General features: G+C 40.1%; 1 pseudogene; it reads right to left on the bottom strand.

Moving 5' to 3' along the window:
- Gm4935 (predicted gene 4935) lies at positions 25,381-26,669 on the bottom strand (annotated as a pseudogene).

Here is a 72,089-nt window from a genome sequence, read left to right as displayed (position 1 = left end):
CTCAGATAAAAAAGCAATAGAATATATTCCTCCAAACTCAAATTAAAATCAGATACATAAAAATGAAAATATCTGGGCATAAGAAAATGGCTCAGTAAGTAAAAGTCTTTGCCACACAAGCCTGAAACCCTGAGTTCAGTCCCTAGAACCCAGGCAAAGAAAAAAAAGAGAGAATGACTGCAAATTTGATCTCTGCCTTCCACGTGTGTCACAGCAATGTATGTATACACACACACACACACCACAATAATAAATCATTTTTTATTGAAAATTATAATAATCAGGGCTGATAAAAATTATTCTATAGTTAAACATCTTCCCCAGCAGCCAGAGTTTGAGTCCCCAGAACACAACTAAATCCTGGTGAGTGTGCAAGCCCACCTGTGATTGTAATCATAGAAGTCTGAGACAGGAGATCCCTGGAGCAACACGGCTAGCAAGACAATGAGTCCTGGATTTGACTGAGACACCCTGCCTCAATGAATAAGGTAGAAGACTAAAAGAGGATGACTACCAACATCAATCATAGATTTCACATGCAACATGGGCTTCCTACATGTATGTACACACAGGATTACAAACATATACACATGTGCACACCACACACACACATGAAAATGGAAAAAAAGAAAAAAAGATAAAATTAAAAATATTTAAAGTAAATAACTATATTTACCAGAAAGTTGACTAAGAAGCATTAAATGCCCAGCATAAAACAAAAAAACATATAAATATTATAGTCAATATGGTATTGTAAAGAAGTTGTAGTGCTTAAGAGTATCTGTTGCTCTTTCAGAAGTCATTAGCTCAATTCCTAGTACCCACACCACGTGGCTCACAACCAACTGCAACCCCAGCGCCAGAGAATTCAGTGGTACCTGCATACATGGCTCATTCACACAAACACAGAGATAAAAAATACATATAAGCCCTTAGGAAAGCAAGGTTAATAAACTCTAGCCCTCCCCAGAAACAGGCACTATGAGCCAGCAGAAAATAAACACCCATGTCCACTACCATTTGATGTGTCTAACACATTTCTGAACATAGAGAATCCAGTGCTGTAGCAGAAGTCAGAAAGGTGGCCTCTCCCCAAGATGCTCACTCCAGAGAGTAGCTGGCCAATATGGCCTGGGCATCTGGAGGAAATGCCCTGGCACTCCACCAGGCAGCTGCTCCATTTCCTTCTCTTTGCATTAGAAATGCCTCTCTTTTCTACAAAATTCCTTTCTTCTCTGCTTTCTTTTTCCACCATAAGTGTGCCTAATTTTATAGCTTTATCTCTCCTTGTATTTGCTATTCTCACCTAGTTTCAGCTTTTTTTTGTCTTTTAAAAACTTTAATCATATACATTAGAACTAATTTTTTATAAATTGTTCCAAACTCAAATAATGAGACTTAAATTGAATTTTTATTTTTAACTGAGAAAAATAATTTTATATATTTATTAAATGCAATATTAATCTTTGACATATATATTCATCGTGGAATGATTATAGCATGCTAACTGTACTGGCTAGTTTTGTGTCAACTTGACACAGGCTGGAGTTATCACAGAGAAAGGAGCTTCAGTTGGGGAAATGCCTCCATGAGATCCAGCTGTGGGGCATTTTCTCAATTAGTGATCAAGGGGGAAAGGCCCCTTGTGGGTGGGACTATCTCTGGGCTGGTTCTATAAGTCTTGGTTCTATAAGAGAGCAGGCTGAGCAAGCCAGAGGAAGCAAGCCAGTAAAGAACATCCCTCCATGGCTTTTGCATCAGCTCCTGCTTTCTGACCTGCTTGAGTTCCAGTCCTGACTTCCTTTGGTAATGAACAGCAGTATGGAAGTGTAAGCTGAATAAACCCTTTCCTCCCCAACTTGCTTCTTGGTCATGATGTTTTGTCCAGGAATAGAAGCCCTGCCTAAGACAGTAACTAATGTAAGTACCACTTCATATACTTACCTTATTTTTATAGAGAAAAGTTTTAAATCTACTCTTTTTATAGACATTTAAATAGAGCTAGTGGTGTGGCTCAATTAGGTAGAATCCTTGCCTAACATACACAGAGCTCTCAGCTTGATCCCCTTGTGATAGAACATGACTGTAATCCCAGCATTTAAGAGGTAGAGACAGGAGGACAAGAAAATCTAAGTCATCTTTAACTACATAGCAAGTTGGATGCTAGCCTGGGATACATGAGACCTCTTCTCAAACAAGAAGAGAAAAAAGAACCATACTACACAATAAGGCTGAAATTTTTCACAAATCACACATTTTGCCATTCTTCTGGAGGGTATAATGAGCTTAGGCCATGAATCCTCACATGCGTATATGAATGTAGGCTCTTTTTCTTTGCTGAGGGGAGGCATCAATTTGCCAATTTCCAAATTACTTGACCAGAAAGGTAACAAAAATGGTGAAAAATAATTTAAACTTAAAAACAAGAAGCAGATGCCCGGGGATGCAGCTCAGTTGGCAGAGTGCTTACTCCATGTGAAAGAATCTATAGGTTCAGTCCTTAATACTCTGAGGATAGCTGTAATCACCTTTGTAATCATAACATATGGGGGATGGAGGGAGGAAGATTAGAAGTTTAAGGTCCTGCAGCAGATGTCTGGGAACACCTTTCCCCACCTGTGCCATGTGGCATGGCCGTTGGCAGGTCTCTGGATGTCTCAATTTTACTTTTAACTTCCACTGCCTTGGTCCTGTAGAGGCTTGATGCCCCAGCATAGAGGCATGCTAGAGGGGTGAGATGGGAGTGGGTGAGTAGGTTCAGGAGCACCCTCATAGAGGCAAAGGGAAGGGGAGAGGGGGGATGGGATGGGGGTTTGCAGGGGAAACCTGGAAGGGGGGATATCATCTGAAATGTAAATGAATAAAATGATTAATAAAAAAGTTGCTATTACAAACTGAAATAATTAAGAAATGCAAGTTAACAGTCAATGAAACTTATGATCTTATTAGGGGCTAGTTTAGTTAATTATAGAACTAAGCTTCATTTAGCTTCCTATAGATGTTTTCAAAGATAAATAGGTAATAGTTATCTGTGTGGAAGTATCACCTGTCAATAAAAAGCTGATGTTCAATAAGCTGAGGCAGTTAGAAGGTGAGACATCTAGTAGAGAGAGAGGAACTCTGGAGAACAGGAAACATAGGAAAGAATTCCCCACCTGGACTCAAAGGAAGTTGGTTGTATGAAACTGAGAGAGAGGTAACAAGCCGTATGGCAGACATAAATGGGTTAATGTAGGTTACAAGCTAGTTTGGGAACAAACCTGGCTTATGGCCTAGGCATTTATTCATAAATAAATAAGCCTCCAAGTCATTATCCGGGAACTGGGGCATGGGTGGAAAAGCCTGCAGTTACAATAATGAGATATTTTGGTTCCAAGAAGCAAAGGTTTCACGTTTAGTTACAGAACAATAGCATAGTGATGTGTAAAGAGTGACCTGTCTTCTTCTGGCAAAACTGGGAGATTTCTTCCCTGTTCTGGGGTTCCATCATAAACCAATATAGTTACAAAAAAATTATCAACCAAGGAGACTTTGATCTGTGGACCATCTGGAGCTGATATCATGAGTATTTGTCCAAAGCCAGGGTCTTGTAAGATCCAGTCCCGAACTGTCTTAGTGTCCTGTCTCCTAGTTCAAAAGGTCTTTTACCTTATCAGTCATAGGATTTCCAGACCAGGCTGTCCTGGTCAAGCCACAGATTGACTGTCTACCAAACTCCTGAGTTATATTTCACTTAGATTTTCCTCAGGTGCCTAAAATTCTTCCCTCCCCAACTTCCTTGCCATTTTTCATAACTCCCTCCCCTCTCCTCAAATTTTCTTTCTCAATGGCTTGCACCATCATGTCTGCCATGTGAAGAGTCATGTGGAAGGTTCATAATATGAACAGTACAAAGAATTTAGCAAAGCCACAAAAAGACAAAGAGAATTTATAAAGATTCATGGCAATGGAATAATGGGTGAGTTCCCAGAAGGAAACTATATCACTAGAGAGGATGGGGAAGGTCTTTTATAACAGTTGACGTGATGATATTTAGTCTTTTACATATGGGACTCCTGTGTGATCCAGGAGAAATTGTAGATCTCCTGTTTTCCTTTTTTAATGTGAGAACTTACAATGTAAGCTGATTTTCTTGAGAGTGGCCATTTATGTAGGGCACTGTGTGCCATTAAGAGTTAGACTCCAGATATATATATACAACATCATGACTCACTAGAAGTCAAGTTCCAAATGTGAACTGCCTATCAAAGTGTAGGAACTTTTTTTGGCCTTTTGTCTCTTCAATTTCCTCTTGACATCCCGAGTTTTCTGCTCACCACCCACAGGCCCAACCTCTCCTGCTTCAGAAGTTCTTTGAATTATTTCACAACACCTCTTTAAGTCTTGAATTCATATCACCATCACAGGCTTTTTCTGCCTCTATTCTTTGTTCTCTCTAACATTTCCTTCACAGTAAGATTTTAAAATGCAAATCTAATCCTGACATACTTTCCTAAAACTTCCCTAAGAAGAGTTTCTTAGTTCAGTGCAGAAGTTAATGTGGATTGAATGTTGAATGAATAGTGTGTAGGGTTATCCAAAATAATATATGGGGACCTTAAATAGTATTCTATTGCTGTGAAGAGACACCACGACCATGGCAACTCTAAATAAGGAAAGCATTTAATTGGGGCTTTCTTATAGTCTCAGAGGTTTATCCCACTATCAGCAATGCACACAAGCAGACATAGTGCTAGAAAAGGAGTCAATAGTTCTACATTCAGATCCATAAGAAGTAGGAAGAGAGAGCACTACTAGGCCCAGCTTGAGCATTTGAAACCCCAAAGCCCACCCCCAGTGACACACTGCAACAACTCCTAATCCCTGTCAAATAGTGTCACTCCCTAATGAGCAAGCATTCAAATATATGAACCCATGGGGGCCTTCCTATTGAAACTATCCCATATGCCACTATCTTCCCAGATCTCCACCATCCTTGATGCAATTCTAAAACTTCTACTACTGGCTTCAAGATCCTTTATACACTCCATACACCAACATCATCTCAAACACTTAATATTTCATGTGTTGACAGCAAGTAGAGACCAATTACTGCTTAAAGAAACTTGGGATAATTTTACAGCCTCTAAATCCTCACAATACCTTAGTTCTGGTTACTCCCTAGGACACTTGGCTCTCAGAACCAAGTTTTCTAAGGTACTATAGCAGTGAGCCCAGTCACACAGTCATGTCAATACATTGCACCATTGTTACTCATCCTCACAGTACCAAAATACTTTTTGTCATAGTAAATACAGACCCCTTAACAAGTCTTGCACACGAGTAAACCAGGAGGCTTTTGATTGTCTTGGGCATTTGTGGCTTCTAGACAATGCATGATCTTGTTATTTACAATATTAGAAACATTTTCTTTAGTATTCCAATGTCCATATGACTGTGATCTAAAGATTTAAAATTTTTTATGTATTTGTGTATGTGTGTATGTGCATGAGCATTTAAATGCAGGAGCCATGGAGACCAGAAGACACTAGATACGCTGGAGCTGGAGTTGAAGTTGCATGTGGGGGGGCTCAGCATGGTTGCTAGGAACTGAATTCAGACTCTCTGAAAGAGCAGCAAGCAGTCTTGACCACTGAACCATCTATCTCCTGCTTGTGTGATTTAAACAAGCATGAGTCTCAGAGTGCACAGCACTATATTACACTATATTACAATCCAGAAACCATGCAAGTTTCTCTTGTAAATAGGAATTATTAAAAAAAAAAGAAAGAAATTATAGAAAGACTTTTAAAGCCTTTTTTAAATGAGAGGTGTTATAACAATCTAGGATCATTTATAAATAAGTCAAAATCATCTCAAAGATATCAGTATGCTTATTTTTATCATATTTAATAAGGAAGTAAGAGTAAAGTGCATTCCTAATTTTTCATCAAATGTGTTAAAATTCAGAGATGAAAGCAGATAATTCAATACTTTTAAAGTAACTTTGAAATTCAGTTCCTGAACTGCTTTGGGCTGATGAAGAAGATGCATTTATTAATCCTGTGACTACTCTACCCATGAAGCCTTTACCTGAGCAAAAGTAAAGAACAAGTAATGAGCAGCAAACACTTGTAGGCTTGCATTTTTCAAAACCTACTTTAATGAGGTTTCTTAAATACTTTAACCTCCCTTCTAGCCAGCCACCCACCAAAAGTAGTGGAAAGGAAAGGTTAATAGGGCAAAGGAGGATGTGGACCTGTTTAGAAACAAGTCTTTGGGAAGATTCCAATCTGCATTGTCAGGATAGCAGCAGCTCAGTTCACACGAATCAGCAGCAGTGGTTTGATTCAGAAGAACCATGAGGCTCTGCTAATCGGCCCAAGTCCTCGGAAGATGCAAGAAGCCACTGGAACACTATCAGAAGTCCTTTGGTGTGTTTTTTCTCTACAGAGTCATGACAAAGGATGATCAGTGAAGAAGGCAAAGCAAACCAATGCCACAGCATCATCAGCAAAGACTCATATCAGCAAAGACCAACGAAGACCAACAAAGCTTAGAATTGGGAACAAAATACCCATGGAAGGAGTTACAGAGACAAAGTTTGGAGCTGAGACGAAAGGATGGACAATCCAGAGACTGCCCCACCTGGGGATCCATACCATAATTAGCCACCAAACGCAGACACTATTGCATAGGCCAGCAAGATTTTGCTGAAAGGACCCCGATATAGCTGTCTTGTGTGAGGCTATGCCAGTGCCTGGCAAATACAGAAGTGGATGCTCACAGTCAGCTGTTGGATGGAACACAGGGTCCCCAATAGAGGAGCTAGAGAAAGTACCAAAGGAGCTAAAGGGGTCTGCAACCCTATAGGTGGAACAACAATATGAACTAATCAGTACCCCTAGAGCTCGTATCTCTAGCTGCATATGTAGCAGAAGATGGCCTAGTCGGCCATCATTGGGAAGAGAGGCCCCTTAGTCTTGCAAACTTTATATGCCCCAATATAGGGGAACTCCAGGGCCAAGAAGTGGGAGTGTGTAGGTAGGAAGGCAGGATGTGGGGAGGGTATAGGGGACTTTTAGGATAGCATTTGAAATGTAAATGAAGAAAATATCTAATAAAAAAATTGAAAAAAAAAGTATAAAAGCAAAAAAATACCACACAGCATTACCCACTGTCTGTTGGGTTATATTTATACCCTTTGCAAATTACATGTTCCCTCAAGTGTCTTTGCAAATATTACATGTTCCCTCAAGTGTCCACTCTAGCAAAACATCACATGTCCTTTTCCAGACAAATTCCAGGAAAACACCATGTGTCTGTTCTCAGCAAAACATCCTCTCATAAGACAGTTTCCAGAGAAACATCACATGACACAACTGAGTCTCCAAAGAAACCAAAAACCTCCTCTTCAAACACTAAACAATGGTGTTCTTATCTCAAGGCACAAACAGTTTCTATTATCATCCTCAGTGGGAATGTTCAAGAAATAAGCAAGTTTTAGGCTACTAGGTCTTAATTATTTTTAAGTAAAATCAAAGTTTTTAATAAGAAGAAATATAGTCAGACATTGTATATGAATTTGCAGGTTGGAAATCAAACACTAATGTTGGAACAAGAAAGTTCTACACGCCTCCCACAACCACTGGAAGAGTATCCATCTTCTTTTGCTCAGTATTACATATTTAATGAACACAGAGGGTTCTGTGATTGTTAATCTTGGTTGTCAACTTAACTGGATCTATAATCAACTAGTAGCTTAGATGATGAGCACACAAGGGATATTGTCTTGATAAGATCATTTGAACTAGGAAGACCCACCCTAAATGTGGGCAGCACTTTCTGAGTTCCTCTTTTTAACATGAAGCCTCTGTCCCTACACTCAGTCAGAGAAGAACATACTGAAGAACATACTGACACCCTGAAAACTCAGTTCCTCACTGAGCTGTCTCATTTCCAAAAGCTATAGATGATGTGTTGTGGGTGCCTGAATTAGTTCCTGAGGAGCATACCAGGAGTAAAGCATTGTTTAGGCTCCGTTAAGATCGGGACCTATGCAAATAAGTAATTGGAAAAGCCCTCTTGCTGACACTTAAGAGAAGGAATCAGCAAACTGAAGAGGTGCTGAGACTGTGTGACATAAAAGGAAAACCCATGATGAAAACACCATGAAAAGAGATGGTAATGAAGAACAAGACTTACCCACCAGGTGAGCTTCTGCCCATTGACCTGTTACCTCTACCTGCTGATGGCAGTATCTAAAACAGAGAGTTACATTATGTCCATACTTAAGATAGATAGTTAGTGAGCACCAGACTCCTGTTTTCTAGACTTTTAACAAGCATATAGATTTCTTTTATCTTTTCTGACTGTATAGCTCTAGCCTCAAAGCAACCATTATTCTTAACTGGTTTCCTGGCAAAAGAATTGCCACTGTTTATACTAAATGAACACTATTTGCTCAATAGAAACTCACACATTCCCATCTTCTTCAGCAAACAGATTTAGAGCTATGTAAATCTCGATTTCCTGAGTTGTAGTTTCCAAGATCTCAAATAAAGCCCTGTATACTCTTGCAGTGAGTGAGTTTGAGTTGATTGACATTCCCTCCACACCCATGCTCCATATCTACTGCTCCAGACACTTAAGAGGCAGATAGATACCCTAGATCTTCATTTTTAAAAATTAGTTAAACTTTTAGTATAAGTCAGTTTCAATGGGATATTGATGATCAAACATCTCCTAAAGCAGAGCACATTTATAAAGATTAAATACGCATCAGAGGGCTGACCAAAATGCCTGGAAGAAACAATTTAAGTGAGGAAGGATTTCTTTTGGTTCATAGTTTCAGAGAGTTTTAGCCCTTTACAATGCGGAAAGCATAATGAAGTTTGTAACAGTTGAGTGTGTGATGGAATCTTCTCACATCAAGATAAACCAAGAAGCAGAGACTAGGACAGGTGCCAGGTATAACTTTCAAAAACCTGCCCCTAGTGACTTATTTTTGCTAACTGTGCTTCACCTCCTAAAGGTTCCAGGGTCTCCCAAAACCATGCCACCAGCTAGGGGCCAGTGCTCAAAACACAAACCTGTTGGGGAACATTTCAGATTCAATCCATGGAAACATTTAGTTTGAGTGGTTGTCTTAGTTAGGGTCTTACTGCTGTGAACAGACACCATGACCATGGCAAGTCTTATAAAAAACAACATTTAATTGGGTCTGGCTTACAGGTGCAGAGGTTCAGTCCATTACCATCAAGGTGGGAGCATAGCAGCATCCAGGCGGGCATGGTGCAGGAGAAGCTGAGAGTTCTATGTCTTCATCCAGACAGGATGCTAGTGGAAGACTGACTTCCAGGCAACTAGGGTGAGGATCTTAAGCCCACACCCACAGTGACACACCTACTTCAACCAGGTCACACCTATTCCAACAAGGCCACACCTACAAATGGTGCCACTCCCTGGCCCAAGAATATACAAACTATCACAGTGGTATAAAATGACAGATATATAATCATTTTTTAAACGCCAAAATCTAAGGGCTGGAGGGATAGCTCAGAAGTTGGAAATGCGTTCTGCTCTTACAGAGGTCCTGCTTTGGTTCCCAGCACCCACACAGAGGAGCTCACAATTGCCTATATTATCCTCTTCTGCATGCATGCACACATGCACACTCACACGTGGGGTGGGGGGGGCAAGGGAGGAAGAAAGAAAGAAAGAAAGAAAGAAAGAAAGAAAGAAAGAAAGAAAGAAAGAAAGAAAGGAAGGAAGGAAGGAAGGAAGGAAGGAAGGAAGGAAGGAGAGGAGAGGAGAGGAGAGGAGAGGAGAGGAGAGGAGAGGAGAGGAGAGGAGAGGAGAGGAGAGGAGAGGAGAGGAGAGGAGAGGAGAGGAGAGGAGAGGAGAGGAGAGGAGAGGAGAGGAGAGGAGAGGAGAGGAGAGGAGAGGAGAGGAGAGGAGAGGAGAGGAGAGGAGAGGAGAGGAGAGGAGAGGAGAGGAGAGGAGAGGAGAGGAGAGGAGAGGAGAGGAGAGGAGAGGAAGGAAGGAGAGGAAGGGAGGGAGGGAGGGAGGGAGGAAGGAAGGAAGGAAGGAAGGAAGGAAGGAAGGAAGGAAGGAAGGAAGGAAGGAAAGTAATCACAGCTTTTCTATTTTCCATCTTTGTTCCCAGAATAACAACTCTAAGACTTATTTATGAATAAGTGCCTAGGCCATAAGCTTTGGCTTGGTCTCTAACTAGCTCTTAACTTATATAACCTATTTATTCTAGATTATGTTCTTTGTTCTCCCAGATCCTATCTTTATCTAAAGTGATATCTCTTATGTGTATATTTGCATTAATTTGAGTGCTTTCATTGAACTCTGATATTTTACTTTTCATTATTCTGAGTCTTCTGTTGGTTGCACCCAGGCGAACAGGAGTTTGTCCACCCTGGTTCTGGCCTACAAGTAGGGTTCCTTATCCGTATTAATGATATAATTATTGCCTCATTCAATAACTCATGGAAAAATGACTAAATTTCAACCACCCAGTTCTTTTTATTCAGGTTGCTTGACTCATTAAAAGATAGTTTTGAGAAAGCTGTTAACACTCAGATGACTGAAAATTGCCCACATATCATTATTCATGTAAGAAACATAATTTTTTAGTTTTTAGTGGCCAAAACTTGAGAGAAAGGATAGGTTTTTAGGCACTGCCTTAGGGAGGAATTGATAAAAGACCAGTACTGCTTAGGTAGTATCTGCTTCCCGCTAGGTGCCATCAACAGACGTTAAGTCATAAACACTTGGAACTTTTCTATGGTTCTATGGTTATTCTCGCTGTACATAGGAGACAAGTGAGTGTTCTGAATTATTTATGAATTCAAGGGCTTTAATTACAAAACAGAAGAGAGCATTCCTCTGCAGGAGCAGCTATTGTTTTGACTGAGGTAACTAATTTCTGGTTATGTCCCTTTTACTGCATATGCAGATCCATGATCCCTGTTATAATCATATACATAAAAAGCAGTCCACATGCATTATTGCTGAAGTGGTTTGTGATGTCTGTAATTTACCTAGGCCCAATATTTTTCCTTAGCATTCATATGTGTCTCTAAAGAATCTCTTAATTTGTATCACTTTTCAACTAGGATCAAGTTTTCCTATTTGTTAGAGGCAGTTTGTACAATTCAATGGACAGTCTGGGGAAATCTTTTTCAGTTGCAGATTAGAGGGAAGTAGGAGAAGGGCCTCACTCAAAACAGAGAGGAATGCTGCTTGGTGGCTCATTCTCAGGCTTGCTCACTTATAGATTTAATGTTCACCTAGTGTCTTAGGGTTTTATTGCTATGAAGAAACATCATGACCAGGGCAACACTTATTTTTAAAAGACATTTAATTGGGGCTAGCTTACAGTTTCAGAGATGTAGTCTATTATCAGCATGGTAGGAAGCACGGCAGCATGCAGACTGACATGGTGCCAGAGGAGTTGAGAGTTCTAGATTGTGATCCAGCCAGGAGACTATGTGCCACATTAGACATAGCCTGAACATGTAAAAGATCTCAAAGCCTGCCCCACAGTGACACATTTCCTCCAACAAGGGCACATCTCCTAATAGTGCCACTCCCTATGGGCCAACCATTCAAACACATAAGTCTATGGGGGCCATACCTATTCAAACCACCACACCTAGCTTTCTGATCTGACCTCAGGACAACCTGCCTAGGGATGATGCCACCCACAGCGGACTGGGTCTTCCTACATTAATTAATAATCAAGGTAAACTCCTACAGACATACTCCTGATCTAATCTGATCTAGGCAAGTCCTTAAGGGAGGAGTTTCTTTCAGATGACTTTAAGCTGTGTCAAGTTGTGAACCCTGGAGTGTCAGTGGCCAGAGTATATCTTCCTGGAAAATAATTAATCGAAGCTTGCTTTGAATTTGGCTTAAGATTGTGGTAGTGGTCTTATTCTCAACCAGTAAAATTAACATCATGTCCTTCCTCTTTATTATTACTTTTTTCATTCAGTGGTCTCCAAGACACTACACAATGTGGTCCCTGTTACCTGAGGTCTTCACTAAAGAGTTCCTAGTCTTGTTGATAAAAGAATTTTGAAAAGGACTCAGAAAAAAATCCCAGTGGTCATTTTATTAAAATTTGAGAGAAAAACATCAGTCCAAATATAAATCTTGGCAGCTGCTGGGAAGATGGAGATGAAGAATGGGAGAGAAACAGCTGTTAAGCATTTGAGTTAAGGGATGGAGGTAAGCAAGCAGCTGCATGGGAACTGAGGTCAAAGATAAAACTAGAAAGATCAGAGTGTCATAGAAAGCATGCCTAGGATTTGGGCCACTAAATAAATAAATAAATAGCATGGAAAAGAAGTGATGTTTTATTTAGAACTCCAAAAAGTGGGAAAGGCTAAGCAGTAAAGATATGCCTGGTACTACATTAAGGGTTGTCTATTAGCTCATTAAAGAGCTAACCATTTTATAGTCAGCTTCTCTGAGATGCGATCTCCAGGCCCAGGAGATTGGCAGGTACAGTTGAATTAACTCGGAGACATTAGTTTGTCATGTTGCAGGTGACTTAGACTATCATGTCTCACCCAAAGCTAGATTCTCAAATTAAAAACTCAAATTCTATTCCTTTGACTGAGAGGAAGTAGCTCTCATGTAATGTTCCAACCTCATTTAATCCCTGATATTTGCACCTTTTTATATGGTATCTTAAGTATTAGAAAAAAATTAGGGTTTGGAAAGAAAGAGACCACCGCTCCAACTGAAGTATTTGGACAAGGCAGACTTTATTCTTGATCAAGAGGCTGTGCTCAGAAGACCAAAATACAAGGAGACAGGAAGTACACTTGATTTTTATTCTAACTTGGGGGGGTGAAATTGTACTTTCCCCATAAGTTGGCATCTGATGTCACACTCTTATTCAGTTGGTCAATCCAAAAAGGAAATAAAGGGGAAAGGATAAAAGGCCACTGCTCCAGGCCATCAAATTTCTAGAATGGAGCAGTAGACCTTTGTGTAAACAAAGGTTTTAATGGGTGGGGAGGATTAAAACATTTTCATAAATGTCTTACAAGATGGGGAAATAAAATATTTTAATCCCATTTTGTAAACACAGGTTTTGTAGCATTTTATAGAAAAGACTCATATTTGATAGTTCTTACATTAAGGGGTAGCAAAGGTGATTATAAGGGAAGAGGGCCCATCTTCAGTAGCCTCTAGGCCCTGTCTGTCTAGTCTAACTAGCTCCCTGACATCATTATCATGATTCTATTAAGCAGTATTTTAACTAATTATTCCTAGAGTCCTACAATGTGTCTTTAAGGAACTTTATCTATAATTGGTGAATGCTCTTACTGATGCTGGATTTAGGATGTGAAGTCTGAGGCTTCTCGTTGTCACATTACCTTCCAGAATTGTCTAGAAACAATTGCTGCTTTCCTTTCACACAAAGTGACATTCACTAAAAGATATCTTGAGAGGTTTAGTGCATTAGTCATTTACCATTAAAAAAATTATAAAGTGTATTTTTTGAAAATGAAAGGGAAAGCAATTAAGCAATCCTCACTCCCAGGAAGACAAGCAATGAAGTCTGTCCCGTTGTAAATCAAAGGTATATTCTCTCATCCATATTACCATTTCTATTGTTTAGACATTTGCCTCATATTCAATGAAAGACTTAAATTTTTCTCAAGGATAGAGGTATGTAGCATTTGTGCTCTTTAAAAAAGAAAATTCTTTCTGGCAAATTGCTTTGCCAATAATGATGCCAGTTTCCTTTTAGCAGATCACAACGTCTGGCACAGAAGCTTGAGTGAGTTTGCCAGAGACTAACATGCAGTGTCACACACAATTATGTCTAACATAAGGTTCATAGTTACTAAGCACTTACTATGTCCAGACAGTGTAATAAAAATTAATTATCTTTTAGCATAGAACAATAATATTTATAATATCATTTTACATGCCAGGTGAATGAGCCAAATTTTTAGTCTTTACTAATATGCCCCCGGCCCCCCAAAAAAACCTCTACACTTACTATCTACACTCTGTTGTTCTCAGATATTAGTTGTATCTTAGATTGTGTAGTTTGACCAATGCATGTGACTCAATGTTACCAGAGTTGAGGTCAAAGCCTGGGCATGGCAGCCCTGATAAGGTAGGCTCAGCTGCCATAGCCAAATAAAAATACAAATTAATAATAATAAAAAAAAGGAGATTCGTTTTATGTGGTTTCTACTAGAAGAGGAACAAATGGGTCCAGTGGTTCCCACCACATCCATCTTTTGGGAGCCTAATATGAGCTTTAGTTATAAATAAAGTACAAGAGGTATGACTAAGCAGAACGGCCAAAGTCTGGTCCAGTCATTATTATCTCCATTCTAGTCACTCTCTCTCTTGCAAGATGGTCTGACAAGTTGTTGTCACTGTATTAAATCTTGTTTGAGAAATAACCTCTCTCTCTCTCTCTCTCTCTCTCTCTCTCTCTCTCTCTCTCTCTCTCTCTCTCTCACACACACACACACACACACACACACACACACACACACACACACACACACACACTGCAGAGCCTGGGTCTTTTTGTTCTTTCAGCATGAGATTCCTTATAGAATTCTAATTCCTAGAAGTGCATTGCCTAACAGCCTGGTAGCTGGATGGGGGAAGCACAAATGTCTCCTTAGAATATCTTCATTCCTGCCAGATAGTACATCAAGAACACAGTTCCCTGAATTATGGCACCAGAAATTTAGGAACAGAGAGTATGCCAGGGATTCCGCTTTCATGAGTCATCACCATGCTGGGGTAGGCTTTTCAGTGGTACATCCACCTTTGCGTCATCCACACTCCTGTCAGTAACCCCAATAAAGTCACTGGCTTACCAAAGTAGAATTGGGTGTGATTGTTTCTTTGATCTGTACCAATACTAGAATGGACAGATGTTTATTCATCTGTCCCAAGAAAAGTCAGAAGAGACTCACCAATCCCATAGGCTGTCTAGCTAAGCTTTGCTGCAGACAATCATGAGACATGAGTCAGATGGTAACTGTGGTGGTTAATCTTGAATGGTTGGAAACATCTCAATACAAATAAAGCACACCTCTGGGTATGTCTCTGGTGGCACTTAAGAGACATATCAACATGATGCTGACTAATTCACTGTCTTATTCACCAGCAGTATCAAATTTCAAGGAGACTACTGTGATGTGGTAGAACTCTGGAATTGAGGCCTATGTGGTGGGAATGGATCACATGGGGTATGTGCCTTAAGAAGTACATCTTGCCCTTTTCTTCTTCCTGATTTATTCCTGTTTCCTGGCTTCCAGAGGTAAGAAATTTTCTGCCACCATGTCCTTCCACCAAGATGTGCCTACCTTACTATAGTTGTAAAAGTAACAGAAATAGCTGATCATAAACCAAAATCTCTGAAGCTGTGAGCCAAAATGAGGTTTTCTTTCTAGACAATTTCTCTCAGGTATTCATTATAGTAATGGAGCCTCTGGCTAATAACAAAATAACAAAGGGTGAGGTGTTGTCTGGAACATGAAAGTGTGTCAAACCAGTTGAAACCATTTGATGCAAAAGCCAAGTCCCCCTCATGACAAACCACAGCTGTGAACCTAGACACCAATGAAAAAGAGATCTACACTTTCAACTGCTAACAACAAAAAAGTCTAACTTTGACAAGCCGGCATCAAAGTCTCCCTAGAGGAGGCATCGGGGCCTTGATTTGGTTTCTTTTTATTTAGTGTTGACTTCTACCCTAGATAATTTTTATCGTTTCTGTTACTTCTCTGGTCCCTGGACTCATTAACTTTACAATGGCTTTATCTATCAGCTCCTTTAGGTAGAGTCTTCAGAAACATTCTTACCCATCCTGTGATCAATTTTGGGGGGTTGGTCTGGTGCTATATATACAAATGCTAAATTCTAAACCCAAAGATCTGGTTGCAGACAAGTGCATTCTATGTACACTGGCCTTTGTTATATAAACCTTGCTCAATAATATAAAGTTGATTGGTTAATAAAAGGCTAGAGCCTGTGATTGGGCAGTAAAGAGAGGAAGGTGAGACTTGAGGATCTAGTGAGTATCTCAGGAGAGACCAGGGGGAGAAGGAAAGAGAAGACAAAGAGATCATGAGCATATGACCAGGAGAAGTGGACCTTGAAGACAGGCAGGAAGCAGGAGCAGGAGCAGCCTGGGTAAGACTCAAACAGCAAGTAGCAAGGGGTATGTTGTTTGCATATAGGTGAATATAGCATAGATCTGGCCCACTCTGGGCTTACAGCTTACAAGCAAAATACCAGGGTTTTGTGTGTGTGTGTGTGTGTGTGTGTGTGTGTGTGTGTGTGTGTGTGTGTGTGTGTCTTTTCTACAGGCTAGCTAGAATAAATAATTCATTTACAATCAATCATCTCAAATTCTCACAAAAATTCTTGGCCTATCACTAAATTCTGGTTCTTGCTGTATTTTGATAGGTTCTGATCATGTTATTTTCCTACATGCTTATGAAAAAGGGACCTGATTTAAAAATAATGAGAAATGTCAAGCTAAAGCAAATGGAAATATTAATCTATGCAGATGCTTTCTAAAGTAACACAATTATATTCACAATCCCATTGTTTGATAAAAAAACAAAAGAAGAGGAAGAATATTTGAGCCAGGTTTGTGAAGAGAGCTGCTTTGATTATCCAAGTCACATTAAATAACTCTAGCAGAGGATGGCCTAGTTGGCCATCAATGGGAGGAGAGGCCCTTGGTCCTGTGAAGGATCTATGCCCCAGTATAGGAGAATGCCAGGGCCAAGAAGTGGGAGTGGGTGGGTAGGGGAGCAGGGCGTAGGGGAGGATATAGGGAACTTTTGGGATAGCATTTGAAATGTAAGTAAAGAAAATATCTAATAAAATAAAAATTTTTTAAAATGCCTTAAATAAATAAATAAATAAATAAATAAATATTCCTCAATAAAAAAAGAAATGTAATTAAAGAAAATATCTAATAAAAAATGAAAAAAGGGGGCAAAAAAAGAAAAATGAAGATCTTAGACAAGCACTTTGTAATGTAGAATCTTTATGAATAATATAAGCCGAGATGAGAAACAGAAACCACCAAATACCTGACCTTGAGGGGAGTGAAGCCTGCTGGTCCACGTCAAGAACAGCACCTCAGAATAGTTCTAGGACCTCCGCCCTAGCAGTCACCCTAGATACACAGACGTCAAGCTTGAGAAGGAATATCTACAGGCCTTACCTAAGTGCATCTCTTTTGTAGTTCATTATTTTTACATTTAGAAGGAAATTTAAAATTATGTCCTCTACAAAGGAAGCGAAGATTCTCTCTGATGGAAGCAGCTATGGGAGAAGAACGGATTGGTCTTGTGAACTAGCTATCATTCCTGAGTAAACAGCTGTATTTGAAATATTTTTACTCTTTTTGTTTTTGTTGTTGTTGTTTTTGTTGTTATCAAACAATGGAATTGTGAACATAATTTGTGCTACTTTACAAAGCATCTACATTAATATTTTCATTTGCTTTAGCTTGACATTTCCCATCTTTCCTGGGGAGGCTAACAGTAAGTTCAATACATAATTTAAGGTAAAGTTTCTGTTGAAACCATTTTTTGTTTATTAAAAATAAATGGGACCTTACAAGAGAGAAGTATTTAATACTGAAAGAAAACTATGTGTAGTGAAAAGAACAGTAAGTTATTCAGTTCTCCATTTATTCTCTGTAAACATTCCCAGAGAATGTATTACAAATTGAGCATATCATCTATGTTAAGAATATAAAAGCAAATATAAAAACAAAGAGCTACTATAAACTTCCAGCTTTTAAAAATGGACTTGATTCATGGGAAGACCTAAGCCACTTTTAACAACTCTGTGATCATTGAGTCAACAAGCTGAAAAACAATTGTCTCAATCACAGAAAAACAAGCTCCTATTTTAGGACAATCGATACAGGACTAGGAGATGCTTAGTAGTAAAGTGCATGTGCCACAAGCATGACGATCTTGAGGTCCATCCCTAGAGGCATGGATGGTAGTAGATGTTCATAGTCCCAGAGCTGGGAAGGCAGTGATGGGCAGATCCCGGTGGCTTGCTGGCCTTCCAAGCTATCCTAGTCAGCAAACCTCAGGTCCCAGTGAGACAGCTTGTCTCAGAAAACAGCATGGGGGCTATACAGATACCTCAGCAGTTGAGGGCAGTTCTTCCAGAGAATCATAGTACCCAAGTCAGATGGCTCATAACTGCCTGTAACTCCAGTTCTGGGGGATCTAATGCCATCATTCATGTGTACATACACAGAGACACAAACACATACATATAATTCAGAATAAAAATAAATCTTTAGGAGACTGAAGAGATGGCTCAATAGTTAAGAGCACTGTCTGCTCTTCTAGAGGACATAAAATTGTTCCTAGCATCCACATGGCAGCTGACAATCATTTTGTTCTTCATGAGAACTATGCACCTGGTGCACAGACATACATGCCAGCAAGCACTTATACACATTGAACAAATAAATACAAATTTAAAAGATAAATAAATTAAATAAATCTTTTTAATAGTCATGTTTTACTTTTTCCAGTACTCTCACAAAGTACATGAACTAATAAAATGATGTTTAAAATAATATTTTCCTTTTTAATTTTCATTTTAATAGATAGCTGTCAGCATTTCCCCAAATGTAACCTGACATGTTAAATTTTACATTAACTGATTGATTGATTACATACGTACGTGTGTGTGTGTGTGTGTGTGTGTGTGTTACCTATCATAACAAATGAGTGGAAATTAGAAGACAACTTTCAGAAGTCAGTTCTTTCCTTCTTTGTGGAAGCCACCAGCCTTGGTAACAAGTACCTTTATCCACTCAGACATCTGGTCAGCCTAAATTTTATACTTATGTGATTTTATTAAAAGCTTAAGTGTGAAGATATATGAGTGGAATCAAAATAGTAATATAAAATTCCCATTTAAGTATAAATGCCTTATGAATACTAAGCCTTTGGTGCTATTTGTGGGCTAACTGACAACTTAGCACAGGTGTAAATACCAATTAATTTCCAATAATACAGTTGATCACAAGAAAAGGCAGCAGTGCCCATCTGGACACCAGCAGAATCTCTGTGGACCACTCTTCTTGCATTCCAATTACATTTTGGGAAGGAGAAACACCTACAAGAGCCTTTCTGATGTGAGCTGAAGCAACATGAGACCCTTACTATGTCGTGTTTTTAACTGCCCAGCTCTAGAACTATGAGCCAATAGTCTGCTGTTTAAGAATCACCCAACCTTAGAAATTTTATTGTAACATTAGAGAACAGATTAAGGCAACTTGGAGAAATTATTTCAATTTTTCCAACCACTAACACTCACACCCTTGGAATGTGTATCTGTGTGTGTGAGCATGTGCTCATTTGAGCAAGCACACGTGTGTGAGTACAGGAAGGAGACTTCTTTCTTGACACATCCCTTCTCTTTTCATGCCTCAGTTACCAATATAGTGATGTAGGCTTAGAATCTTTTGAAGGTCTAATGAGCCTCAGGGTTCATTTCTGCAGATGCTTAGATTTATTTCTATTTCTTCTTCTGTTGCTGAGATAAAATACCCTGACAAAAGCAACATAAAGGAGAAATGGCTTGTTTTAGCTCATAGTTCTCATTGCTGCAGAGAAGTCAAGGCAGCAGGAGCTGAGAAGCTGATCACATCACATCCATAACTGGAGAGCAGAGTGATGAACACAGGCTGCTTCTTCCCATTTATGTAGCCCAAGGTCCCCCAGCCAGGGAATGGTGCCACCCACTGTGGACACATCTTTAAAATTCTATTAAAATCTACATAATCCCCACAGGCTTGGTCATTTTCCATGTGATTCGAGATTTGGTCAAGTTGACATCAACACAAACATTGACAGAGACCTCCTTTCTCACAATAGATATTTATGTAGCTTCTGACCAAACTCACTTCTACAAAGATTTCCTTCTTATCAGGTCTTGATCTAAAGAAAGAAGAAGCAGGAAAATGTTACAAATGTCATCCTCCAGCTGGGATGCCTGTAAATCAATAGGAGCATGTACACCTTTGTGTCTACACATGGCATAAATCTGTGTTCTTTGATGTTCCTTTGTCAACTCTACATTCTAGTCTTCTCCCCTTTCTCCATACTCTGCAGCTAATGCTCTTTGCTATGGCTCAGCAACTTCTCAGTGACAACCTCACTCATTTCCAAGTTTATGGTGTTGACCTCAATCTTTATGTGCAATTAATTTCCCAAAGAGCCAATGAATGTTCAGGCTGGAACAAAGACACCCTCAAAAAGACACTTGTGACCTTCCCTTTACCTAATTAAGACTATTGGGGTCAATGGACCCCAGGAAATCAGAATTTTCTATTTTCTGAGGAGTTTCATGTTGGGAAAAGGAAAGGCTGAGGACTTATAGATAGATCTGCAACTTGTCAGATGACCTTGCAGGAGAGACTGGCTGTAAGACTATATGAAGGGAGATATCACACTATGATTTACTCTTACCTCTGGACCTCTCTCTTGGTCACTCTTCTCTTCTCCTTGCTATGAATGGAAGTGTTCATAGGGTGAAACAGATTAACCTGGTTATTGTGGTACAATTAAAATCACTCCACTAATGTTTGATTTGTTCCCAATCCCAGGAAATCTTTATAAGATCAATAAACTTAAGGAAGTAGCCTTTCTGATTCTGTTTTTACAATAGTTGCAATATGGAAGTTTAGCAGAGATGAGCACTTGCAGCAGGCCCATCAAAGAATGATGTGGCCCTCTTCACTGTAGTCAAAAGCCAACAAACATTTTCAGAAACTCATTTCCTCAACCAAGCAGGGACAGTTGGAACCCAAAGCTATGCATACCCTAACTTTGATAGGTGTATTGGTCAGGGTTTCTATTCCTATACAAACATCATGACCAAGAAGCAGTTGGGGAGGAAAGTTTGTTTTTTTGTTTTTTTTTTTAATTCAGCTTACATTTCCACATTGCTGTTCACCACCAAAGGAAGTCAGGACTGGAACTCAAACAGGTCAGGATGCGGGAGTTGATGCAGAAGCCATGGAGGGATGTTCTTTACTGGCTTGCTTCTCCTGGCTTGCTCAGCCTACTTTCTCATAGAACCCAAGACTACCAGCCCAGAGATGGTCCCACCCACAAGGGCCTTTCCCCCTTGATCACTAATTGAGAAAATACCCCACAGCTGGATCTCATAGAGGCACTTCCCCAACTGAAGCTCCTTTCTCTGTGTCGACACATAAAACCAGCCAGTACAATAGGTTACACTTTGAAGCAAAAGTAGAATAACTCAAGGCTAATATGGGGGTGACAAGAGCACAAAATTTAAGAAACTATTTACTTTTGTGGTTGTGCAAATAGTGTTTACTGAAAGGTTGTCTGTATTACCCAGTATCTAGAACACGCCTACATTTCCAACAAGATATAATGCAAAACATGGCATTGATAAAATTTAAGGCAGAAAAAAAAAGTCATGGGGTTGGGGTGAAGACTTAGTCAATAAAGTGCTTACTGTGCAAGCATGAGGACCGGAGTTTGGATCCCCAGCAACCATGACGTGACATGAATACATCTGTAATGCCATTGCTAAAGAGACAGAAATGGAAGGATACCTGGAGATTATTGACCCAACAGTCTAGGCAATCAGTGTGCTCTAGGTTCAGTGGGAAACCCTGTCTCAAAAAAAAAAAATCTGATGTCAATCTCTGGCCTGCATATACAGAGAGACAGAGAGAGAGACATCGACAGAGACAGAGACAGAGAGAGACAGAGAGAACTAGACAGAGACAGAGAAAGAGACAGAGAGAGACAGAGAGAGATCCCTATGCACATACAAACATATACAAAAGAAGTGGGTGAATCAGGAAGGTGAGTCTGTGTTGGTAAAGATGTGCTCCGATGTATGGCAGTACTCAGAGGAGATGATAGACCAGAGAGCTCAGAAAACTTCACTTACTGTTTCTAACTTGCTAATCAGAAACATCACGAAATTTCTCTTTTGTAGCTTTTGGATTCATCCCTCTTTGGCATCCTGCTGTGTTTTTAAAACATCAAGGATTTAAAGATACACATTATTGAAGTTGAGTTTTTCTGTGTTTCTGTCAGCTGAGGACATAAACAGACTGATGCTGTGAATCCCCCTGGCACTTCTTGTGTTTGTTGTTAGTTTGTCTTTCTTGTTGTTTTTCTCTAACTACAGGTTTGCAGAAGTTGGCAGACATGTTTATAAAATTCTATCAAATGACTCCTAAATGTGGTCATCAGGATTCCTCCTTTTAGCTTCGTGCTTTTCATCTTTATTCAGTAGTTTTGCACCATGCTCATTCCTATTCATACCATATTTTATTCCTTTGAATCTTATTATGGTCTGGGCAAGACTGAGACCTAGCCTCAGAGGACAGATGAAAGCATCAGGAGTCCCAGAGTTTTTGACAAAATTGACCATTTCCACCTTGGCTATGCTTCATCTTCTTGATGTCTTCCTCTTGTTATTTAATTTTCTGCCCATTCCCTTTTGTTGAGAGCTTATCGATTCTTTAATGTTATCACCACACTATCATTTCCCAGATTGATCAAAAGGTTGTTATGTGTAGCAGGATTCACAGACATGGAATTCAGTCGCCTCTCAATGCTGGTGGTTTTTCCAGTCAGACAGAGAATTGTTTCTGGGTTAAAATGAATTATTTTATTCTCCTAGGCTGAAAATAATGAAGTCTCTCAACAATTGCTGGTTCATTTCAAAAGCTCTAAAGCGCTCAAAAATTGGCAGCAACGCAGCAGTGCCCAGCATGGCATGTACCAGGGAGGAGAATGTGCGGTCTTGGTTTTTAATACACTGTCAAAGATCTGCATTTTTTTCCAAAGGAAATCACACTGGGTATGATTACAAAAATTCTTGTGCTTGTCCCAGAATTTCTGATTACCCGATATTATCTTATCTGACATAGTTGTCTTAGCAAGCAAGATGTCCAAGCCTCCATAAATGTGACTGCTTCTAAGACTGTGTGACCCTTTCAAACATAAATGAGAACACTTCCTTTATTGAGAGAGCTGTTGGCAGGTGCAGTGAACGTACCCTCATTGGAAAACAGAGCTACTGGAATAAAACCAATACTGCTACTGAAAAGAATGGACTCTACGCGCCAACATTTCTTAGTTTAGGAGTTAATCTCGTTCGCCTGGTCAAAGACATATATATATATGTCCTAAGCTGTGCTAAATCTGTAGGAGGAATAAGTTTTTACTTAATGTACTTTTCCATCCCCCAAATTTCTACTCTTGAGCACCATGAAGCCCTGTTGGGCCTTCTCACCTTCCTAACACAGAAAAGTCTAAATTTTCATTTTCTTATATCTCTTTTTAATGCTAGCCAGATCCTGAGTACGCCTTCTCAGGTCCTTTGGGTTTCCTTACTCTCTAAAGCCTTCTTCATTTCTACATGCCTGCCTCTCTGCCATGTAGTAGATCTCCATGCTGGCTCAACTGGAATGGTATGGTTTTCTCTTTTCCTCTTATCTATCGCCCTCCACCAGGCAGCTGCCTAGATTTTTTTTTAACTCAAAATTTTCCTCCAACTTCTTTTTTAGTCTGTTCTTAAATTATTTTATTAATGAGACAAAGAAACCAAAGAGGAGACCATGATTTTCCTGGTAACACTTCCAGTGGTTATCTGTCTAGACTGGATGTTTCTAGGTTCCTGGTATCCTGATCAAAGACTTGAGGAAGTATACCCAAATAATGAATCAGCAAGGGGTTCTGTCCAAAACCAAAATGGAAGTACAGAATACACACACTGTAAGGGAGCAACAGCCTCAGAGTCAGAGTTCTGGAGAATGAACCCTGGTTTGCTTCTCAGGGTTTCCTTCCATGGGTCCAGGAGGAGCTAGTTGCTAGGGGAAGAGTGTCGGTGGTTTTCTGTGCTGATTGACAGATTCAAGATATGCAGGTCTTTGTTTATGATGGAGGTCCTTTCTGAGGATGCTTTTGATTTTAATTGTATATATGCCTAAATATGCATAAAGGTAAGATGGTAAATAGGGGCGTTTCTCTTAGAGTTCACACAGGAGCTACAATTTGCCTTACTGTACATCTTCCCGGAAACAGTCCAAACTGGATCAACCTATTGCCTCTAGATCCAGGATATATTTCAGAATGTTTGATATCATACACACATGCATGTGGGCACACACACACACACACACACACACACCACAGAATACAGAAAAAGATTTTCTGAAGACATAGTTCCATGAATACTGAGAAACTATTGACTATTGGGAGAAATAGGAGCAGCGAGGAAGAGGGTGGACTTACCTAAATTTACCTTTTTTTATTCCTGCAACTAGAGTTTCAAGTAGTTTTAACTCACCTGACCTGGGTGCTGGGAATTGAACTCTGGTCCTCTAGATGAGAATCAAATGTTCTTAACTTCTGGGCCATTTCTCCAACCCCCTCATGCTAGAATCCTTATGCATAAGATGATGTTTTGTCCGACAAAAATATTCTGACCTCCAACAAATCTACATACATAAAATACTTGGTATATTTACAAATAGAGCATTAAAACTAATTAGATGTTTATTAACTTGTGCATGCATGTACATATTGCACAGGTGTGTACATATGAAGGTGAATGAGACAAAATAGTAGAGCCTTATATAAACAATGTTCAGAGAGCTTCGTGTGGCAAATTTGTAAATTAGTCTTCTCTGCATAAAACTTCCTGATGACTGCACTTGAGCTTTTTTCATCTCCTACTTTCTTGTTCTTTTTTTTTTTCAATATTTTTTTATTACGTATTTTCCTCAATTACATTTCCAATGCGATCCCAAAAGTCCCCCATACCCCCCCCACTTCCCTGCCCACCCATTCCCATTTTTTGGCCCTGGCGTTCCCCTGTACTGGGGCATATACAGTTTGCGTGTCCAATGGGCCTCTCTTTCCAGTGATGGCCGACTAGGCCATCTTTTGATACATATGCAGCTAGAGTCAAGAGCTCCGGGGTACTGCTTAGTTCATATTGTTGTTCCACCTATAGGGTTGCAGATCCCTTTAGCTCCTTGGCTACTTTCTCTAGCTCCTCCATTGGGGGCCCTGTGCTCCATCCAATAGCTGACTGTGAGCATCCACTTATGTGTTTGCTAGGCCCCGGCCTAGTCTCACAAGAGACAGCTATATTAGGGTCCTTTCAGCCAACACTTGCTAGTTACTTTCTTGTTCTTAAATACACATTGGATCTCTATGAACCATAAGTAACCAAAACACTTTGTCATGTAGTATGACTTCACCTTCATCTCACCAGCCCTATTCTTATGGGAAGCAAAACTCCTCAATCCTGTCTTTAATAAGTCTTTTTTTTTGATTGCACGGGATAAATTTATTAGTGTCTGCTTTTAAAAGCTTTTAGCAACAAGTCTGCTGCTCATCCTGGGGAGAGGGCTCCACTGAGGACCTCTCTCTCCATCAGGGGAATCTGTTCTCGGATGCTGGGATGGGTCTTGAAGTGTTCTAAGACGTTTTCCTGAATGAGATTCCACATCCAGACTTTGTGCTGTGTCTATCTCTTGGCAGCCAGCTCCCCACTGACCAGCATTTGATGTGTCCCACGTCTCAGTGATGCCCTCTCCACTTCTGGCAGAAATGCGAATCACCTTTGACCTCTAGACTTCCAAGCGCCTACAGAGCAACTTGAGTGCGCTCACATACTCTGCTTGGATCCTGCGGGCTGGCACAACCAAGTCTCCATCAAATTTAATTATAACAACCAAATCTGCCATTTCAATTATACCCCTTTTGATACCCTGCAGTTCATCCCCTCCTGCTGGCGGCAGCAATAAAAGAAACATATCGACCATGTCAGCCACAGCAAACTCCGACTGCCCAAACACCGACGGTTTCAATAAGAATGATGTCATAGCCCCCTCCTTCACACAACACAATGGCATCATTTGTGGTCCTTGTCACTCCTCCTAGAGTCCCACTGGTAGGAGAGGAGAATGTCAGCATTCATATCTCTTGACAGCTCAGTCATCCGGGTTTTATCACCCACCACTGGTGCAAGAAGATGGATTCACAACTAGCACAGATAACCTGTGCCCTTGCTCAGTCAGCATTTTCCCAAAACATCCTGCTCCAGGGGCCCAGACAGTCCTACTTGAAATGTGACAGGGTTTCCTTGGTTCCGCAGCTCCTGCTCCCGCTGGCGGGCTAAGACTCTCTGCAGGAGCACCTGAGCCAAGCTCCTTCTTCCTGGTGTGAGTTGATTCCACAAGAGTTATGGCCTCCGCTAGGCATGCTCTCTGTCCTTGAACTAAACCCGTGTAAAGTCTATCCACAAATCTTTGTTCTTTATCAGAAAGTCCTTCTGTGTGGTCCTTCAAGGTTGCCTGGACACATAATGTTCTCCTGAAGCCGTCAGACAGTAGCACCCTCTTAGTACAATGGTGTCCAAAACAGTTTGGCAGAGCACCTGGGGGTCCCGGTGCAGGGGGACTTGAGTGAAGGAGCCGTGGGGAAGGCACTCTTGAGAGGCAGGTTAGTAAATACCAATTAGGAGAAAGTAGCAGCGTGGAAATAGTCATTTTGTCTGTAACCCGATACTTTCTGACTTAGTGTGAGTTATGAATGGCCCTTGCGAGGCCATGCAGCCTTAATAAGTCTTAATTACTATTCTATTGCTGTGAAGAGACACCATGACCAAAGCAACTTGAAAGAAAGCATTTAATTGGGCAGGAATTAAGTGGGCAGTTAAACATATCACATCTGCAGTCAAGAGCAGAAAAAAATGGATACATGGTAGCCTATTTGGTTGTTTGCCTGCTGTCAACTAGCTTTCTCCTTACTTATACTGTTCAGGGTCCCCTTCCTAGGGAATGGTGCTGCCTACAGTGGGCTGCATCTTTCTACCTTGATTATCAACTAAGACAATCTCCTACACACATGCCCACAAACAAAACTGATCTAGATACCTCTTCATGAAGACTTTCTTTCCAAGTGATTATAGGTTTCTTCAAGTTAACAGTTAAAATTAACGAGCACAATAAACCATATGACACAAATTTATATCTTGCTTGATGCTTAAAAGGTCCCTACAATGCAGATCATAAATAAAAACACAAGAAAAGCTATATGAGACTATCCTAAAGAATCTCCAATTAAAATTCTACTTTCTCAAGTATTTATATTTTAATGATTATCTAATTACCCCTATTTTGTGAAGAAAAATGGGAGATATCTAATTTAAAACAAGAAGCAGCAAATTAAGAAGGACATAGTAAAATGTAGAGCTGAAAAAGTCATGTCCACTCCTGACATATTCTCTGAAATAGCTTTATTCTCTCTTCCCTCCCTCATTTGCATCTTAATGAGAACAAAATTATTCATACAGCTGTCCATTGAGATCCAAGAATTTTAAGTTGAATGTAAATTAGTATGCAAAGTTTGAATTCTACAAGCCACTGGAACAAGCCTCAGCAATATTACCCTCCCTGCTTGTGATTACATGTGATTCATCATTACAGGAATGGCCTGATACTTTCAAAACTATCTTAACACAAGTTCCTTCAAGGTGTTTTTAAAAAGTCATTTCAAAAACCATCTGGTCCTGGGCTTTTTGGGGGGTTGGAAGGTTTTTAATGACTGCTTCTATTTCCTTAAGGGTAATGGGACTTTTTAGATAGTTTACCTGATCTCAATTTAGCTTCGGGATATGGTATCTGTCTAGAATATCATCCATTTCATTAACATTTTCCAGTTTTAGCCCAAAAGCTCATAATATCCAAGATACAATTCACAGACCACATGAAGCTCGAGAAGGAAGACCAAAATTTGAGTGCTTCTGTCTTTCTTAGAAGGGGTAACAAAATACTCATGGGAGCAAATATGGAGACAAAGTGTGGAGCAGAGACTGAAGGGAAGGCCATCCAGAGACTGCCCCAACTGGGGATCCATCCCATATTCAGTCACCAAACCCAGACAGTATTGTTGATGCCAAGAAGTACATGCTGACAGGAGCCTGATATAGCTGTCTCCTGAGAGGCTCTGCCAGAGTCTGATATATCAGATGTAAATGCTTGCAGCCAACCACTAAACTGATCATTGGGTCCCCAATGGAGGAGTGAGAGAAAGGACTGAAGGATCTGAAGGGGTTTGCAACCCTATAGAAAGAACAACAATATCAGCTAACCAGACCCCCCAGAGCTCCAAGGGACTAAACCACAAACCAAAGAGTACAATGGAGGGACGCATGGCTCCAGCCACATATGTAGCAGAGGATGGCCTTGTCGGCCGTCAATGGGAAAAGAGGCCCTTGGTCCTGTGAAGGCTCTCTGCCCCAGTGTAGGGGAAATTCGAGGGCATGGAGGCAAGAGTGGGTGGGTGAATGGGGGCACACCCTCATAGAAGCCGGGGGAGGGGGTGGGATAGGGGTTTCGGGGGGTGGGGGAAATCGAGAAAGGGGGATACCATTTGAAATGTAAATACATAAAATGTCCAATAAAATAAAATAAATAAAAGGTAAGTCTGGAAAGATGCTTCTGTTGTTAAAACATTTGCTGCTCTTGCAGAGGACCTGGTTTGTTTCCCAACACTCACACAGTGGCCCACAGTCACCCATACTTCTAGTTCCAGAGCATCTGATGTCCTCTTTTGACCTCCTCAGGCACCTGGCAAATGTGGGGTGTACATACATACATGCAGCCAAAACATTTATATATAAAATAAATAAATAGATAAAAGAGATAGATAGATAGATAGATAGATAGATAGATAGATAGATAGATAGATAGATAGATAGATAGATCTAATAGGAAGGAAGGAAGAAAAGAAGGAAGGAAGGAAGGAAGGAAGGAAGGAAGGAAGGAAGGAAGGAAGGAAGGAAGGAAGGAAGGAAGGAAGGACCAAAAGCAACTTATAGAAGGTTTACTTTGGTGCATTATTCTAGAGGGCTAGGGTGGCAGGCAACAGGAACAGTAAATGGCTAATCATATTTTATCCATACACAGTAGCAGAAAATGGAGTGAGACTATATGTTCTCAAAGCCTGGCACCAGTGATGGACTTCTTCCAGCATGGCTATACCTTCTAAAGGCTCTAAATCCTCATCAAATGGCACCACCAATTGAAGAGAAAATGTCCTGACATATGAGCCTATGGGAGACATTTTTTCATTCAAACCACAACAGGGGTGGTATATAAATGAGTTACATTAAAGGTAGCAGAAATAGGCAAGAGGGTTGAAAATTGAAAGCAAAGTTTTGTGTTAAGATTATTAACATTTGAAAGTCAAGTACATAGTCTGTCTCCAGAGGTAAATGAGCTGTATTCAGATTCTGTACTTCTGTGTACTAGCTAAGTTCCCATTTTTATCAGTATGTAGTAAAGCCCAGAGGGCTCCTGCTAAGTTCTTAGGTTCTTGTGTCCCAGAACAACAAATAAGACAGAGATACACAGATAGTGTTGGAATCAGAGAGGATTTATTAAGAAAAGAGTGTTTCCAAGGAAGAAAGTGGGCCAGAGCTGTGAAGAAGTATTAGAAGTTCGGTGGTAAATGTTTTAAAAAAGACTGAGATGTTAGCATCCTAGTATGTGAGCTTTGAGATCATTCTTCATGAGGGTTGTGTGGATTGAAGTTTGGTCATCAGACTTTGCAGAAAGCATCTTTACCTAATGAATCATTTCAGGCCCCATCCTGCCTCCTTCTTATCAATGATACAAATACAAGTATGCAAATGCAAATGAGAACAGGAAAAAATAGATCTGTTGTTCTGCTTAGTACCAAAAAAATCCCCCTAGAGCTATGCAAGATCTGTTGTGAAAAGTTGAAGGTTAAAATCCCTCCAGGGAGCAGCAATGTTCTCACAGGTGGGCACCTGTCACCTACTGGAAAGGTGGAGTTGTCCACAGAGGCAGTGTGGGATTGTCAATGCGGCTATCTGATTTTGTTCCATTTTTAGAATCAAATGATTCCCTGAAGGGCCCTATAGCCCATCATAATAGACTCCATTTTAGACCTGTAGCCACTGTTAAGTTTGTTTTGATCTTTTCCCAATAAGAACTTTCCCACTTGTCTTTTCACCTAAAGTTAAAAAGCCAAAGTCCTTACCATGTAGCATTTGTGTTCCTGAGATAGCTCCTTGGTTTTGGACATGAATCATTTGTACTAAGGTAGCATCAGACCTAGTAAGGAAGACCCTGCCCAGAGCAGATGATCTCTGACGACCCACCTTGTATGAATATTCATGTCTGTAGATAAATATTTTCTTAAAAGCATCTTTGAATGTCCAGGGATCTGATTAGTGTTCCATTACTTCTATCTACAAGTGTCTAAAAGATGGCTTGATTAGTCACTCGTGCTGCATGAACTTGGGAAAGTTATTACAAAGCAGGAACCAAGAGTACTTAAGAGGAGGTAGATGTGGTTCTCTCAGTGTGCAGAGATGAATACATAGCATCTACCTGGCATGAAACTCAGACTCTGCAGGCTCCCTCTTGACCAATGGTTAGCACACATCAACTCCAGTCCCACATGCCAAAGTGGGCCCATTTTCTTATTGAAAACAGGATACAACAGTCAATAAGGCATCCTGGTTCTTACCTACATTTTTCTGCATTATCTGCTGGACACTACAGATGTACTAGGAGGGCCACTAAAACCCTCTAGGGGATTGAAATTCTGTTCCTAGCAATTCTGGGAAGCATCTGTCCAGAGTTTCTTAGTCAGTGTTCACGCAAGTGCCTGGACCTGAAACAACTATGGCCAAATTGTTTTATAATAAAAACCAACCAAGCCTAGTGAAGTAGTCAAGGTATAATTTCTGAAATTTTAATCTAAAGCTGTTTTTTATTCTTTTTTTTTTTTACAAATGTTTATTTCCCTGTCCAAATAAGCCACATAGTGGACGTTTCCATAGTGAACGTGCAAGCAAAGCATGAAATATAATTATTGTCACTTCAATTTGCAACAATTTAATACTAATGTTGAACGACTTTCCTGGAAATACTAATTTTTGTGAAAATGTCAACTCTAGAAAATTTCTCTTTTCTGCTAACAATTTTTCTAATTCAATTTGTTCTCTGGTATTTCTTTAGCAACTGCATGTTATAGTCTAGCCATTTTTACCATCAAGCCAAATGCTTGACATCCTATGGACCAAGTGTGGGCAACAGGTATGTTCATAGAACAAATGAGTGGAATGATTTTGCAATGAAGACACAGAGAAGATATATGCCACACTGAAAGAAAACTCGGAATCTAAGTCTGATCCAGGTGTCCCCTTGGCTCAGGCAGAGGAGTAACATGAGTAGGAAAAACTGTTCCCAACAGTGGTGGCAGAAAGGCTAATTTCAACCTCAGTCCCATGAATTAGTTACCTTGTAAACTGATGCCCTACCCTGGGTAGATAGATTGGTGGGTAAAGTGCTTGCTGAGTAATTATGAGGACCTAAGATCAAATCAGATCTCCAACATCCATGTGAAAAGGCAGAAGTGATGGTACACACCTGTAGTCCCAACACTGGGAGACAGAGAGAGACAGATCCCTGTCAGTCCAGTCAGTGAACTCTGGATTCCATAACACACCCTGTCTCAAAAATTAAGGTGGATGAGACTGGAGAAATGTTTCGGTCAATTAAGATCCCTTACCGATCTTCCAAAGAATTGTAGTTCACTTCCTAGAATCCATATAGTGGTTCACAACTTCCTACTACCCTAGTTCTAGGGAAGCTGATGTCCTCTGCTGACCTCTATGGGTACCTGCGCATAAAGGTTACACAAACTCATGCACATATATATGAATGAATGAATGAATGAATGAATGAATGAATGAATGGATGGATGAATGAATAGATAGAATTTTTAAATAAGAAAGATAGTGACAGAAAATGATACCTGGACCCTGGACACACTTGACTTCAACTTCTGGCCTTCACATGTAAATGTATGTATATACATGCATGTACCACACATATAAAATTTTAAAAGAAACCAACTGACTCTATCAGATGCCTGAGAAGGAAGCAAAGATCTAATGATGGGCTCCTGGTTAAAAGCTCATTCCACTCTGCAGAGATGGACTTCTTGAACTCAAGTACAATAGACATTATAGACCCTGTAGCTCACAGCCTATATCAGAGCCCAGCTCTGTCGAATGATTTTGGGAGTGTTATTGAACCTGTCTAGGTTTGCTTTCTTCCTCTTGAAATAGAGCTATGAGGTGTACCTGCTTTACATGTCTGTTATGTAAATTCAATGCACATCTCTTATAGCAGCACCTGGTCCCTAGGACCTAGTGAAATGAACTTTAAGAAGCTATGAGTCCATATCCCTTACCTTATCTTAGTTAGGGTTTTCCTGCCTTGAACAGACACCATGACCAAGACAACTCTTATAAGGACAACAGTTAATTGGGGTTGGCTTACAGGCTGAGAGTTTCAGTCCATTATCAAGGCAAAAGCATGGCAGAATCCAGGCAGGCATAGTGCAAGCAGAGAGTTCTACATCTTCATCTGAAGGCTGCTAGTGGAAGACTGACTTCCAGGCAGCTAGGATGAGGGTCTTAAAGTCCACACCCATAGTGACACACCTACTCCAACAAGTCCACAACTCCTAATAGTGCCTCTCCTTGGGCCAAGCATATACAAACCATCATACCATACCTGGCCCCAAACAGAACTGCACCTGAGAACTGGAATAATGGGAAGAAGAAGAGATGAATGGCAGTTTCTCTCACCTATGGAATCTAGTTCTTAGGGCACCCAGAGTAATGAAGAGTGAGATAAAGGAAATTCCTAACTCCAGATTTGTATGTTAACAAGTATTGATTCATGGTATAAAGTTCTAAAACTTTAGAACCCATGTCCAGGCACAGCCTGAAAGCCACATTTTCATGAATCTTAGAGCAGGTGGTGCACATCTGTCAGCACGACACTGGGAAGCCAGAAGTAGGAAGGTGACAGGTTCAAAGACAGCCTAAGGTATACAGAAACTCTGTAGCAATGCAAGACAAAAAAGAGTTTTAGCTTTTGTCCCAAGAACTTTGCATATGATCACTCAATGATTTTAAAACTCATGAGAAACAGGCACACTATTGGCAAAGCAAAATACGTCTCTCAACTCAGAGAAAATAAAAGTCAGTTCACTCTTGAGCCAGATGAGGTATCAAAGCCTAGCAGCTTGGATTCATACTACTCTGAATACATGTAGAAATTGTTTAGTAAAAGGATTTTATTATACTTTTCATTAAATTTGTTCATACATGAATATAATTATTATGTATAGAGTATTATGGGTGCTGTCATCCCTCACTCTCTCCAACTTCCCTCCCTCCCCTCTCAACCACTCTTTTCTTTCTTACATTTGCACTGTTCAGTTTGCTTGTTTTATAATCCACTAATTTTATTTTTTTTTTAATTTTTTATTAGGTACTTTCCTGATTTACATTTCCAATGCTATCCCAAAAGTCCCCCACACTGTCCCCCTCACTCCCCTAACCACCCACTCCTACTTCTTGGCCCTGGAGTTCCCCAGTACTCAGGCATATAAAGTTTGCATGACCAATGGGCCTCTCTTTCCACTGATGGCCGACTAGGCCATCTTCTGATACATATGAGAGACACGAGCTCCAGGGGGTACTGATTAGTTCATATTGTTGTTCCACCTATAGGGTTGCAGATCCCTTTAGCTTCTTGGGTATTTTCTCTAGCTCCTCCATTGGGGGCCCTGTAATCCATCCAATAGCTGACTGTGAGCATCCACTTCTGTGTTTGCTAGGCCCCGGCATAGTCTCACAAAAGACAGCTATATCAGGGTCCTTTCAGCAAAATCTTGCTTGTGTATGCAATGGTGTCAGCGTTTGGCAGCTGATATAGGATGGATCCCCGGATATGGTAGTCTCTAGATGGTCCATCCTTTTGTCTCAGCTCCAAACTTTGTCTCTGTAATTCCTTCCATGGGTGTTTTGTTCCCAATTCTAGGAAGGGGCAAAGTGTCCACACTTTGGTCTTCGTTCTTCTTGAGTTTCTTGTGTTTCACAAATTGTATATTATATCTTGGGTATTCTAAGTTTCTGGGCTAATATCCACTTATCAGTGAGTACATATCATGTGAATTCTTTTGTTATTGGGTTACTTCACTCAGGATGATACCCTCCTGGTCCATCCATTTGCCTAGAAATTTCATAAATTCATTTTTTAATAGCTGAGTAGTACTCCATTGTGAAAATGTACCACATTTTTCTGTATCCATTCCTCTGTTGAGGGGCATTTAGGTTCTTTCCAGCTTCTGGCTATTTTAAATAAGGCTGCTATGAACATAGTAGAGCATGTGGCTTTCTTACCAGTTGTAAAATCTTCTGGATATATGCCCAAGAGAGGTATTTCGGGATCCTCCAGTAGTATTATGTCTAATTTCTTTCTCAGTCTGTTTATTCTTTGTGTAGAAAAAGGCCATTGACTTGTTTGAATTAATTTTATATCCAGCTAATTCACTGAAGCTGTTTATCAGGTTTAGGAGTTCTCTGGTGGAATTTTTAGGGTCACTTATATAAACTATCATATCATCTGCAAAAAGTGATATTTTGACTTCTTCCTTTCCAATTTGTATCCCCTTGATCTCCTTTTGTTGTTGAATTGCTCTGGCTAGGACTTCAAGTACAGTGTTGAATAGGTAGGGAGAAAGTGGGCAGCCTTGTCTAGTCCCTGATTTTAGTGGGATTGCTTCCAGCTTCTCACCATTTACTTTGATGTTGGCTGTTGGCTACTGGTTTGCTGTAGATTGCTTTTATCATGTTTAGGTATGGGCCTTGAATTCCTGATCTTTCCAAGACTTTTATCATGAATGGGTGTTGGATCTTGTCAAATGCTTTCTCCGCATCTAACGAGATGATCATGTGATTTTTGTCTTTGAGTTTGTTTATATAATGGATTACGTTGATGGATTTCCGTATATTAAACCATCCCTGCATCCCTGGAAGAAAACCTACTTGGTCAGGATGGATGATTGTTTTGATGTGTTCTTGGATTCGGTTAGTGAGAATTTTATTGAGTATTTTTGCATCGATATTCATAAGGCAAATTGGTCTGAAGTTCTCTATCTTTGTTGGATCTTTCTGTGGTTTAGGTGTCAGAGTAATTGTGGCTTCATAGAATGAGTTGGGTAGAGAACCTTCTACTTCTATTTTGTGGAATAGTTTGTGCAGAACTGGAATTAGATCTTCTTTGAAGGTCTGATAGAACTCTGCACTAAACCCATCTGGTGTCCTTTGACTTTCACAGAAGCACAATAATGTGCACATTCTTTCCCTGTTTCTACATACACTAAATAAATGTAATAAGGTCCCGGGTCCCTCGGAGACAGTCTGCGCAGGTGAACATGTGGACTGTGGAGGGTGAGTAAGCAGACTGCAGGAGTGACACAGCTTCTGGGACAGGCCCCATTCTGGGCTCCAGACATTCAGGCACCTCCCCCACCAGAGGAGAGGTGGCTGCCTGAGAGGGCTCTGACTGCTGGAGCAGGTGAGGGAGCCATCTTGTGTCCGGGGTCCCTAGGAGACAGTCGGTAGAGGTGAACACGCGGACTGCAGAAGCTACACACTTTCTGGGACAGGCAGAAGTGACACAGCTTCTGGGACAGACCCCATTTCGGGCACCAAACATCTGGGCACCTTCCTCACCAGAGGAGAGGTGGCCACCTGGGAAGGCTCTCACTGCCCGGCAGGGGAGGAAACCATCTTTTTTCCCAGGTCCTTTAAAGACCAGTCTGTACAGGTGAGCATGAAGACGGATGAGGCAACACATCTTCTGGGACAGGCCCTGTTTCAGATTTTCATCTTCAGCCAGGAGGCAGGTCTGAACGCAGGACCTCTGTGCACCTTCCCTGAAAGAGGAGAGCTTGCCTGCAGAGAGGACTCTGACCACTGAGACTCAGGAGAGATCTGGACTCCCAGGACTACTGACAGAGGCTAACAGAATCCCAGGAGGAACAAGCTCCAGCCAGAGACAACTATAACAGCTAACGCCAGAGATTACCAGATGGCGAAAGGCAAACATAAGAATCTTACTAACAGAAATCAAGACCTCACACCATCATAACACAGCACTCCCACCTCAGCCAGTCCTGAATACCCCACCACACCCGAAAAAGCAAGATTCGGATTTAAAATCATATCTCATGATGCTGGTAGAGGAGTTTAAGAAGTGAAGTAATAACTCCCTTAAAGAAATACAGGACAACACTGCTAAACAGGTAGAAGTCCTTAAAGAGGAAACACAAAAGTCCCTTAAAGAATTACAGGAAAACATAACCAAACAGGCAGTGGAATTGAACAAAAGCATCCAATGCCTAAAAATGGAAGTAGACACAATAAAGAAAACCCAAAGTGAGACAACTCTGGAGATAGAAACCATAGAAAAGAAATCAGGAACCATAGATGCGAGCATCAGCAACAAAATACAAGAGATGGAAGAGAGAATCTCAGGTGCAGAAGATTCCATAGAGAACATGGGCACACAATCAAAGAAAATGCAAAATGCAAAAAGATCCTAACTCAAAACATCTAGGAAACCCAGGACACAATGAGAAGACCAAATGTACGGATAATGGGAATAGATGAGAATGAAGATTTTCGACTTAAAGGACCAGCAAATATCTTCATCAAAATTATAGAAGAAAACTTGTAAACCTAAAGAAAGAGATGCCCATGAACATACAATAAACCTACAGAACTCCAAATAGACTGGACCAGAAAAGAAATTCCTCCTGACACATAATAATCAGAACAACAAATGCACTAAAAAAGATAGAATATTAAAAGCAGTAAGGGAAAAATGTCAAGTAATATATAAAGGCCGGCCTATTAGAATTACACCAGACTTCTCACCAGAGACTATGAAAGCCAGAAGATCCTGGACAGATGTTATACAGACCCTAAGAGAACACAAATGCCAGCCCAGGCTACTATAACCAGCAAAACTCTCAATTACCATAGATGGAGAAACCAAAGTATTCCACGACAAAACCAAATTCACACAATATCTTTCCACGAATCAAGCCCTTCAAAGGATAATAACAGAAAAGAAGCAATACAAGGACAGAAATCACGCCCTAGAACAAGCAAGGAAGTAATCCCTCAACAAACCAAAAAGAAGACAGCCACAAGAACAGAATGCCAACTCTAACAACAAAAATAAAAGGAAACAACAATTACTTTTCCTTAATATCTCTTAATATCAATGGACTCAATTCCCCAATAAAAAGACATAGACTAACAGACTGGCTACACAAACAGGACCCAACATTCTGCTGCTTACAGGAAACCCATCTCAGGGAAAAAGACAGACAGTACCTCAGAGTGAAAGGCTGGAAAACAATTTTCCAAGCAAATGGTCTGAAGAAACAAGCTGGAGTAGCCATTCTAATATCGAATAAAATCAACTTCCAACCCAAAGTTATCAAAAAGACAAAGAGGGACACTTCATACTCATCAAAGGTAAAATCCTCCAAGAGGAACTCTCAATTCTGAATATCTATGCTCCAAATGCAAGGGCAGCCACATTCATTAAAGAAATTTAGTAAGGCTAAAGCACACATTGTACCTCACACAATAATAGTGGGAGACTTCAACACACAACTTTCATCAATTGACAGATAGTGGAAACAGAAACTAAGCAGGGACACAGTGAAACTAACAGAAGTTATGAAACAAACGGATTTAACAGATATCTACAGAATATTTTATCCTAAAACAAAAGGATATACCTTCTTCTCAGCACCTCATGGTACCTTCTCCAAAACTGACCACATAATTGGTCACCAAACAGGCCTCAACAGATACAAAAATATTGAAATTGTCCCATGCATCCTATCAGACCACCATGGACTAAGGCTGATCTTCAACAACAACATAAATAATGGAAAGCCAACATTCACGTGGAAACTGAACAACACTCTTCTCAATGATACCTTGGTCAAGGAAGGAATAAAGAAAGAAATTAAAGACTTTTTAGAGTTTAATGAAAATGAAGCCACAACATACCCAAACTTATGGGACACTATGAAAGCATTTCTAAGAGGGAAACTGATAGTTCTGAGTGCCTCCAAAAAGAAACTAGAGAGAGCACAAACTAGCAGTTTGACAAACCTAAAAGCTCTAGAAAAAAGGAAGCAAATTCACCCAAGAGGAGTAGACAGCAGGAAATAATCAAACTCAGGGACAAAATCAACCAAGTGGAAACAAGAACTATTCAAAGAATCAACCAAACGAGGAGCTGGTTCTTTGAGAAAATCAACAAGATAGATAAACCCTTAGCCAGACTCACTAGAGGGCACAGGGACAGCAACCTAATTAACAAAATCAGAAATGAAAAGGGAGACATAACAAACACTGAAGAAATCCAAAACACCATCAGATCCTTCTACAAAAGGCTATACTCAACAAAACTGGAAAACCTGGACGAAATGGACACATTTCTAGACAGATACCAGGTACCAAAGTTAAACCAGGATCAAGTTAATGATCTAAAGAGTCCCATATCCCTTAAAGAAATAGAAGTAGTCATTAATGGTCTCCCAACCAAAAAAAGCCCAGGACCAGATGCCTTTAGTGCAGAATTCTATCAGACCTTCAAAGAAGACCTAATTCCAGTTCTGCACAAACTATTCCACAAACGAGAAGAAGAAGGTACTCTACCCAACTCAGTAAATGAAGCCACAATTACTCTGACACCTAAACCACAGAGAAATCCAACAAAGATAGAGAACTTCAGACCAATTTCCCTTATGAACATCGATGCAAAAATACTCAATAAAATTCTCACTAACCAAATCCAAGAACACATTAAAGCAATCATCCATCCTGACCAAGTAGGTTTTCTTCCAGGGATGCAGGGATGGTTTAATATACGGAAATCCATCAACGTAATCCATTATATAAACAAACTCAAAGACAAAAATCACATGATCATCTCTTTAGATGCGGAGAAAGCATTTGACAAGATCCAACACCCATTCATGATAAAAGTCTTGGAAAGATCAGGAATTCAAGGCCCATACCTAAACATGATAAAAGCAATCTACAGCAAACCAGTAGCCAACAGCCAACATCAAAGTAAATGGTGAGAAGCTGGAAGCAATCCCACTAAAATCAGGGACTAGACAAGGCTGCCCACTTTCTCCCTACCTATTCAACACTGTACTTGAAGTCCTGGCCAGAGCAATTCAACAACAAAAGGAGATCAAGGGGATACAAATTGGAAAGGAAGAAGTCAAAATATCACTTTTTGCAGATGATATGATAGTTTATATAAGTGACCCTAAAAATTCCACCAGAACATAGTACTACCGGAGGATCCAGCAATACCTCTCCTGGGCATATATCCAGAAGATGCCCCAACTGGTAAGAAGGACACATGCTCCACTATGTTCATAGCAGCCTTATTTATAATAGCCAGAAGCTAGAAAGAACCCAGATGCCCCTCAACAGAGGAATGGATACAGAAAATGTGGTACATCTACACAATGGAGTACTACTCAGCTATTAAAAAGAATAAATTTATGAAATTCCTAGCCAAATGGATGGACCTGGAGGGCATCATCCTGAGTGAGGTAACACATTCACAAAGGAACTCACACAATATGTACTCACTGATAAGTGGATATTATCCCCAAACCTAGGATACCCAAGATATAAGATACAATTTGCTAAACATATGAAACTCAAGAAGAATGAAGACTGAAGTGTGGACACTATGCCCCTCCTTAGAATTGGGAACAAAACACCCATGGAAGGAGTTACAAAGACAAAGTTTGGAGCTGAGATGAAAGGATGGACCATGTAGAGACTGCCATATCCAGGGATCCACCCCATAATCAGCATCCAAACGCTGACTCCATTGCATATACTAGCAAGATTCTATCGAAAGGACCCAGATGTAGCTGTCTCTTGTGAGACTATGCCGGGGCCTAGCAAACACAGAAGTGGATGCTCACAGTCAGCTAATGGATGGATCACAGGGCTCCCAATGGAGGAGCTAGAGAAAGTACCCAAGGAGCTAAAGGGATCTGCAACCCTATAGGTAGAACAACATTATGAACTAACCAGTACCCCGGAGCTCTTGACTCTAGCTGCATATGTATCAAAAGATGGCCATCACTGCAAAGAGAGGCCCATTGGACACGCAAACTTTATATGCCCCAGTACAGGGGAACACCAGGGCGAAAAAGGGGGCGTGGGGGGTAGGGGAGTGGGGGTGGGTGGGTATGGGGGACTTTTGGTATAGCATTGGAAATGTAAATGAGCTAAATACCTAATAAAAATGGAAAAAAAATTCCACCAGAGAACTCCTAAACCTGATAAACAGCTTCAGTGAAGTAGCTGGATATAAAATTAACTCAAAAGAGTCAATGGCCTTTTTCTACACAAAGAATAAACAGGCTGAGAAAGAAATTATGGAAACAACACCCTTTTCAATAGTCACAAATAATATAAAATATCTTGGCATGACTCTAACTAAGGAAGTGAAAGATCTGTATGATAAGAACTTCAAGTCTCTGAAGAAAGAAATTAAAGAAGATCTCAAAAGATGGAAAGATCTCCCATGCTCATGGATCGGCAGGATCAATATAGTAAAAATGGCTATCTTGCCAAAAGCAATCTATAGATTCAATGCAATCCCTATCAAAATCCCAACTCAATTCTTCAATGAATTAGAAAGAGCAATCTGCAAACTCATCTGGAATAACAAAAAACCTAGGATAGCAAAAACTCTTCTCAAGGATAAAAGAACCTCTGGTGGAATCACCATGCCTGACCTAAAGCTGTACTACAGAGCAATTGTCATAAAAACTGCATGGTACTGGTACATGGACAGACATGAAGGTCAATGGAATAGAATTGAAGACCCAGAAATGAACCCACACACCTATGATCACTTGATCTTTGACAAGGGAGCTAAAAACCATCCAGTGGAAAAAAGGACAGCATTTTCAACAAATGGTGCTGACACAACTAGCAGTTAACTCGTAGAAGAATGTGAATTGATCCATTCCTACCTCCTTGTACTAAGGTCAAATCTAAGTGGATCAAGGAACTCCACATAAAACCAGAGACAGTGAAACTTATAGAGGAGAAAGTGGAGAAAAGCCTTGAAGATATGGGCACAGGGGGAAAATTCCTGAATAGAACAGCAATGGCTTGTGCTGTAAGATTGAGAATTGACAAATGGGACATCATAAAATTGCAAAGCTTCTGTAAGGCAAAGGACACTGTCAATAATACAAAAAGGCCACCAACAGACTGGGAAAGGATCTTTACCTATCCTAAATCAGATAGGGGACTAATATCCAATATATATAAAGAACTCAAGAAGGTGGACTCCAGAAAATCAAATAACCCCATTAAAAAATGGGGCTCAGAGCTGAACAAAGAATTCTCACCTGAGGAATACTGAATGGCTGAGAAGCACCTGAAAAAATGCTCAGCATCCTTAATCATCAGAGAAATGCAAATCAAAACAGCCCTAAGATTCCATCTCACACCAGTCAGAATGGCTAAGATCAAAAATTCAGGTGACAGCAGATGCTGGCAAGGATGTGGAAAAAGAGGAACACTCCTCCATTGCTGGTGGGATTGCAAGCCTGTATAACCACTCTGGAAATCAGTCTGGCCATTCCTCAGAAAATTGGACATAGTACTACCAGAGGATCCCCCAATACCTCTCCTGGGCATATACCCAGAAGATGTTCCACTATGTTCATAACAGCCTTATTTATAATAGTCAGAAGCTGGAAAGAACCTAGATGCCCCTCAACAGAGGATTGGATACAGAAAATGTGGTACATTTACAGAACGGAGTACTACTTAGCTATTAAAAACAATGAATTTATGTAATTCCTAGTTAAATGGATTGACCTGGAGGGCATCATCCTGAGTGAGGTAACCCAATCATGAAAGAACTCCCATGAAATATACTCAATGATAAGTGGATATTAGCCCAGAAACTTAGAATACCCAAGATAAAAGATACAAAGCACATGAAACTCAAGAAGAACGAAGACCAAAATGTGGACACTTTGCCCCTTCCTAGAATTGGGAATAAAACCCCCATGGAAGGAGTTACAGAGACAATGTTTGGAGCTGAGACAAAAGGATGGACCATCTAGAGACTACCATATCCGGGGATCCATCCTATATCAGCTGCCAAACGCACAACACTATTGCATACACGAGCAAGATTTTGCTGAAAGGACCCTGATATAGCTGTCTTTTGTGAGACTATGCCGGGGCCTAGCAAACACAGAAGTGAATGCTCACAGTCTCTATTGGATGGATCACAGGGACCCCAATGGAGGAGTTAGAGAAAGTACCCAATGAGCTAAAAGGATCTGCAACCCTATAGGTGGAACAACAATATGAACTAACCAGTACCCCCTGGAGCTTGTGTCTCTGGCTGCATATGTATCTGAAGATGGCCTAGCCGGCCATCAGTGGAAAGAGAGGCCCATTGGTCGTGCAAACTTTATATGCCTCAGTACAGGGGAACGACAGGGCCAAGAAGTGGGAGTGGGTGTGTAGGGGAGTGGGTGGGGGAGGGTATGGGGGACTTGTGGGATAGCATTGGAAATGTAAATGAGGAAAATACCTAATAAAAAATTTTTAAAAAGATATAGACTTATAGGCTGCTACACAAACAGGACCCAACATTTTGCTGCTTACAGGAAACCCACCTCAAGTAAAAATACAGACACTACCTCAGAGTGAAAGGCTGGAAAACAATTTTCCAAGCAAATGGTCCTAAGAAACAAGCTGGAGTAGCCATTCTAATATTGAATAAAATTGACACTCAACCCAAAGTTATCAAAAAAGACAAGGAGGGACACTTCATACTCATCAAAGGTAAAATCTACCAAGATGGACTCTCAATTCTGAATATCTATGCTCCAAATGCAAGGGCAGCCACATTCATTAAAGAAACTTTAGTAAAGCTTAAAGCACACATTGTGCCTCACACAATAATAGTGGAAGACTTCAATACCCTACTCTCACCAATGGACAGATCCTGGAAACAGAAACTAAACAGAGACACATAGACACTAACAGAAGTTATGAAACAGGGCTGGAGAGATGGCTCAGTGGTTAAGAGCACTAACTGCTCTTCTGAAAGTCCTGAGTTCAAGTCCCAGCAACCACATGGTGGCTCACAACCATGCATAATGAGATCTGATGCCCTCTTCTGGTGTGTCCCAAGACAGCTACAGTGTACTTAGATATAATAATAAATAGATCTTTAAAAAATTTTTTAAAAAGAAGTTATGAAACAAATGGATTTAACAGATATCTACAGAACATTTTATCCTAAAACAAAAGGATATACCTTCTACTCAGCACTTCATGCTACCTCCTCCAAAATTGACCATATAATTGGTCACAAAACAGGTCTTAACAGGTACAAAAATATTAAAATTATCCCATGCATCCTATCAGATCACCATGAACTAAGGTTGATCTTTAATATCAGCATAAATAATAGAAAGCCAACATTCACACAGAAACTGAACAACACTCTACTCAATGATACCTTGGTCAAGGAAAAAATAAAGAAATTAAAGTCTTTTTAGAGTTTAATGTAAATGAAGGCACAACATACCCAAACTTATGGGACACAATGAAGGCAGTTCTAAGAGGAAAACTCATAGCCGTGAGTGCCTCCAAAAAGAAACTAGAGAGAGCATACACTATCAGCCTGAAAGCACACCTAGAAGCTCTAGAACTAAAGGAAGCAAATTCACCCAAGAGGAGTAGATGGCAGGAAATAATCAAACTCAGGGCTAAAATAAACCAAGTGGAAACAAAAAAAACAAAAAAAAGAAAACAACTATTCAAAGAATCAACCAAACGAGGAGCTGGTTCTTTGAGAAAATCAACAAGATAGATAAACCCTTAGCCAGACTAACTAGAGGGCACAGGAACGGTATCCAAATTAACAAAATCAGAAATGAATAAGGAGACATCACAACAGAGCATAAGGAAATCCAAAACATTGTCAGATCCTACTACAAAAGGCTATACTCAACATAACTGGAAAACCTGGATGAAATGGACAAATTCCTAGAGAGATACCAGGTACCAAAGTTAAATCAGGATCAAATTAATGATCTAAACAGTCCCATTTCCCCTAAAGAAATAGAAGCAGTCATCAATAGTCTCCCAACCAAAAAAAAAAAAAAAAAAAAAAAAGCCCAGGATCAGATGGGTTTACTGCAGAGTTCTAAAAGACCTTCAAAGAAGACCTAATTCGAACTCTCCTCAAACTATTCCACAAAATAGAAGCAGGAGGTACTCTACCCAATTCATTCTATGAAGCCACAATTACTCTGATACCTAAACCACAGAAAGATCCAACAAAGAAAGAGAACTTCAGACCAATTTCCCTTATGAATATCGATGCAATAATACTCAATAAAATCCTTGCAAACGGAATCCAAGAACACATCAAAACGATCATCTATCATAACTAAGTAGGTTTCATCCCAGGTATGCAGGGATGGTTTAGTATATGGAAATCTATCAACGTAATCCACTATATAAACAAACTCAAAGACAAAAACCACATGATCATCTCATTAGATGCTGAGAAAGCATTTGACAAAATCCAACACCCCTTCATGATAAAAGTCATGGAAAGATCAGGAATTCAAGGCCCAGATCTAAACATAATAAAAGTAATCTACAGCAAACCAGTACCCAACATCAAACTAAATGGAGAGAAACTGGAAGCATTCTAACTAAAATCAGAAACTAGACAAGGCTGCCCACTTTCTCCCTACCTATTCAATATAGTACTTGAAGTACTAGCCAGAGCAATTAGACAACAAAAGAAGATCAAGGGGATACAAATTGGAAAGGAAGAAGTCAAAATATCACTATTTGCAGATGATATGATAGTATATATATAAGTAACCCTAAAAATTCCACCAGAGAACTCCTAAACCTGATAAACAGCTTCAGTGAAGTAGCTGGAGATAAAATTAACTCAAACAAATCAATGGCCTTTCTCTACACAAAGGATAAATGGGCTGAGAAATAAATTAGGGAAACAATGCCCTTCACAATAGTCACAAATAATATAAAATACCTTGGCGTGACTCTAACTAAGGAAGTGAAAGATCTGTATGATAAGAACTTCAAGTCTCTGAAGAAAGAAATTGAAGATCACAGAAGATGGAAAGATCTCCCATGCTCATGGATTGGCAGGATTAATATAGTCAAAATGGCTATCCTGCTGAAAGCAATCTACAGATTCAATGCAATTCCCATCAAAATTCCAACTTATTTCTTCACAGAGTTGGACAGGGCAATTTGCAAAATCATCTGGAATAACAAAAAAAATCTAGGATATCAAAAACTATTCTCAACAATAAAAGAACCTCTGGTGGAATCACCATGCTTGACCTCAAGCTGTACTACAGAGCAATTGTGATAAAAACTGCATGGTACTGGTACATGGACAGACAAGAAGGTCAATGGAATAGAATTGAAGACCCAGAAATGAATCCACACACCTATGGTCACTTGATCTTTGACAAAGGAGCTAAAAACCATCCAGTGGAAAAAAGAGCATTTTCAACAAATGGTACAGGCACAACTGGCGGTTATCATGTAGAAGAATGCAAATTGATCCATTCTTATCTCCTTGTACAAAGCTCAAGTCTAAGTGGATCAAAGAACTCCACATAAAACCAGAGACAGGAAATTTATAGAGGAGAAAGTGGGGAAAGCCTCGAACATATGGGCACAGGGGAAAAATTCCTAAACAGAACAGCAATGGCTTGTGTTGTAAGATCGAGAATTGACAAACGGCACCTCAAAAAACTGCAAAGCTTCTGTAAGGCAAAAGACACTTTCAATAAGACAAAAAGGCCACCAACAGATTGGGAAAGGATTTTTACCAATCCTAAATCTGATAAGGGACTAATATCCAATATATACAAAGAGCTCAAGAAACTGGACTCCAGAAATTCAATTAGCCCCATTAAGAAATGGGGTAGAGAGCTTAACAAAGAATTCTCAACTGAGGAATACCGAAGGGCTGAGAAGCACTTGGAAAAATGTTCAGCATCCTTAATCATCAGGGAAATGCAAATCAAAACAACCCTGAGATTCCACCTCATACCAGTCACAATGGCTAAGATCAAACATTCAGGTGACAGCAGATGCTGGCAAGGATGTGGACAAAGAGGAACAGTCCTCCATTGCTGGTGGGATTGCAAGCTTGTACAACCACTCTGGGAGTCCGTCTGGCGATTCCTCAGAAAATTGGACATAGTACTACCGGAAGATCCAGCAATACCTCTCCTGGGCATATACCCAGAAGGTGTTCCACCTGGTAATAAGGACACATGCTCCACTATGTTCATAGCAGCCTTATTTATAATAGTCAGAAGCTGGAATGAACCCAGATGTCCCTCGACAGAGGAATAGATACAGAAAATGTGGTACATTTACATCATGGAGTACTACTCAGCTATTAAAAACAATGAATTTATGAAATTCTTGGACAAGTGGATGTATCTGGAGGATATCATCCTGAGTGAGGCAACCCAATCACAAAAGAAGTCACTAGATATGCACTCACTGATAAGTGGATATTAGAATACCCAAGATACAATTTGCAGAACACAAGAAAATCAAGGAGACGGAAGACCAACGTGTGGATACTTCATTCCTCCTTAGATTAGGGAACGAAATACCTATGGAAGGAGTTACAGAGACAAAGTTTGGAGCTAAGATGAAAGGATGGACCATCCAGAGACTACCCCACCCAGGGATCTATCCCATAATCAGCCACCAAACCAAGACACTATTGCATATGCCAGCAAGATTTTGCTGCAAGGACCCTGTCTCATGTGAGGCTATGCCAGTGCCTGGCAAATACAGAAGTGAATGCTCACAGTCATCTATTGGATGGAACACAGGGTCCCCAATGGAGGAGCTAGAGAAAGTACCCAAGGAGCTGAAGGGTTCTGCAACCCCATAGGTGGAACAACAATATGAACTAACCAGTACCCCCAGAGCTCGTGTCTCTAGCTGCATATATAGCAGATGATGGCCTAGTCGGCCATCACTGGGAAGAGAGGCCTCTTCGTCTTGAAAACTTTATATACCCCAGTACAGGGGAATGCCAGGGCCAAGAAGTGGGAATGGGTGGGTAGGGGTACTGGGCGGAGGGCGGGTACAGGGAACTTTTGGGATAGCATTTGAAATGTAAATAAAGAAAATATCTAATAAAAAATTTTAAATGTAATAAATGTTAAAAACAAACAAGCAAGGATGTTATATGGGAATCACAAGGATATTAGGTCAGACACAGACGTGGCTATTAAGGCTACCAAGAGAATTGACTCAGAGTATGAAATATTCTAACTCTGCAAGCATGGCATTCTAGTCAACACAGGAGATCATCAACAGGGCTGTGGCTTTTTTCAGGAATTTTAGTTCACACATATATGAAGAACATGTAGAATAAAATGTAAGTGATAAATCCTGGTGTTAGGATCTTTGAAATAGTCATATATTTCGAAATCCATGAGAGAAGACCATTGTAAGGAAATATCTGTTGCTCTGACCGTGAAAAACTTGGCTCTGTGTCTTAGAGTAAAAAAATGAGCATTAAAAATATAAGAATCAATGAAAATAATAATAAAAATATAAAATTGATTAAAAATAATCTCTTTTTTTTCTCTAGAATTGTGCTTTGGGAGGATGAACATTTTGTGTGGGGATATGTCTGCGCCCTGCTTTGAGTTGCGTGAAACAGTGAGTTTAGGGCTGTGCCTTGACCTAAGTAGGTGACTATTTTACAAATCAGTGTTTGACTCCCATTGTCAGTGTAAGCACAAAGGCAGGATGACACTGCAGCTCATTGTCTATCTGTATCACCACACCAACCATGTGATACCAGCTATAAAGGTACCAGCTATAAGCTTATTGAAGTAGATTGAAACATATGAGCCCATGTATGTAACAACAAGCTAAAGAACATATCAAGCACACCAGAACAAGGGGATATACTCTTGGATGCTATGAAAGGAAGGAGACCTAACACTGCAATGGCGGTAGGTCCATCATCCTGTTGTTACCTGGTGTGTGTGTGTGTGTGTGTGTGTGTGTGTGTGTGTGTGTGTGAATTTTAGGGAAGGACATAATTCAGCCCTCAGGAGTCAGAAAATTGATTTAACAAAGAGGTAGTCATGGGTCAAAAAATACAACTGAACTGGAGTCTCAATATTCCTTTAGGAATAGAGTTTATTGAGGCAGCTCCTGCAACCTAATTGCCTAATAATGTTCCATAAGAACCTTACTTAAATACATGGGTCATACTTCATTAATGTAGACAGCTTGAACTTGGCAAGTTTAGGGTGATGGGTTTCTCTGTCATGTCTCTTCCAACTGTGTGTTAGTTGTGTTACTGTGGCATGAGATGGATCAACCCAGCAGTGTTAAACATGCTTTTAAAAACAGATCAGAAATCTAGATAGGATAGTGCATGTGCCTACAATCTCAGGGCTTTTATGTAAATATGGGACACAGAAACAGGAGAATCCCTGAAGGCTCCTGAACTAAACAGCCAGGCATATGAATCAAGGTGAGACCCTTTCTCAAACAAGGTGGACAGCAAGAATGAATTGGCCCTCTGACATCCTAGTACACACTATGGCATACACATGCCTGCATTCACAAAAATTAGAAAGTGTGATAGGATAATATGTATATGTGTGTGTGTGTGTATATATATATATATATATATATAGAGAGAGAGAGAGAGAGAGAGAGAGAGAGAGAGAGAGAGAAGCATTACCAGACTGAAGAAAAAAAAATCTGTATTATTACCTAGCCTTCAGTTAAAGTACTTCCTATGAAATAGGAAAACAAGAAAAAACTGATTATTTTTAAATAATGACAAAGCAAAATGTACATAAGAGATATAAAATCAATGGCCTGGAATTGGAGAAGCAATTTTTGTCTGTTTTAGTGAGTTTTATTTCATATGCTAATTAAAATATAAAAATAAAAATATTATCCTAATTAGTCAAGAGTGCTTATTAAGAATGCATTGATACAACTAGAATTTAATAAAAATTATAGAACTTGACCTGACCATTACTTTTACATGATGACATAAGAAATACTTTCCTACTCAAAATAAAATTACATGAATTTACAGAATAATCTGGGGCAGAAGGTAGTAATTCACATGACTTTTCATCTTGGCAGATGGGTTAGCACTTTAAGTCACATTTTTCTCTAGAATTCCAATGTTAAATGTGAGCTTTCCATAAATGAACATGAGCTATGTTAACTTTTCCTTCGGCTCTTTAGAATGTGACATTGTGTTCTTAGACATACATGAATGTGCTATCTGTGACCCCAAGGCCACTCCCTCACAGCCCTGAGTCTCAGCTTCGCTGCCTGAAAAGGTTGGTAAGAGGAATATGAAAAGTATTGTGTGGGGAGCACTCAGAATGTCTTAGATAATGTCAAAGCAAACTTCCTTCCCTTGTCCTGTATTCCTGTAGCATTGCTTCCCTGTCCTTCCTTCCATAAAGCAACGAACAATCTATTAATCGACAGTGGATATCCAAGACACATCTCCTACAATCCTTCCTTGGCCAGTGCAGTTAGCAGGTAGGCTTAACCTCTTACAGGTGAATGATATGACATGGCCTGCTTTGAAAACCACATCTCTTTCTTGGGTCAAATTTCTCAAAACTAAGACCTGTTGAATAAGAAGAGAAAAGTTATTTGGCTTATGTATTCAGGCTTTCCTGAGAAAGAAAACCCATAAGAGGTATTCAGGTATGTATATACCTATGGTAAACATATATTATATATGTAAATGCAAAGTCACATGATTAGAGAGGTTAGGAGGTCCCATATCTGGCTCTCTGCAAGCTGAAAGCCCAGAAAACCTAGGGTCTTTGTCCTGTGGTATAGTCCAAAACCAAAGATCTAGAAAATGGGTGAACTCATGGTCTCAGCCCAAATTAGAAGTTTCAAGAAGTAGGTACAAAGATATCTAAGGGTTAAGGACAGAAGGCAGAAGATGTGTGTTAGCTTAAACAAAGAGCAAATTCATGATTGATTTCTAGGGACTGAATTACACCTACTTACATTGTTGAGAGTAATCTTTGCTCAGTCTAACTGTTCAAATGCCCTTGGATAAAGACTGGTATCACCCATGTTCCTTGTTCTCAGACCTTTGAGGATAGACTGGAATTCACACTGATGACAGTTCTGGCTCTTCATCTTGTAGACCCACCAGAAGGATTTCCTACCCACTAAGGGCACATGAGTCAATTGTCTATAATAAATATCACCATGTATATATGTATATCACATATGTGTTATATATAATATATACTAAATATGCATGCATTATACATATACACTGTTGGATCTATTATTGTGGAGTACCTTAAAACAAAAATAGCCTTAATTACAATCAAGAAAACTAAAGCAAGGCAAAATAATATAACAATTCAGCTATATTTCAAATATGGAGTCAAAGAGAGCCTCTTTTAAGGAGGTTACTTTGGGGTAGACGTTGGGATGAAATGAGAGATGAGCCATTTAATAGCTACAATGAAACTATTCCTAGCCAAAAAAACAAAACAAAACAAAACAAAACAAAAAAACTAATTACAGGAACCATGAGGTACAAGCAAGACTAAAGTCCTTTGCCCTTTTAGTTCATGTCATGATTTAAATTTAGTTAGCAAGAAAAAGGAAATACTATAAAGAGATACTATGAAGACAACTTTCTGAAAAGGAATTTTAATCCTGTGCAACATGGCTGCTCTGGCATGGGATCACATCCAACGACCTTCTAGAAATGACACACTTTTAATTCCTCTGGCTGGAATACAGGTATACTTTTAGTATGCACCTTCAATACCAAACAATGTAAGTAATGTTAGTATGTAGAAGGATGCAGCCCATGTTTGAAAGTGATGTCTAATTAGTGTACAGACAAAGAGATGAATCAGGGAAAGATTTGACAGAATGAGTCAGAGACAGGATACGCCCAGCTCTCATGAGAGCAACACAGGAAAGAGAGGCAACTTAAGAAATCAGCAAGCAAGCGGTCGCCATCTTGGTTCCGGGACTCAGCAGAACTTAGGAAATTAGTCTGAACAGGTTAGAGGGTGCGCCAGAGAACCGGACAGCTTCTGGGACGGGCAGAAGCACAGAGCCGCTGAGGCAGCAGCCTGGGCGGGCCGCAGACAACCGGCCACCATCCGGACCAGAGGACAGGTGTCCGCCTGGCTTGGGAGGCGACCTCAGCCTCAGCAGCAGCGGTCGCCATCTGGGTTCCGGGACTCCGCGGGACCTAGGAAATTAGTCTGAACAGGTTAGAGGGTGCACCAGAGAACCGGACAGCTTCTGGGACGGGCGGAAGCACAGAGCCGCTGAGGCAGCAGCCTGGGCGGGCCGCAGACAACCGGCCACCATCCGGACCAGAGGACAGGTGTCCGCCTGGCTTGGGAGGCGACCTCAGCCTCAGCAGCAGCGGTCGCCATCTTGGTTCCGGGACTCAGCAGAATTTAGGAAATTAGTCTGAACAGGTTAGAGGATGCACCAGAGAACCGGACAGCTTCTGGGACGGGCAGAAGCACAGAGCCGCTGAGGCAGCAGCCTGGGCGGGCCGCAGATAACCGGCCACCATCCGGACCAGAGGACAGGTGTCCGCCTGGCTCGGGAGACGGCCTCGGCCTCAGGAGCAGCGGTCACCATCTTGGTTCCAGGACTCCCTGGAACTTAGGATTTTAGTCTGCACAGGTGAGAGTCTGCACCACAGAAGCTGACAGCTTCTGGGAACTGCCAAAGCAACACAGCTTCTGAGAGAGGCCCTGTTTTGGGCCTTCTTCTTCGACCAGGAGGAGGTCCAAAAACAAGATATCTGCGCACCTTCCCTGTAAGAGAGCTTGCCAGCAGAGAGTGCTCTGAGCACTGAAACTCAGAGGAGAGAATCTGTCTCCCAGGTCTGCTGAGAGACGGTAACAGAATCACCAGAAGAACAATCTCTAAACAGAGTCAACTATAACTACTAACTCCAGAGATTACCAGATGGCGAAAGGTAAACGTAGGAATCCTACTAACAGGAACCAAGACCACTCACCATCATCAGAACCCAGTACTCCCACTTCGCCCAGTCCAGGGCACCCCAACACACCCGAAAACCTAGACCTAGATTTAAAAGCATATCTCATGATGATGGTAGAGGACATCAAGAAGGACTTTAATAAATCACTTAAAGAAATACAGGAGAACACTGCTAAAGAGTTACAAGTCCTTAAAGAAAAACAGGAAAACACAATCAAACAGGTAGAAGTCCTTACAGAAAAAGAGGAAAAAACATACAAACAGGTGATGGAAATGAACAAAACCATACTAGACCTAAAAAGGGAAGTAGAAACAATAAAGAAAACTCAAAGTGAGGCAACACTGGAGATAGAAACCCTAGGAAAGAAATCTGGAACCATAGATTTGAGCATCAGCAACAGAATACAAGAGATGGAAGAGAGAATCTCAGGTGCAGAAGATTCCATAGAGAACATCGGCACAACAATCAAAGAAAATGGAAAATGCAAAAAGATCCTAACTCAAAATATCCAGGAAATCCAGGACACAATGAGAAGACCAAACCTACGGATAATAGGAGTGGATGAGAATGAAGATTTTCAACTCAAAGGACCAGCAAACATCTTCAACAAAATTATTGAAGAAAACTTCCCAAATATAAAGAAAGAGATACCTATGAACATACAAGAAGCCTACAGAACTCCAAATAGACTGGACCAGAAAAGAAATTCCTCCCGACACATAATAATCAGAACAACAAATGCACTAAATAAAGATAGAATACTAAAAGCGGTAAGGGAAAAAGGTCAAGTAACATACAAAGGCAAGCCTATCAGAATTACACCAGATTTTTCACCAGAGACTATGAAAGCCAGAAGAGCCTGGACAGATGTTATACAGACACTAAAAGAACACAAATTCCAGCCCAGGCTACTATACCCAGCCAAACTCTCAATTACCATAGATGGAGAAACCAAAGTATTCCACGACAAAACCAAATTCTCACATTATCTCTCCACGAATCCAGCCCTTCAAAGGGTAATAACAGAAAAAAACCAATACAAGAACGGGAACAATGCCCTAGAAAAAACAAGAAGGTAATCCCCCAACAAACCTAAAAGAAGACAGCCACAAGAACAGAATGCCAACTTTAACAACAAAAATAACAGGAAGCAACAATTACTTTTCCTTAATATCTCTTAACATCAATGGTCTCAACTCCCCAATAAAAAGACATAGACTAACAAACTGGCTACACAAACAAGACCCAACATTTTGCTGTTTACAGGAGACACATCTCAGAGAAAAAGATAGACACTACCTCAGAATAAAAGGCTGGAAAACAATTTTCCAAGCAAATGGTATGAAGAAACAAGCTGGAGTAGCCATCCTAATATCTGATAAGATTGACTTCCAACCCAAAGTCATCAAAAAAGACAAGGAGGGGCACTTTGTTCTCATCAAAGGTAAAATCCTCCAAGAGGAACTCTCAATTCTGAATATCTATGCGCCAAATACAAGGGCAGCCACATTCATTAAAGAAACTTTAGTAAAGCTCAAAGCACACATTGCACCTCACACAATAATAGTGGGAGACTTCAACACACCACTTTCACCAATGGACAGATCATGGAAACAGAAACTAAACAGGGACACACTGAAACTAACAGAAGTGATGAAACAAATGGATCTGACAGATATCTACAGAACATTTTATCCTAAAACAAAAGGATATACCTTCTTCTCAGCACCTCATGGTACCTTCTCCAAAATTGACCACATAATAGGTCACAAAACAGGCCTCAACAGATTCAAAAATATTGAAATTGTCCCATGTATCCTATCAGATCACCATGCACTAAGGCTGATCTTCAATAACAAAAAAAATAACAGAAAGCCAACACTCACGTGGAAACTGAACAACACTCTTCTCAATGATACCTTGGTCAAGGAAGGAATAAAGAAAGAAATTAAAGACTTTTTAGAGTTTAATGAAAATGAAGCCACAACGTACCCAAACCTTTGGGACACAATGAAAGCATTTCTAAGAGGGAAACTCATAGCTCTGAGTGCCTCCATGAAGAAACGGGAGAGAGCACATACTAGCAGCTTGACAACACATCTAAAAGCTCTAGAAAAAAAGGAAGCAAATTCACCCAAGAGGAGTAGACGGCAGGAAATAATCAAACTCAGGGGTGAAATCAACCAAGTGGAAACAAGAAGAACTATTCAAAGAATTAACCAAACGAGGAGTTGGTTCTTTGAGAAAATCAACAAGATAGATAAACCCTTAGCTAGACTCACTAGAGGGCACAGAGACAAAACCCTAATTAACAAAATCAGAACTGAAAAGGGAGACATAACAACAGAGCCTGAAGAAATCCAAAACACCATCAGATCCTTCTACAAAAGGCTATACTCAACAAAACTGGAAAACCTGGACGAAATGGACAAATTTCTGGACAGATACCAGGTACCAAAGTTGAATCAGGATCAAGTTGACCTTCTAAACAGTCCCATATCCCCTAAAGAAATAGAAGCAGTTATAAATAGTCTCCCAGCCAAAAAAACCCCAGGACCAGACGGGTTTAGTGCAGAGTTCTATCAGACCTTCAAAGAAGATCTAATTCCAGTTCTGCACAAACTTTTTCACAAGATAGAAGTAGAAAGTACTCTACCCAACTCATTTTATGAAGCCACTATTACTCTGATACCTAAACCACAGAAAGATCCAACAAAGATAGAGAACTTCAGACCAATTTCTCTTATGAATATCGATGCAAAAATCCTCAATAAAATTCTCGCTAACCGAATCCAAGATCACATTAAAGCAATCATCCATCCTGACCAAGTAGGTTTTATTCCAGGAATGCAGGGATGGTTTAATATACGAAAATCCATCAATGTAATCCACTATATAAACAAACTCAAAGACAAAAACCACATGATCATCTCGTTGGATGCAGAAAAAGCATTTGACAAGATCCAACACCCATTCATGATAAAAGTTCTGGAAAGATCAGGAATTCAAGGCCCATACCTAAACATGATAAAAGAAATCTACAGCAAACCAGTAGCCAACATCAAAGTAAATGGAGAGAAGCTGGAAGCAATCCCACTAAAATCAGGGACTAGACAAGGCTGCCCACTTTCTCCCTACCTTTTCAACATAGTACTTGAAGTATTAGCCAGAGCAATTCGACAACAAAAGGAGATCAAGGGGATACAAATTGGAAAGGAGGAAGTCAAAATATCACTTTTTGCAGATGATATGATAGTATATATAAGCGACCCTAAAAATTCCACCAGAGAACTCCTAAACCTGATAAACAGCTTCGGTGAAGTAGCTGGATATAAAATTAACTCAAACAAGTCAATGGCCTTTCTCTACACAAAGAATAAACAGGCTGAGAAAGAAATTAGGGAAACAACACCCTTCTCAATAGTCACAAATAATATAAAATATCTCGGCGTGACTCTAACTAAGGAAGTGAAAGATCTGTATGATAAAAACTTCAAGTCTCTGAAGAAAGAAATTAAAGAAGATCTCAGAAGATGGAAAGATCTCCCATGCTCATGGATTGGCAGGATCAATATTGTAAAAATGGCTATCTTGCCAAAAGCAATCTACAGATTCAATGCAATCCCCATCAAAATTCCAACTCAATTCTTCAATGAATTAGAAGGAGCAATTTGCAAATTCATCTGGAATAACAAAAAACCTAGGATAGCAAAAACTCTTCTCAAGGATAAAAGAACCTCTGGTGGAATCACCATGCCGGACCTAAAGCTTTACTACAGAGCAATTGTGGTAAAAACTGCATGGTACTGGTATAGAGACAGACAAGTAGACCAATGGAATAGAATTGAAGACCCAGAAATGAACCCACACACCTATGGTCACTTGATCTTCGACAAGGGAGCTAAAACCATCCAGTGGAAGAAAGACAGCATTTTCAACAAATGGTGCTGGCACAACTGGTTGTTATCATGTAGAAGAATGCGAATCGATCCATACTTATCTCCTTGTACTAAGGTCAAATCTAAATGGATCAAAGAACTTCACATAAAACCAGAGACACTGAAACTTATAGAGGAGAAAGTGGGGAAAAGCCTTGAAGATATGGGCACAGGGGAAAAATTCCTGAACAGAACAGCAATGGCTTGTGCTGTAAGATCGAGAATTGACAAATGGGACCTAATGAAACTCCAAAGTTTCTGCAAGGCAAAAGACACCGTCAATAAGACAAAGAGACCACCAACAGATTGGGAAAGGATCTTTACCTATCCTAAATCAGATAGGGGACTAATATCCAACATATATAAAGAACTCAAGAAGGTGGACTTCAGAAAATCAAACAACCCCATTAAAAAATGGGGCTCAGAACTGAACAAAGAATTCTCACCTGAGGAATACCGAATGGCAGAGAAGCACCTGAAAAAATGTTCAACATCCTTAATCATCAGGGAAATGCAAATCAAAACAACCCTAAGATTCCACCTCACACCAGTCAGAATGTCTAAGATCAAAAATTCAGGTGACAGCAGATGCTGGCGAGGATGTGGAGAAAGAGGAACACTCCTCCATTGTTGGTGGGATTGCAGGCTTGTACAACCACTCTGGAAATCCGTCTGGCGGTTCCTCAGAAAATTGGACATAGTACTACCGGAGGATCCAGCAATACCTCTCCTGGGCATATATCCAGAAGATGCCCCAACTGGTAAGAAGGACACATGCTCCACTATGTTCATAGCAGCATTATTTATAATAGCCAGAAGCTGGAAAGAACCCAGATGCCCCTCAACAGAGGAATGGATACAGAAAATATGGTACATCTACACAATGGAGTACTACTCAGCTATTAAAAAGAATGAATTTATGAAATTCCTAGCCAAATGGATGGACCTGGAGGGCATCATCCTGAGTGAGGTAACACATTCACAAAGGAACTCACACAATATGTACTCACTGATAAGTGGATATTAGCCCAAAACCTAGGATACCCAAGATATAAGATACAATTTGCTAAACACATGAAACTCAAGAAAAATGAAGACTGAAGTGTGGACACTATGCCCCTCCTTAGAAGTGGGAACAAAACACCCTTGGAAGGAGTTACAGAGACAAAGTTTGGAGCTGAGATTAAAGGGTGGACCATGTAGAGACTGCCTTATCCAGGGATCCACCCCATAATCAGCATCCAAACGCTGACACCATTGCATACACTAGCAAGATTTTATCGAAAGGACCCAGATGTAGCTGTCTCTTGTGAGACTATGCCGGGGCCTAGCAAACACAGAAGTAGATGCCCACAGTCAGCTAATGGATGGATCACAGGGCTCCCAATGGAGGAGCTAGAGAAAGTACCCAAGGAGCTAAAGGGATCTGCAACCCTATAGGTGGATCAACATTATGAACTAACCAGTACCCCGGAGCTCTTGACTCTAGCTGCATATGTATCAAAAGATGGCCTAGTCGGCCATCACTGGAAAGAGAGGCCCATTGGACACACAAACTTTATATGCCCCAGAACAGGGGAACGCCAGGGCCAAAAAGGGGGAGTGGGCGGGTAGGGGAGTGGGGGTGGGTGGGTATGGGGGACTTTTGGTATAGCATTGGAAATGTAAATGAGCTAAATACCTAATAAAAAATGGAAAGAAAAAAAAAAAAAAAGAAATCAGCAAGCGGAGAGAGAGGCGACTTAAGAGCAGCACAGAGTGAGTCAGGAATGCTGTTCACTTGAGTTCAGGCCATGCAGTGGAGTTCACTTGAATCAGTTCAGTCAATGAAGTTTGTGCAGTGCAGTTGAGTTTGGTTGAGTTTAGTTCAGAGACAGTTTTTACCAGAGACTCAGTTATACAGAGACAGAATGCAGAAAGAACAAAGTGATGTAGGTGAAGACAGAATGAACCAGAAAATGAGGAGCCAGAAGATGAGAACAGGTTGTCAGAGTTAGGGGACTAGCAGAGAAATCCAGTGAGAAGCTGAGAAAAGCCAGATTGAATCAGTCAGCTTGGAAAGGAGTTTGAGCCAGGACCGCTGAGTTGAATCAGCCAGCCAGAGATCAAAAAGAGCTAGAAAAGGTGAGCTTATTCAGCAGTAAGCCTCCAACCTGACAATTACATCTGGTGAACAAAAAAAAGTTAATTTTCAGCTTCCTATGAGTCAAGGGCACAGGCTGTCTGACTAAAGTTTACCATTCTCAGTTTCCATTAACAGGGGACAGGAAATAAATGTTATTATTGTAGTGTGCTCGGTCTGCTTCTAAGGCCTGACACGCAAAAAGCTTCTTTTTTTCCCTATGTTTTCAGAAATGCTGTTGAGGGGTGGGGGAGCTAAGAGTAGCCTGTTAGTCTGTGATTCTTACTTCCCCAAAGAAAGTTTCCTGAGACCCCAAGAAATCAGGGACTACATGTGGCACACATCCTATGATAGATACATATTAACTAAAAGATGAAATTCTCCCTATCCTTGCCACCCGGGAATTAGAGACAACCTGACTGCAAGCATGTACTATAGAACTACTTATCAGTTATATGACATAGTACCTCACCCCTTCTTAAAACCTGTAAGGGGAACCTACTCCAACTTGTGGGACTGAACTCTGATCAGAGTCCCACAAGGCTGTCTTTCCGTGGCATTAGTAGCTCTCCTATTAAATCTTTTACCCACAAGACCAATACACCAGGGTCTCTCTTGAACCTGGACTATCTCAAACAATTAGTACCTACTGCGTATAGTGTGAGGTATTAAGATGCACTGTATAAAGGAAGATCAATAGTTATAGACCAGAAGAGTAGAACCATACACCAGGAAGAAATTTTGACAAGTATGAGCCAGGAATCCCAAATTGAAAGCATAAAGAATTCTATTCTCACCCCCAGCAAATTACAAGACACTTTGTGTCTTAAAACAAAAAACAAAAAAAATTGATTATCGTACAATTGTTCAGGTCAAAAGACCAAAAATAAGTCTCACTGGGCTACAGCCAAGGGTTGTAAGGAGTGTACAAAAGTAGACAGAGCCCTACCTACAAATGCATTTTTAAAGGTGATAATTTTCCTCTATTTGGGCTAGCTCCCAAATAAATGAGACAGAGCCCATAAGACTTATTTGATAAGCTTTACAGCATAGTAGCTGAACAGTTACTAATCTATTTTATTCCTCTAAGCTAATCTAGCTACATCTCAGCTAAAATCCCTGAGATAGTTGCATTTTAGAAATGATCTGATTCTCTGGGCTACAGGTGTTTTTTCTATGGTGTCTCTGGGACCCTCTCCATATGGTGAATCCTCCTCCTCCTCCTCCTCCTCCTCCTCCTCCTCCTCCTCCTCTTCTTCTTCTTCTTCTTCTTCCTCTTCCTCCTCCTCCTCTTCCTCCTCTTCCTCCTCTTCCTCCTCCTCCTCCTCCTCCTTCCTCTCTCTCTCTCTCTCTCTCTCTCTCTCTCTCTCTCTCTCTCTCTCTCTCTCTCTCTCTCTCTCTCTCTCTCTCTTCCCTCTCCTGCATGCAGAGAAGTTCAGCCCTATTCTCTCTTCTGCTCAGTTCTTTCCTGGACAGTTTTTATTGACAAATAAGAAAATAAATGGGGAGCAATGTTTACAAGAACATGAGAAAGGAGATACTTAGAATAAACATTGCAATGCATGTCCAGATTGCAAGAAGATACGGGAGAAGAGAAGTCAGCATTTGAATAATACAAGAATATTCTTTACACAGCACATGAAAACATTATGCCTATACCTACCCCCATTTTTTTTAAATCTTTCTCAGAATCCAGAGGTTGCTACAGTCCTGGGCTCAAGGCTGCTTCAGGACTACCATGCCAAGCCTGTCTCCTGATGGTTCAATCTGGCTCCCTTGCCTTGAGATCTCATAGATTGTACCCAGTTAATAAAATTCAACTCTGTTTTAACATCAGTAGACTAGCAACTTTAACTTCACTGGCAACTGTAATATCTTATGCCACATCACAGGTCTGGGACATCTTTGTGGTAATTCTACCTATTACAGAGGCTTTCATTCAAATGTATTTAACTAAAGTTTGCATGTGGCCATACCCTGATAAAACTCAAGTATTTTGTTTGGTTGCTATGACTATATAAATTATGTGTCTATATTTTCCCTCAAGATCTGGATAAATACAATGTATCCAGTTGTTTCCTTTTATTTTTCAATATTTACAACAAACTTCCCATTGATTTTAAGGTAAGAGTGTTACCAGGGTTGTTAGAGTCAAAACCTAGGCTTCTGAAGTCCCAATCATTCAGGCTGTGCCATCTTTCCTCAATAAGCCAATTAAACAAATAAATAATAGTGAAAATCAGAGAGAGAATTTTTCAATATGGCCACATTGGTAAGAAGAAAAAGTAGGCACAGTGTCCTCTGTCCCATGGGTGTCTTCCTGTTCTGACATGCATTTTAAACAGAGGACAAGAGCAATCTCTGCCAGTGTGGATCCCAGACCATCATTGTCTCAGACCAGTCTCTCCTGAAGGTGGACTGAAAAGTTTCAGAACTATGTAAAATCTCCCTCCAGGAGACAAACTCCCTCCTCTAATGACAGGCTTCAGGGCTTCTCTCTCTCTTAGCATGAGATTCTGGAGGGAAATTTCAAATTTCTCGGGATATGTCATCTCAAATGTTTGATAGCCAACTGGAAGGACATAAGTATGTCCTTATACATTCTTATTCCTTCTAAGATGGCTTCAAGAATGCAAGATTTTAGTTCTTCAGAATTGTAATGCCATTTGAACATTATTTAAATATTAAAGAATTTAGGAGAAGATTGGATTTTAAAATAGGGAATCCACATACCTTAGGTTCTGGAAGTAAGAATTCTTCTGTTGAATTTCTAAGTGTGACTTTGGAGGACTTAAGCCACTTGCTGGTACTTTTCACAACCGTACCAGTTTATCTATTTCAGCGGTTCCCAACAATACTTAAATCTTTTTGTGACATGTTTCATTAAAAGTAATCTTAGTACCCTAAGAAGCAATGAATGAGTTGAAAATAAGAAATGGTACGGAGCGAAGGTGTTAACAGGAAAAAAAAAAGTTTCTGTGGGAAGGAAGAGGTGCTCAGTCACTGAGAGCACTTGCTCAGGACCTGATTCAGTTTCCGGAACTCACTCCAAGTGGCTCACAACTGCTTGTAATTCCAGTTCCAGGGGATTTGATGTTCTCTTCTGAGAACACACACACACACACAATATCAATAAAAATAAATAAATAAATAGAAAAATTTCAAATCCTTCTTTTCTTTCTCAGTATTCTGACATTTCCCTCCTCTATGACATTACCCCTGAGTAGAAAGGACCCAGTTATGATGGCACGTGAGCCAGCCCAGCTCTAAGCCTGAAACCTAACCTGTCCTTCTGGGGTCATTTCCTCTCTCGTGGACTCTAGCTGTCTTTGTTCTTTGTAAATTATGATCTTGGCACAGTTTAGGCGTTGATGGAGCAGCCGGGATGATCACGCATGTCTAGCTTTGGAGACAAGCGTATTTGGTTTTGGCGCTGCTTTACTTACTAACCTTCTGTTTCATGAAAATAACCAGGCTGTTTTCAGATATCCGCAGGCCTTTAAACCCTTGTGCGCTGTTACAGACACCTTTGCATTATCTATCCCACGCCAAGCTAATATATCTTTGTGAAAATTGACATCGAGGCAACATGACCACAGTCAATGAACATGATGTAAATGCAATGTACAATCCCTGAAGCAGATGATCAGTAATTGGAGATACTGGCCACCTTCTTGGGTTTGCTCCCACAGACCTGTCCTCAGAGGTTAATCCCGTCAAGCACTCACCATTCTGTCTCTGCCAGCCTCCTCTGGAGGAGTTCCACCTGAGACAGTTCCCTTATCTCTTTGGAAAATCCCCCAGACAAACTTATGGATAAGAAGCATCTGCCAACCTAGAAGGCATGTCAAGCAGAGGGAAGGAAACAACAGAGCTTCTGGTGGGTTCCAGTCCAAATGTTACCACACCTGTCCTCACTGCAGACTCTGCAGGTCTGCGTGGCTGCTGTCTCACAGTGTACCTTTCTGCTCAGATGCTTTGTGCACCACAGATTCTTCTTTACTTGGTAAGCTTGTGCCTTCCCAACACACCTCAAAGGCCTAGGATACAGTGCTGCATAAAACAGTGTTTGGCACTGAGACTCCTACGAAGTTTGTCTCTGCTTCAGAAAGAACATGGGTTGATTTCAATTCCCATTTAAAAGAGTCCTTGTGAACTCAGAACAAGCTAATCAGCCTTGTCCTCTCTCAGAATTGTACACCACAGAACTGGGGTTCCACTGTTGAGTGATTTCAAGCCCTTTCCCTCGGTCAGTAGCAGCCATGCTTGTCATGGCAGGATTGGCTTCTCTCCTGCCTTTCCAGTTGCCTCTATAGCTTTGCCAGGCAAATCTTTTTATACAGGGCTTATCTTCTTCATAGGGCAGCACGAATCCCTGTAATCCATTCACTAAGTCCTGAGATTCAATTTCTTATGTCTTCAGTGAAATCATATATATATTTTTGAGCACCATAGTCATAGGCATCATGAGTTAGAACCCAGAAGTTTCAACACCTCTTCCCCCTTCAACTTCCCACAACGCTCCTCACATTGACTGTTCACCGTTCTACTGAAGCATCTCCATTCTCAGATTTCCAAGCATACCAATGAAGGGACTTGTTAGTTTTGTGGACTCATATAGCCCAGGCTACCCTCATACTCACTACACAACTGAGACTGGTCTAGTATTCCTGATCCTCCTGCTTCTACTTCCCCAGTGTTAGGATTACAGGTATACACCAGCTCTCAAAGGAACACTTTAATCTGCTACATCATCTTCTTACTTGGATTTGTTTCATACTACAAAAGATAATTGTTCATCTTAAATCAAAACCTTAGTTTCTCCTTTTATAAGATAATGATATCCTCTATGTTAGCCAACACAGGTTCAGCTGTTATCTACAAAACAAATAAAAATTCCATAGCTTAAATAAAATATAAATTATTTTCTCTACCAGGTAGCTGAGAAAGCTAAGGAATTCAGAGCTGATAGGGATACCACAAAATGGGGCCCAGGTTCCTCCTCTAAGGTACTTCTAGCATCTATATAGCTTCCATGTTTCCAGGTCTGTATTCCAGGCAGTGTGGAATGAAGTAAAGGTTTACCTGTTCTCTTTAAAAGTAAAGCTTACAGATTCTAGTTACACAGCTGTATCTATAATACAGTTACTTTTGCATTTTGTATGGGCTGTGTGTATGGAGATATAATTCATGGCTCTATGGACTTTGGAAACTTTCTAGTTCCTGTATTGGACATTGAATGGAATTAACTCCCTTGGAATTCTTTTTGCTATTTAGCTTTGAGGTCTCCCAAAGAGCCTCAAATCTGTGAAATCAGTCTCAAAATGGGCTCATAGACAACAATGAGCCTGCAGTACAGAGAATCACTTAATGAGACATGCCAACAAGTCCTTTGTTTCATTAATGCCTTGTGGTTTTGTCATCTCCGGTGTTTGTCACTTTGGGAAATGAGTTTTTATCCAGTTTATAATCCTATTTGCCCTTCTTAGTTTTTCATTCAAGCAAAAAAAAAAAAAAAATAACAACACAGCAGAAACACTGTTTAGTGACAGAAAGATAGCCTGTACTGTCAATCAAACTTAGATCCCATTTCTCTGGCCAAGGGCTAAAGCATAAAAATTATATTTTCTAAAGCCATCTTTATAAGACACAGTTTTTGCCCACAATATACTAGTATAAGCCCCTCACAAATCTTCTAAATAACCAGGCAGCAAGCTCACCTGTTCATTTTCTCAGCTGATGTGAAGGCAGCTACTTTCAGAGAGATCTATTTGTGACCCTAGGAGTTTGAAAGCCAATCATCCTTAGAAGGAAAAGAGTACAAAAAGCCAAATGGTAAGAAAGCCACCATGCCCTAATGTGACTAGCTGCCTATTTCCAAAACTTGATAGCAATATCTTCTGTTCAGAAGACAGCTGTATGCGTGCCATTCACAACATCCATGCTGGCCTCTTGATCCTACCAGAAAATGGCCCTGGTTTTAAGATTAACACGAAATTGGTAAAGTATTTTTCCTAAAGATTAAAAATAGATGCTTCATTCTGTGAACCAAGAGATAAAGTCCAGAAAGTGACTGGCTCAGGGCTGTTATGGTAGCTATAGAGTTTCTGAGACCCTTTGCTCCCAAGAAAGACTTCACTGTCAAAGACACCCCAATGTTCATGTATAGATCACATTCTATCTTCACTTGACAGTACTTGGAAGTAAATAGCACTACAGAAGCTGTGCGACCCGGTAGAAAATATAAAAAGAAAACTCTGAAGGAATTATGGACAGGAACTGCTCATCTGTTGCCATTCACAGAAAACAGTGCACTGAGACACACCAACAAGGACACTCACTCACAGTCAACCTACATAGGACAACTGGAAGTTAAAGGCAGTGACAGCTGTCTCCTGTTCCTGCTGATAGTGATCTTTTTGATTTAGGTAATAAATTGTCTCCCATTAAAGTGCCATAATATTCAAGACTGATCTTAGTTGGATTTTTCTTTGATTTTTAGTTAAAACAGAAAAACAATAACAAGTGATCCCACAGAGTTTGGAGAGTGTTGTAGTTTGAATGTAAAATGCCCCAATGGACTTATGCATTTGAGCACTTGTCCCTTCTCCCCAGCACCGCCCCAGCAGGCAATTTCTACATTTTTCCAGTTTATGGAACCTTCAGGAGATGAAGCTTTGCTAGACAAAGTGGGTCAATTGAGGCATGGCTTGAAACTTTATAGCTTGGCACCGCTTATCTGTTGTCTGCTTTCTGACTTCCTCCTGTTACTGCTACCATGCCTTGCCTGTTATGCTGAACTATATACCTTCTTAAATCATAAGCCAGGGTAAGTTCCTTTCCTTTGGTTGCTTCCTATCAGATTTGGTCACAGTAACAAGAAAATACAAAGTGGAAACAACCAGCCAGTACTAAGGTCTGGGTTTATCTCAGATGCTAGGGCACAAGCTGAAGTAATGCCATAGAAGACTGATGATGCTATAAAAAAAAATGATCTCCAGTGTGACTTTGGAGGAGCTCTCAAAACTGGATGAATGTTGCTTGCTGAAAAGACTCCAAAGCAGTCACCAAATGGAAATATATAAGAATATACCAAAATAGCTGGCTGTGAATGTCACGCCAGCAGTAAAGAAAAATCTCCCCTAACTCAGGAAAAGAAATGACATCCATAAAAACAAATGTTAATGTAAGAAAGCAAAAATATATGATTGCCACTTTTGGACCAAGACAGCTCAGCTAATCGGAAAAGGCTGGTTCTAATACAAGAATTCATGCAGGCTTTGCAGCCACTTCACCATTATCTCTGCTCCTTATGGGTTTTACTCGGGGTTAGTTCTGAAAATGAGAATTTATCCCCTGCCTCTGCTCACTATGTTTTTGCCTATAATGCAAGCAGTGGTATGACCCAGATTTCCTTGTCTACTCTCCACCCTGCACCCTAATAGTGTCGAGTGTCAACAAGACAGAATTGCTTGGTTTAGAGGCAAACATGACCATTCCTCCACCCTCAGACTCTAAATGTCCCCTGTGTGCCTGTGTCCTTAATTCTGAAGTAGTGACAATTCTATAGTTTTTGTTTATTTGTTCTGTTCTATTTTGTTTTTCTTTGAGGTCAAGGGGAATTGAAGCCAAATCCTTTTGCAGCTATGCTAGGCAAATGTTCTACCACTGAGATACATCTCAGGTTTTTGCTTTGCTTGTTTCTGTTTTGTTTTGTTTTGCTTGGAAGAGGGTCTTTCCTTTTCTTTTTTTTTTTTCCTTCTTTTTTTATTTCTTTTTTGAGGCAGTATCTTGTTATGTAACCCAATCTAGTCTCAAAATCATGATTCTCCTGCCTTAGACTAAGTGTTAGGATTATAGACATTTCCACCAAGTCCTGGATGGGTTTTCGCTGTGTTCTAATCTAAACAACAGCTGTAGCAGAGTTTCTAGGATCACAGCAAAGGTGGCCGAATACTGGTTGCAACTTGCCCTGGCTCACCACCATCCATTTCTGCCTGATATGTCTACATTTTCACCCTGTCTAAAATCTGTTACACTCTCCACTCCTGTGAATCAGAAAATGAACAAGAGAACATTCATATTTTGATAAATAATTCCAACTGTTAAAAAGAACACTCATGAAGCTAATACTCATTAAAGATGCATTAGCCAAATGTTCTTTACCTAAGAAAACCACTTCAAAGGTTTTGAGTCAGCCACTGAAGACATAAGCCTTAAAACATAACACAGAATGGAGAACCACTATTTTTCTAAACTATTTCTAAACCTATAATATTTTCATCTATTAAGCTTGTATTATTTAAAGTACACTTAAAAACCCAGAATTAGCTCACCTAATCTAAAAACTTCTGAGCTCACATTTGCTGCTTTAAATAAAAAAAAAAAAGAGTATGGAGGCCTTTTTACCCCCAGTAATTAAGTCAAAATATTTTGAAATGATGGATTAGTATGTGTATTTTAAAGTCACTCAGGTGATTCTGGTATATACCCAAGATTGAGACGCACTGCTCACCCCTTTCATTGCCCACCTGACGACTAGGGGACCTGGACCATGCAAAATCTCTCTCCTCTCTCTGCTGCTTTTTCCCCTCTCTTCATCCCATTTTCTCCCTTTCTTCCCTTCTACCCTTCTCTTTCTCCCTCCCTCTCAAGTCTCTCCCTCTAGTTCCCTCTGCTCTCTCCTATAGATAAGACAGGAATCTTAGTTAAAGTATAAAATTTCAATACATCACTAGATTCTCACACAAAGCTCAGATGAAGATTTTTTTCAATTTTCCAAGCAAATGGACCTAAGAAACAAACTGGTGTAGCCATTCTAATATCTAACAAAATAGACTTCAAACCAAAATTAATCAAATAAGGGAAGGACACTTCATACTCATCAAAGGAAAATCTACCAAGACGAATTTCAATTCTTAACATCTATGCCCCAAGCACAAGGGCATCCACGTTTGTAAAGGAAACACACTAAAGCTTAAATCACACACAGATAGTAGGAAAGTTCAATTCTCGCCAGTGGACAGGTCACTCAAACAAAAAGTAAACAGAGAAACACTGAAGCTAACAGATGTTATGAACTAAATGGACCTAGCATATATCTACAGAACATTTCACCCAAGCACAAAACACACACAAAAAGGATATACCTAATTCTTAGCACCTCAAGAAACATTCTCCAAAATTAACCACATACTCGGTCACAAAGTAAGTCTCAACAGATACAAGAAAATTGAAGTAACCAACCCCTGCCATCACCCCCCAGCATCTTATCAGACCATCATGGATTAAAGCATGTATTTCAACAACAAAACAATCTTCAAACTCTGGGAACTGAACAATTCTCTCCTGAAAAACTAATGGGTCAAGGCAGAAGAAAAGTAAGAAATTAAAAACTTTTTAGAAGTCAATGAAAATTAATACATAGTATACCAAACACTTGTGGATCACAATAAAAGCAGTGCTAAGAGGGAAATCCATAGCACTAAGTACCTACTACAGCACACCTAAAACTCTAGCAAAAAAATGATGCAAGCTTGCCCAAGAGGAGTGGATGGGAAAAAAAAATCAAACTCAGGGCTGAAATCAATACATTAGAAACAAAGAGAACAATACAAAGAATCAATGAACAAAGAGTTAGTTCTTTGAGAAAATCAGTAAGATAGACAAACCCTCATCCAAACTAAAAGACAGAGAGAGAGACTATCCAAATTAACAAAATCAGAAATAAAAATGGGGGACATAACAACAGACACCAAGAAAACTCAAAGAATCATCAGGTCACACTTTAAAAACCTGTACTCCACAAAATTGGAAAATCTTGTACAAGTTTCCAGCCTCATGCTCCCAAAAATAAGACTTAGTGGCTTAGGATTTAGCTCAGTGATAGAGCGCTTGCCTAGCAAGCACAAGGCCTTGGGTTCAGTCCTCAGCTCTGAAAAAAAAAAAAAAAAGACAAAATAACAGAAATAAGACTCAGGATCAAAATATATTTACAAATACCTTGGCAATATAGCTAGGCTAGACTCTTCTCTGACTATATTATAACTTAATACCCATTTATTCTAATCTACATTCTGCCACGTGGCTGGTTGCTTGTGCTCAGGTAACTTATGTCTGTCTTGTCACATCTCCCCAGGTAAATCTCCTGTGCCTGGCCCTATCCCAGAATCCTTTCTGCCTCCAGATGTCCCATCTACTACTTCCTGCCTAAGCCATAAGCCATCAAATTTATGACTGACAGGTGCCACATCCATACAGACAAGGTATTTTTCTCTACAAAACCTCAAAGAAATGGATAATTTTCTTGTTAGATGCCACTTACCAAAATTAAATCAATATCAGATAAACAACTTAAATAGACTTATGACCCCTAATAAAATAGAAGCCGTTATTAAAAGTCTCCCAAAATGCCCCCCCAAAAAGCCCAGAGCCAGACAGATTTAGTACAGAATTCTATCAGACTTTCAAAGAAGAGCTAATGCCAATACACCTCAAATTATTTTACAAAATACAAACAGGAGGAATATTGAAAGTTTTACTTTATGAGGCCACAGTCACCCTGATACCCAAACCTCACAAAGATTCAACAAAGGTTACAGATTAATTTTCCCCATAAATGTAGATGTAAAAATACTCAATAAAATACTTGCAAACTAAATCCAAGAACACATTTTTTAAAAATCCGATATTTTAGTACAGTGTGGCTTTTTAATAAGTTTTTGTTCTTTAAGAATTGCATACATGCATGCAATGTATCTTGATCATATCCCACCACTGCCTTAGTGTCTCTATGTCTCTCTAACTCCTCCCTACCACACCCCCTGCCATTTTATATCATCTTGTGATTTTTTTATGAGCCACTGAGTCCAATTAGTGATGCCAATGTGCACATGAGTATGGAGGTACTGGAGCATGTGACTATATTCTCCAAATATAATGACCCTACTTCCCTCCAGGAGCCATCTTAGAGTTTAAGTCTTGCAAGCCCCTCTACCATCCATGTTAAAATTTCTACTGGCTTGATCTCTGGCAGATCACATGCATGTGATCTCAGATGTTGAGAGTTCATGAGTGCGATTAGTCCTGCCATGTCTAGAAGACCACATTTTATGGCACTTCTGCCCATTCTCTGGCTCTCACTTTCCACCCTGTCTTCCATGATGTTTCCTGGGTCTAGGGAGTGGATACACTCTAGATGTCCCATTTAGGAATGAGCACTCACCATCACTTACTGTCAGCAATTTGAACAGTTACAAGCTCTGCATTAAGTGCTCCCTGCTACAGAGAGAAGCTTCTCTGACCAAGGTTGGGAGCAGCACAGAATTATGGAGTGGGTTGCTGGCACAGCTGTGCTGAGTGAAAAGGTGAAGTTCCCAGACCCTTCTGGCTGAAGCAGGTTCCTCTTAAAGCCATGAGGGAAGATCAGAGAGTGGGAGCCTTGGTTTCTGCAGCTTCGGTGCTCCTAGGTTGCAGCATATGGGAAAATTGTGAGAATGTCCTTTCTAGTTATTCCCTTGGACCCAGGAGGCTAGTGAGGATAGGAGAGGGCTTCCAACTGGGCTCTGATTCTCAGCTTTCCTGCTTGCTTCTCTAAGGAGTACCTTTGAAGTTTTGTTATTGTTTTGTATGTTTGGTTTTTAGCTACATGTCTTTGTTTTAAGATGGATTAGTTAAAGAAGTTTTATTTGATTCTTGCCTTCCTGTAAAAATAATTATTTTAATATAAATGTAAGTGTAAATTAATATGGCAGCTGTATTTCTTCACCTTTGATAGTCCCCAATGACCACACTCCCTCCATCTCTCCTTTCCCTGGCTAGCAGAAGTTTCTGCCCTATGTTCTCTTCTGCCTAGCCATTGGATTTTCAGCATTTATTAATAAGACAGAGAATAAATGGTAAAAATCATTTATACAAACTTGAGACAGGAAATTCTAGACATAGGCATTACCATGTCCAGACTGAAACAAGATACTAAGGCAAAGAAATCAACATTTGAATAACACAAAGATAACCACTACACAGTGCACAAAAAACATTATGCCTACACCTTTTCATCCAATTTTATGATCTATTCATTTTCATTGGAAGGACTAGGTCTTAACGTAATGGAAGTTGCTGATAAGACTGGATTTTAATTTACTATCATGATTTCTGTTTACCTCTTGCTTGTTATTTTTCTACTACTTTAAAATTTAGTGCTTTTATCACAGTTTTATCTGTCCTGTTTGTAATAACTTTTTAAAGTATTATGTCTAGTCTAGTATCAGTTATGACTCAATCAAAAAAAAAAGAAATTTGGTGTTTGTGAATATATTATAGTAGTTTTTTTAATTATTCTTTTGTTTTTATGAGGCCCAAGCTGGTATCAAAGGCAATCAATATATAGACAAGATTGGTCTTGAGTTTCTGATCTTCCTACCAGTAGAGCACCTTCCAAGTGCTCTGATAACCACCATGGACCATTACGCATAATTTTATTATTCTTGGTACAGGGAGTCCACAGAACAGTCAGTAAAGAAGGAAATATGACATAAAGTAAACGAAAAAAAGACAAGCTATGTCTCATAGGTATAATCTGAAATCTCTGAGGATACAGTCTGTGTTGGTTTTTACTGCTATAATCTTAAGGTGGGTCTGCTGCAGGCAAAAACTGAAGTCTTTTCACATATACCTGGCCTACAAATCAAAAAAGTCCAGGGAAAGTGAAACAGTTGCAGCCATTGCTCTTAACTAGTGAGATGCATGACAGCAACAGTATATATAACCTACAATGCCATGAACAAAGAATGACATGTGACAGTAGGCAGGATGATTCTCAAGCCCTCTATTCAAGAGTCCTAACTACATATCTATCCACTATTTAATTAAATCAAAGCCCTCATTCCACAGCTCTACACCTTCTGAGACTCTTTGGAGCATAATAGAGTCTCTGGATATAGCTATGCTGTTCTGCTTTTAGTACTGATGACCCAGAGAAGAATCTGTGACATGAATATCTTAAAATACAAAAGCATCTGTGTTTAACTAGAGAAGTTTTCCACATGTCATCTCTTCTATGGTAGCCAGTGAAGGTCAATTTCTGTCCATTTTAAAAGAGAAGAAATAGACAGCTCAGTACTGGGTCCAGAAGCATGGACGGAAGAAGGAGCAAGGCCAGAGGGGCAGAGTTCATACCACTAGTTGCTAGGCATCAGCAAAATCCTCAAGCTCTAAATAAAGAAAATTAACCATAAAGCCACTAACTAAATCAAAACCTTCATTCCATAGCCTTACCCCAGAAGTCTGAGTTAGAATCTCTGGAGGTGGGAACAGGTCTCTGGAAAGTTTCAGCTTTATATTTTTGTGAAGTTTACAAAGGTTGAAGAAAACTAGGCAGGACTATCATGAATTATAAGGATGGCCTCGGGGTAAAGGATAAAGGTTTTGGTGACTGAAGTGGTGAATCTCATTGGTATGTGAGATCCAACTGGAACCCATGTGCTCCCACACAGGTTCAGGTATTAACCAATAAATCTCTCTCTCTCTCTCTCTCTCTCTCTCTCTCTCTCTCTCTCTCTCTCTCTCTCTCTCTCTCTCTCTCTCCATGTGTGTGTGTACATGTGCCTCACAACAAATTTGATTAACACAGCTCCAAGAAATATTTATTCCTTGCACCATAGGAGCTTGCCAAAGAATTTTTTTTGTCAGCCCTTTGCCTCATTGTAACATCTTAATTCTCCAAATATCTAATAATTTATCTCAAAATTTCTAGGCAGATTACTGCCCTCTTAATCCTTATTTGTTTAGCCACCAGCCAGATACAGGCCTTTTTATTTCTCATTAAGAATATAATCTGATAATATAGTTTCTTCTT

The sequence above is a fragment of the Mus musculus genome, chromosome 13 (assembly GCF_000001635.26).
Source record: "Mus musculus strain C57BL/6J chromosome 13, GRCm38.p6 C57BL/6J".
NCBI classification, from domain to species: Eukaryota; Metazoa; Chordata; class Mammalia; order Rodentia; family Muridae; genus Mus; species Mus musculus.
This window is presented reverse-complemented; position numbering and strand designations above follow the sequence as displayed.